Source organism: Haemorhous mexicanus, chromosome 2 (assembly GCF_027477595.1).
Source record: "Haemorhous mexicanus isolate bHaeMex1 chromosome 2, bHaeMex1.pri, whole genome shotgun sequence".
Lineage (NCBI taxonomy): Eukaryota > Metazoa > Chordata > Aves > Passeriformes > Fringillidae > Haemorhous > Haemorhous mexicanus.
Window position 1 is genome coordinate 66,815,592 of NC_082342.1, and position 72,089 is coordinate 66,887,680.

Here is a 72,089-nt window from a genome sequence, read left to right on the forward strand (position 1 = left end):
ATTCATTATCTGCTGAAAAACCCAGCAGAGCCCAAAAGAGGAGAAAAAATTGCAACCACTGCAAATCGTTAGTCTCAGATTCAAAGCACAATAGTCTGAGCTTTCTTTTCTGGACCAGAAGTCACAGAAGAAAGGAGCTAGGGCAATATGGACTCTGAAGAATTAGAGAAGATCTTTCTACTCACAGCCAGAACAAATACCTTTTGAGCTAACAGCATGGCTTGTAAGAATGCATTATCTATGGAAGATTTTCAAGCTATTATTATAGACTAGATATCTCACTGAGATTAATTTTGTGAGGTATGTTTCAAAGGCCTGAAAACCTTGGTGCAAATCAGAAACTCTGCTGCTCATCATCCACACTATTTGTTGTGCACAGAAGTCATGAAGAGATTTGTCAGGTCAATAATAAAAAGCAGATAGGTAGAAAAATTTCAGTTCTGGATTCATATGAACAAAAGTATATATAGATGGAGATAAATATCAAAATATCAATTGATGGAGAAAGCAATCAGATTGATGCTGACCAGAGGGAAAATAGAACTTCGACACGTACCCAGAAGGCAGCATTCTCCCATCCATGTTGTTAGAGACATTTGTGTATGGAACACAAGGTTTAATAGGGCAGGAAAATTATGCTAAACCACAGCAGATTAACCTGCCTAAGACCCGATTAGAGGATAAACTCATAACTGTTTAACATTTGCACATAAGTGCACTGACACAAAGGTAAAAAATGAGAAAGCAGCACCTGAAGATTTGAGCCAATATGTGTTGGCTGTCAGGGTAAAGTGCATATCCAGTTTCTTAATCGATGCATGGGGGTTTTTTTGTTTAACTTCAAGTCAGATAAACAGAATTACTTTTTTTTCTTTCTTTTTTTTTTTTTTTTTGTAGTTTTACTACTATGCTATATCTTAGGGTTTTGGAGGATAACAGAAGTATACTCATCTATTCTTCAATGAGAGTTTATTATGATTAAAAGCATTCTGCTTTTATTCTGCAGAATGCTGAACAAGAAACACATGAGTTTGTGTCATTTTTCATTTCTTTGTTTTAATTTGTGTTGCTTGTTTCTGATGCTACAGATTAACAGGAGGACTGAAGTCCTGTTATGTGCCTAAAACCAAATTACATTTTCAGACTTCACATAGTTACTGTTGTTAGCCTTTTAAGATTCATGTAGAATTTGAAATATTGACAGTGTAAATATTTTTGAGTTGCAAGTAAAGGTTGGTAGAACTGTCTGTTGAGTGCTGTTAATGTGGGTCCATTTTCCTTTTTTTTCTTCTTTTTTTTTTTGTTCCCCTCACAAATTCAAATGGTAATTGATTTAACTGCTACTCAGTGTAGGTCAACTAGTGTTCATTGCAGTCATCAGCTTTGTATATATGTTCTCTGGTGAGAGCAGAATAACATAGCTTCTATCAACATCAATCTTCAAAACCAAAGTTTACTGGTAGATTTTGGACCAATGACTGCAGCTGAACTTTCTGTGTGCAACAATAAATGGAATGATGTTGAAATCAAGAAAAAAATGTACCTAAAAAGCTCATTCAATAAACAGGATTAAAAACTCAGCTATGGTTTTCAAAATCTACTCATAAAAATACAGTTAGGCACTTTTTTTAATAATGAAATAACAAACAGGTTGGGACATTTGAGTTTGTCTTTGTAATTGACTGAGATACAGCCAAAATGTAATTTCACCTAGTTTGGATTTTCCTTGCATTTTATTTTTTCCTTTATTTCAGTCTCCTTGTCAGTAGCCTTCAACAAAGTTAGTGACAGGATATGTTGTTTCTGACCTTATGACATCATAATTTATATAGTGAATCCCCGAGTTGTAAACAGAGGCAATTTGCTTTTTAAAAAGAGAAAAAACAGCTTGAAGTTATTGATTCATAGTTAATTTAAAAGAGAACAAATTAATGGTATTAGGAATATATATATATGATGAATGAAATAAGGAAGAAAATAGTACAAATTCATTTTTTTTACTATTTCAGATCACAATGATTGTTGAAAAAGCCTGATAAAGAAAAGGGAAAGAGCCATTTGCAAACATTGTGCTGTTTTCTTCCCTCCTGCTGCATAAACACATTGTGTGAAATGATGCTGTAATGCAAGTGCTGTAACCTTTAGTTCTCTCTTATCTCTGTAGTCCTGACAAAGAGGGAAGCCAAGTGAGATGCCAGGTAAAGATGTTGCGGAACCTTCCAGTCACAACATAGTTTAGGTGTGGTTGCCTGTACTTTGTATTAACTGCTAGAACTGGCGAGGAATTTTCTGCAAGAATGATTTTGTCATATAGAACATACTTCCAGAGTGGTATAAAAGCTGTAGATATTTTCAAATAAAACCACCTTTTTCAAATAAAACCAGCTATGGGAATAGGCAAGTCATAGTGACAAGGCAAACAGTCAGGAATGAAATTGAATGACAGGGAAATGTATGAGAGTAAACAGAAAGGCTGAATGGCCCAAATTTTCATTACTTAACTTGGCTTCCTGACTAAGCCTGCAAATCAGTTCATTTTGTAGCTCTGAATGTCCAGCTTTCAAAAGATCATTGCTCAAAGCAACTAATCAAAATTATTGTGTCTTCCTAAAGCAAGACAGAATTCTGTGATTCCAAAGAAATCCAGAGCAGGAATTTTTGAGAAACAGTTATTTCTAACATGGTGAGGAAAATACTTCTTTTTTTTTTTTTCCATCCAGGAATTTTGACACTTTTTTATTGAAAAAGAACTCTGTTCCCCAGTTATCTTCTGCACACGTATGTCTATGTGGTCTGTCAAACATATGCAGCGCTATGCAGCCATCTGAGGCAATGGCAGACAAGCTCACTAAAGCACCAGGAAATGTACCACTACCTACTCCTAGGCTACTGCAGATATCTTTCCTTTCAGAAGCCTACATTACTTCACAGTGGAGTAATTTTTTAGACATACACCATGTAAGTCTATGTAACATTGGTTCATTCCATTTTGAAGCTTTTAAGACAAGCAAGAATTTTATAAAGAAACCTTAGAGTTGTAAATGCAAGGTTGTGAGGTCTTGATGTTGATACTTGCTACTAGCCCACATCTTGGTATTCATTGGTTATAACATACCTGTGGGCTTATTGAACCCTAACTAAAATACAAGTGAAACTTCAGACCACAGCTTAGGTTTTTAAGAAAGTGTGTTCATATTGCAGTATCTGTGCTACAAGGCAGGGCAAACAGATGAGCGTTAGCTGCAAAGAAAACAATCTTGTGTATTTGGAACAATCCAGTTTGATAATGCACTGAAAAGTATGGCAAATTAGTCAACATTATGGTTGCTGCTGCTGCAGGTGAGATGCTTTCGATACCTAAACTACTTTATGGATTATCCTGTGTATCTTGGTACATCTCTGCCTCTTTAGAGCAGATAACAGCTCAGCTAGAAAAGTTACCAAAGATCGGAAGATGATGTTAGCAAGAAGTGGTGCAAAGTCAGGGCTTTATTTTCTTTACTTCAAGCTTTCAGATAAGCAACTTCTGAATGTTCACCCTTTTTTTTTTAATTTAATCTCCATTTAAAAAATTGTAATGCTTCCGTTACCTTCTGTTAGGTTTTTGTATGCCAGTGCTTTAATCAGTGACTTCTATTTCCTGGCTTGTCAGTATAATGCTAATGTAATTAAAGATATTCATCTTTGCAAAATATATGCTGTAATATTAATGTATCTAATTGTAAAAAACACTGGGAAGTATCTTACATCAGAAAAGTAGAAGGGATTATGAAAAAGGTGCAAAAGAGAAGAAAATATAAAAAAAAAAACAAACCAGCTGTTCACACCAGGGTATTTTCTGCTTTTGTACTTTGGAAAAAAGTAATATAGCCTGACATAGAAGTTTCTCTGTAAAGTCAGACAATTTAAAATGACAAATCTAAGGTTTTTTTACCTAACAATTCAGATGGCTCCTTGCAGTAGCTTGCTTGAAATAAATGTTTGATACCATTCTATAGTAATGTTTCACACCTGAAGTTGAAGTAATTTTTCCATTGATTTTTCTACCTGAAGGCCTAACATGGAGAAAACAGATTAAACTATAATTTTTAAATTAAATTTAACTAAACAGAGATATTATTTGAGAATGTTTAACAGTCAGCTAAATATAGATATATATTTCCAGCAATGATTAAATGATTAATTCAGTAAGCATAATTTTTTTCCGCTGATATCTGAGATTTGAAGCAATACCTCAATCTATGTAACTTTCCAACACATGACTGAAAAAAGGAAATATACAGCAGAGAGACTAAAATTTTCTTCATTTTATAATTGTAATGAACTTTATGTGAGACTTTCTAGCAAATTAGTTGGCCTTCAAAATTAAAGGGACTATAAATATCTGTACCTAAATGTTTGCAATGTGGCATCTCTGAAACACAGAAGTGGAAATAAGTTAGGTGCCTATTCTGGCAGGAAAAGAGTATAAATATGGAGATCTTCTCAGATCTTTAAATTTCATAGAATCATAGAATAGTTCAGGTTGAATGGGGCCTTTAAAAGTCATCAGGTTCAAGTCCACTGTAATGAGGAGGAACATCTTCAACTCCATCAGGTTTTATCTAGTTACATAGTCTCTAACAGTAGTCTTGCACATGATGGTTTAAAAGAACAGAGGCATTCAATGTTCACTTATTAAAAAAAAGACCCTTAGGCCATTAATACAGAAATACATGAAAAGTTAATTTCCAGAAGTGCAGAGCAATAAAAACAAGGCCTGTCCAAACTTTCTTTATCAATAATTAAAGAAGTATGTATATGTGAAGTGCTTTTTAAGTAATGAGTGTTAGTTGTAAATATTTAACAGTTGCACTTATGAAATATGCCCTAAATTATATCCAAATGTTAACAAGAATGCCTTATACTTGACAGAACAATGAAGCCCATAAATATTTCAGAAGTGTGTGTCTGACAGGCGGAAGCTGAGAAGATGCATCCTGCTTTTTTTCTCTGACACTGCAACTCTCAGGTCTGTGTTCTTTGAGCTTAATACAAGCAAAGACCTTCCTATCCAAAGTCAATATCAGAGCCAGTGGTAGATTTCCTTTGGAGTATGTTATCAGGCAAGTACAAGTTGCCTCACCAAAATCATGGGTCAAGAAATTCAAAGCACATAAACAGTGGCTCGATCCATCTCTGGGCTGACTGCTTTCTGTGAGTTTATCTTTATTAGGAGTAAAATTCATAGGAAGTTCACAGGATGTTGACTTCCTATTCCCTTCAAGAGGGAATTAATTGATTGTCCTCAGGAGGTGCTCAGCATCTGTTGCAACAATGTCTTGAAGAATTACATGCCAAGAAAAAAATAAAAATAAACATTCTAATACACTAGGAGACAACTGATAACATTGCTACTGTAATTAGAACAGTTAGTGATGGAAGAAAAAAAATAGAGGAAGAAATAGAAAAGCATTTATAGATAAATTCTACACTTAACACTCAACATTTCAACTAGAAAGACTGAGGTGTTTGGAACTGTAATCCAGGTTTTGTCCTTTTTAATATTATTTTAAGTATAGGCAGAAAATTTGAAGAAACTAATATGGCCTATTTAGGGGAGAATGAAGAGAAGACACTAGCTGAAGACTCCTGTTATGGTGTTGAATAAGATCTTTTCTAACCTTCCCTCCTGAAATTTTTCTATCTGAAAAAAAACAGAGAAATTTCTCCTGGGACATCCCTGAGAAGTGTGAGACTTATGTTTGCTGACAATGGTGACAGAATTAATGAATAAGGTTTTCAGCAATGCTAGAGAAATAATTTGCATGGAAGAAAAAAGTTCAAAGTAAGAGTGTTGTATTTGTCTTCAGGGAGAAATTCAGAGTTTTCCTAAGTTTTTTTTTCTGGCAGAAAAACTCAGCTTTACAATAGTCAATGATCCCTTCTATCACTATAACAATAAAGCCAGAATTTCACCCAAGGAGTATAGAACAGTTAGAATATTCAGTGTATTCTGCCAAAAGGTTATTTTCAAAGACTTCAACTTCCTGTTCTTTCTCTCTCTCTAATGGTTCCCACAGAGCCTACAGCAGATATTTGGGTGTAAAAACCATATAAAAGGTGATCTTTTCCCCTATGAAAATATCAAACTTAATTGCTTTATGAAAGGCCTGTAGGGCTTCCACCTCTATTCACCTAGGCCTCCCACTACCAGAAAATAGTCCTTTGATCTGTTCAGTTCCCTCGCTGCTTTATACTGATTTTCTAAAAGCATTTCTTCTTACCCCAATCCTCCCTCCCCCACCACAGGTTTTCCATTTGAATTGTGAGTTGTATTAGCATATCTTTTATAACCTTTTCAGCAGTACTGTACATATCTTATCCAAATGGAACTCCTGCAGCTCACAGATAACAGTAAATGCAAAAGTAAGTCCCAAATACAGATTCCTAAGTACTTCTTGATATGATCAGAGTGGGTCCAGCTGGCATTCATTTCTGAAATGCAGAACCCTAAAAGAAGTGAGTCTCATGCCTCATCAAAGGCTGAAGAAATAGTGACAGAACACTACAGAGACTAAGGAGATATTTACATATTTTTGTTTGAACTTTTTCATGGGATCCAAGTTCATTTTTGTTTGAACTTGTTCATGTGACCCGAGTTTTCAAGATGAGACATTAAGGATGTGCAAAATATATTGAAGCTGGACAATAGCTTACATTTTAGTAATATACATAATGTTTCAGCATATGTAGTGGTTCAATTACATTATCTATATGTCCCTTACATACTCTAAATCTAAAATGCATATTGACTGGAGAAAATTTTTCCTCTTTTCTGTCATTACCTGCTTTCCAAAAGTAAATGTAGGTCACAAAAGCGAACCTGGAGGATCACAGAATCATTGTATCATTGTGGTTAGAAAGGACCTCCAAGATCATCAAATCTAACATTTAACTGAACACCACTATACCATCTAAACCATAGCCCTGTGACATGTTGAGTCATTTATTCAACACTTCCAGGAATCATGATTCCCCCACTTCCAAAGTGGACTCCCTTTAAATATTGAATGATAACCTAAATGTGCATGTATACTTATGATTCAGGAGGAAGAATGTCTGAGATAGCTATTGTTATGGTTACAGTCCCCTGTTATGGTTTTACTTTGGACAGAGATAAAAGTAAAAACAGACTCCATATAACCTGTGTTAAGAAAGTCAGACTTAAAACATATTAAGAACATTTTAATGGTATTAGTTTATGTGAAGGCTACATCCATTTGACTGTATTATTTCAACACTGTCAGTGAACCTTTTCTAAGTTTACTTTCTTCTTTTAGGATTTTTCTTAAAAAAAAAAGTTAGTCTAGATTCTCCTTCTTTCCTTTTTCCCATGAGAAATGTTGATATCCCATGTTTCACCAGTCAACAGTAACTCTTGTAGATATACACCATTGCAGACTTCAACATGGTTTGCTTAAACAGCAGAGCAAATAATTGAAACTAGTTACCTTGAAATCAGCTGAGATTTCAGGAGGCCTGAAAAAAAGAACAGTTTTGTAGCTGAATGATTTCCAAGCAGTCTGTTTAGTTCTGCATGTGCTTCAACTCAATTTCATGGTAATCTCATAAGGAGGTTTTATTTTAATCCAGTGTGCTGCAGAGCTGAGGCTTTTATCTTTTTTTTTAAGTAAGACCTTTTTATTTAAGTAATACAGATTGGAACATATTTTATGCTTCTTTAGTTAGTAATATGAATTATTATTGCATCACTTCTTCAATTTTTTTGTGTTTTATATATTTCCCAATAGCTTCCCAATTAGTTTCCTTCCCAATACATAGCAGTTAGAAATGTATATAAAGTTATCAGTTTAATTCATTCAAATGTTTTTCCTCTTACATTGTTTTTTCGGGTTTTTTTCCCTGAACATTAATTTGTGACATGCATCCACTTAGCTAATGACAGACAACTAATGTAAGGCTGAAGTAAATTAACCAGTGTGGCTGAGGTCAAATCTGGGAGAAAATATTTTTGTATTATAATGAGTTCATAGTAATTGAAAGATGGCTGTTTGAAATTCAGATTATAGTGGAAAATTCCAAATACAAATTATAGAAGTGTCTCAAATGAATTTGCTTTCTCTTTGGGTCTCTTTATTGTTCATGTTTAACAAGGAAGAATATTTGTTGAGCCAAGGAAATGCAAACAACAAAAGTGAATCTACAGATTAATGAAGGAAAAAAAGATGAGCACAAAATTGTCTAATTACATTGCATTATTCAATTTTTAAAGTAAAGGTAGAAAGAACAATCTTACAAACAAAATAGAGGCAAATACATAGAACAATACTTTTAGACCTCCTGTCCCTGAAGAGTTATATAAAATACTTATGATATTTTCCACTGCACATAGATAAATGTTTTCTGTTAGAAAAGATGTATCTTTTCTGTAGACAAAAAGAAAATAAAAGACTACCATTAATATGTAAAGACTGCATTTTTTTTCAGTACATTAATGGCTTTTGAATTTTATGGTTCTTTTATATCAGTGGAAAAGGGTAAAGCATATTTTCTTTCCTGTTGTGTCTAGTTGTGATTCAGGCTTGAGGCCTTGGCTGAAAATCAGTCTAGATAATATGGACTTAAGATAGTCTGATTATATGAACTTCATATATTCTCTCAAGCAGTGTACTTTTTGTTTATATCCTTGCTCTATATGAAGATGTATCCTCAGTAATGCTCAATTGTAAGCCTTCTACTTTTGCCAAAAATCAGGATGGGGTTTTTTGCTGATATGTATTCTACATATCTGTATAGAAAAAATTAGACCGAACCATTTTATTCTCATACACACAAAGTTTGCTTGCTTTTGTTTTTCTCTCTTTTAGATAGTTGAAATCAACCCTTCATTTCATTATCATTGTGGTCATTGTGGTATTTTCACTGTTGAGGATGCTTTTTTTGATTTTCTTTTCTTTTCTTTTCTTTTTTCAAGAAGGGCTGCTAAGGTAACTCCGATCTTAATCAATTCCAAATGCCTGCATCAAGTTCTAAATATCTAGTAAAAACCTACCCCATAAAAACTAAGACTCAGTCTAAATACACCAGGAAGGACAAATGCATAATATTTGTCCAGGCATCTCTTGGTAACTTAAATGAGGAAGGAAATTTGTGGAAGACCATCCTCAGACAGTTCAGTTTATCAAAATGCATAAGGGTTTTTCGAAGTACAGTTGTGTTAGCATATGCCCGAAAAAAATGAAGAAGGACTTCATATTTCATGTGAATCTAAAACATCATGTATTATGAACACTATTTAAAAAAAACAGTCTGCCTTACAAGGTTCTTGTTACATCATGAACATTGCCTCACTTCCAGGGTTTAAGCCTTGTTTCACAATACAAACTGCAAAAGTTTCCATCAAATATTATGGAAAATCTATGAGGAAAAGAAATATCAGAAGGACTTAGCTGAAGATACATGAACGCTCAAAAAATATGATGTCCTATAATCTGATGCTGACATACAATTTGTCAATAGCACTGAGGCAAGATACAGCAATAGCTTCCATTGTCCATTCCCCACCCTTTTTTCCTACAAAAGAATTGTTCTCCAGGGCATCAATTGAAATCATGTACAAAAGAAATGAGGTTAGTATTATTAATTTACTTTCTTCACAACTGAATAGCCATAGCTTTATTCTCTTATTCCCCTCGGCACTACTTTGTTCCATTCTTTAATAACAGCAAATGTGAAAAATCGGGATTTGTTCTATTCAGCTTCATTTCACTTTGAGTGCTGTAGGAAGATGAGATTTGAAATTGTTCACTGTAATGTATAGGATGTCTGGTGGATTCACTTTACTGATGATGCAGTATTATTTCAGAGGTCTCACTTCAGCATGCATACTTTTATTAGAACATTAAATCTTGAACTCTTGACTCTTTCAGAGTGGCATCCAACAAATTCAAAGGAAGATATGGAAGGAGAATTCCTCTTCAGATAATTTTGTTCTCAGTGTACATACAACTTGTCCAAAAAAGAGAGAGAGAGAAGAGAAGAGAAGAGAAGAGAAGAGAAGAGAAGAGAAGAGAAGAGAAGAGAAGAGAAGAGAAGAGAAGAGAAGAGAAGAGAAGAGAAGAGAAGAGAAGAGAAGAGAAGAGAAGAGAAGAGAAGAGAAGAGAAGAGAAGAGAAACTAGATGATGGGAAAGAGTAAAAAAAATATTGATTCTTTCTCACAATTGATGTATATCATATCTAGGACACAGGGTTTGAATTTCTGCCACTGATACAAATGAATGAATAATTTGCCCTCTAAGAATTTTCAAAGATGTTAAATTAACATGTAAATTAACTATATTTTAAAAAATTAATTGGGAAATAACAAAAACTAAACAAAAAAATCTAAATTAAACTCTGATAAAAACATGTATCTGGGGTAACATCAAACTTTTTTCTTTCATTTAAAAAAAAAAAGAAATTCTTTCAGAACTGCAGTAAGCCACTTTTAAATATACCCAAAATGCTTTCCTTCTGTTTGGAACATTTTTACTGCTTTTGAGAAACATGAAAATGGGACCTTGGAAAAGAAAATCTGCTTTCCCAGAGCAAAGGATTAGGTACCCTATGGGTTTGTCTGTGTCTGGATTGAAGGCACTTGAGACTGTAGTTCATGTTCAGACTCAGGTGTTTATTATTTCTTATCAGTAAAACAGTCTCACTACTGTGAGTTCGGCAGCTTTCCATTAGAAGGCACAAAATAGCTAACAGTCTCCTGTTCCAAGGTCTTTTAAGACTAAACTATCCAATTAAGGACTGACACCTTGATTATTTTCCCTTTTAACACAACAGCTGATCTCTAAGAGCCCACAATGCGGACTTTTCTGCCCAAATACAAAATGTCACCCAAATCCAAGAAGGAAGAAAGAAGAAGAAGCAGGAAGAAGAAACCCAGGACAACACCCTGTGCCCTCCATCTTGCTTCCATCCACAACATACTAAAAATCACAAAACTTAAATTTGTCACCAAGTGGCACACCTACACTACTCTCTATAATCTATTTCACACTTTTTGTGAGTTCTAGTCTATCTTGAAGTCTAGGAAACTTTCTCCATGAATGAGGGTCAAAGTCAGTGCTCCTCTGGGGGTCAGGGCACCTAAGATCAAACAGAGAAATATTCCCAGAGCCCTGGGTTTCCAAAGTACCACCAAATAAGAGTCCATGTTATGATCAATGAATATAGAGTTATTCACTAAAGCTGCAAGAGAACTGTTTTTCATCATTCTTCTTACCTGATTTACAGTATGGTTGAAAAGGTAGGTTTTCTGTCTCATAAGTTAATAGGCTGATCATGATTTAAAAATTATCCAGGAGTGTTTGTTCTGTTGATCATGCTGTTCCACTAAGGAGCTGAATGTCCTTTGGGACTGGTACCAGTTGTACTCTTCTTTTAGGTAAATGGCTTTAGGTGATTGAGCATTCCCTGCCCCAATTTCTTGACGCCCAAGGCTGGAAGTATTTCTGCCTTTCTGAAAAAGTGTCTCAGAGTGGTTCCATTCATTCCTGTGGAAACTTTTGACAACTGTATCCTAGGAAAGCCCAAGATAGAAAAACAGAAACAGGTATCGAGGAAAAAAAAAATTGGGGAATTTTTTTTCCTTATTTCTCTGCATTTTCAGGTCCAGAACTACTTTCAATAGTTTTTCAATAGGCACTGCAACAAGCTCTACTTGCTGCAGAAAGAGACACTGTGTTCATTTTTCTGGAGATATCATGGAGGGGATGCTTAAAAGTTGCTAAAACAAATACCTTGGGTAGTGCCTGAAAAAAAAAAACAATTGTACTCTTTCCTAAGATATTATTTAGTGTGAACTCAAGAAGATTTTCATTGAATTCTCATTTATCTCTTCTTTATACCTAGACAATGGGGAGAAGTAAAACATTTTTTATCATGTGCTATTGGGACTTGGATTTATTTTAGGAAGCTAGAAATATCTTTAAGATCCCCTGAACAGCTTCTTCTGACTACAGATCACAAATATAAAGTACTGATAGTCCTTTGTAAGACAACTTGCAATCTCCTGAGCATACCAAGTAGCTCCAAGTAAGCAAGAGCTGAGGCTTGATAAGAGAAGACAACTGTGTATAGTCACTGAGAATAGGACATAAAGAATTTCCATCCACGGTAAGAGGAGTATATAAAGAGAAGGACAGAAGTCGTTGGTTTATGTTTTCGGTTTTTTGTTTTTTCTGAAAGAACCACCAAACCCTTAAAAAGTCCCTAAGAGAATAAAAAAATCTCTAGGGTATGTCATTTCCTGAAGACTGTAGACAGACTTCTCTGTAAAAAAGCCAGTCTAAATCACCACAGACCTGTATGTTGTGGAAGCCGTTTCCACAAAGATTTTCAGTAATCTTATGAATCATTACTTCAGAGCATTGAATTTTAGAGTAAGCTGTGAGGATATGGTCTTCAAATAAATGTGCAGGAATAAGATCATTATATGAGGATCACCTCCGTTAAGGGCATAGATATCTTTCTACTCACTTAATGGATGAATTAATACAAGGTTGAAACTTGAAGCCAATATTCATTTTTAAAATTATTATAAACGATATTTTGTTGCATCAAATTGTACATGTAAGTGAAAATACTTAAATAACTTATTTTACAGTTTATCCATTATTAATTTTTTATGAAAGGTTTTAATTCTATTCCAGACTGAAACCAGGTTTATAAACGTCATAATTTTGCAAGATACAGTTCTGGGTTTTAGCTGCAATCACACGGATAGTCAGTTTTGTGATTTCCTTATTTGCAATGATTTCTTGTGAATTTTGAGTCATAAGAAAGGCCTGGATTTTGTGATCAGGAACACTAGTACAAAACGAGTTATACAAATGTACACAATTAATGCATTTCATCTTGTTCACTCCAATCTTTCCTTTCTGTATTTATTATTTTATTTGAGGTTTAATGATGCTTAAGTATAACATCTTCTTAGTCACATAGCATTTTATAATACATAATTGTCTGCTAATTTTGTAGCAAATGTTTAACTTACACAGTTCAATAATGGATACTAATTTATTTAATCATAAAATGTTTATTTTAAAAACTTAATAAATGCACTGTGATTATGCAGCTATCACTTTAATTTTGTAAATGTAATACACATACTAATAAGTATATGTGATTCATTTAAATGCTGTATCTGATAGTATGAGAGGCTTATATGAATGTGTGTTTATATATATATATATATATATATATATATATATATATATATAATGTATTTGCATACTTTTATCAACATAATGAAATCATACTTGAGAGGGAAAAAAAGCTTTGGAAGGTAACTCTTTCTACTGGCAGTTGTATAAGAATTTTTTAAAGCCTGATTATAGAGAGAATCTATAGAAATAATTTTTAAGGGTGGGATAATAATTTTTAAAAATTGACTTTTCCTTTTCTTTTCAAACAATATAAATCACTCCAGTCTGGACAACTGGAACAAAAAAAAAAAACAAAAAACCACAGTTATTTCACATGAAATTCTATCAATATATATAGGGGAGAGATTATAAGATGCTGAGATTTATAGTAAAGTGGAAATTAATTTTCAAATGGGAAGAGATATCAGGAAATGCTTAGATTTCCACTTAGAAATGTTGTTACTGTCCCTAATCAATGGTGAATTTTAATTTCACATTTTTCTGTTTAACTGCATGATGTCCTGTTCCAGACTATCTTCCATGATGCTTGGATTTCTTACTAAACAATCTTTCTCTCATTTGTGTGCAAAATTACAAATTAATATCATTTTTTCAAATAATGTTTTAGTTGTTTATTGGGTTTTTTTTGAAAAGAAAATGACAAAAAAACCACCCCCCCCACCCAGTTCCCCCAAATATTGTGTGTATCTTCATGCAGTTTATTTTTTTTACCTAACTTCAACTGGATTTTTGGCAGATTTTTGGACAATCTTCCTTAGAACTATCTGCAGGAACTTTCTTAGGATATAGTATACAGTATATGAAATTGAAAAAATGTGTATTTCTGTATAAGAAAATATTAAGCAGGAGTTCTTAGAATTGGTAACTCAATATGGCAATACATAGGTTTTAAAATTCAAAATGGCAATAGTGTTAAACAAGCAGCTGGCTCTACATGACAACTTTATTAGAGCTATTTAAGCTGTCATTTCCAGACCCTATAGCTGAAAAACTGGTTTCTAGACCATTTTTTACTTGAAAAGCCAATTGGATCTACTGTAGAAATCCCATTTCTACTGTTCTAAGTATAAATGGGATCTTAGTGAAAATCTGATTTATTTTTCAGGCTATAGGTTGAAAGAAGATATCTTGGAAAGGAAGATGGCAAAAGAAATAGCAAAGTGAGAAGCAGAAATACTCCACAACACTTGTAGAGCAAACTGTTTATTGCTGCCTTAGATTAGGAGCAAAAGTGCCAAACTTCAAGCTATTTTCTTCCTGAAATGTTCAAAACAAATGTCATGCTCTTTGAGGATCCCAGAGCAAGCACATTTGCAAGTAAAAATTCCTCTATAGGCATAAAATAATGCTTTAAAATATAAAACAATTTAAATGATTGTTCTTCTGGCTCACAGGAACAATTTTTAAGGTATTGCTTCCCCACTAAACAGAAGGAGATCTTATAAATATAAGAGATCTATGGGGTGATTGCCTATTTCATTGTAAAGCAAGGCAATATGCATAAATATATAAACATCCATAGTAAAAATCGTGTGTGGTTTTTTGTTCTTTTTTATTTTATCCTTTTTAGACATTTTCAAATTCTTCCTAACATACATTTCAGTATGCAGTCTAATTTCCATCTGTGTTTCTTCAAAGTGAATTTATACAAGTACATTTCTTGCTGTGTGATGAAATGGCCTGGAACACTAAACTAGACCCTTCTCTACCCATAAGATGAGTTATACTGTTATTTATCACTTTTATGTATTACAGGCACTCACTTCATTCTGACACTTGCATTCTGTTCTAAATTAGTTTTATCCATATTTTATTAGGATTGTGACTTGTCACACTTCTACAACTGCTAAAATTAGAAATTATTAGAAGAGACATAATTTTAATATCTCTCATTTTAAAGATAATATTATATCTTCTGAGGCACTTATGTTACTTCTGGCAATACCCCTTAAAATTTAGACAAGGATTTTATGTGATTAAGGTTGGGAAAGTCCTCTCAAGATCATCTCAGCCAGTCTCTCCTTGTGCTTCTCTTTTTATGGTTTTATCTTAGATCTTCTAATGTTATGGAGAAAAATTCAGCAATCATGAGTTCATTATTGAGCTCTGCTCCTACTCTCAAGGCAGATGTAATGCAAGAGTCACATGCTAACCCAAATTTTGTGTGTGATTCATTTTTTCCCCAGCTTTGCAATGAAGATGTATTACGTTAGCATAATAAATGGATGACAGCACCATTCTATAAGCATTTTTCTGTTATTTATTCCTTCATTAACACCATTCCTCTGCAGAAAAGAGTCATTCTTCCGTTCCTAAATATTTTTCTTGTCAGATTGAATTGAGTGGAACGTCAAAGAGTCAAATGCATACATACTGTCTTGGTTGAGTCTCCTTTGTGTCCATCCCCCCGGGATGATTATTGCTGCACTCTTAATGCATGGATGAAAAGCTGTCTTGTCTAACATCCAAGATAACCTGCTGTGTGCCGTATGAGACCCATGTACTTAGTTGGTTTATAATGAAGGCAAAACTCACAGGTTTTGACAGACAGAAATTTGAGACTCCTAGGGAGGGAGTACTTAAAGGATTCTGCTATGCTTATACTGTACCAGTGGGGGGTTGTTTAATTTTTGATTTAGCGTAGCAATATTTGTAGGGTTTGGGGGTGTTTTTTTTTTTTTTTTTTTTTTTGGTTTGGTTATTTTTGTTAGGTAATATGACAATATTTCTGAGCATTTTTAGTAAAAGAAAAAAAGTTTCCACAGAACTTTAAGCTTATAACTATATACATTATTGTCACACAGTGAAAATAATAATTTCATTAAATTGCCAGTTCAAATCACTCAATTTGTAAACTCCCAAAAGCTTCAGTAGACTTTAGAAACTGAAATTCTGTTTTTCAATTTGACTTTATTTAATTTTTTCAGGAAATAAAGTATTTAAATTATAAGATTTTTCATAAAATTGCTACCATTATTGTAGATATACTGTCAAACCTCCTAATACATTTCAAATTATTTAACTACCTACAGAATATTTAATAAAGTAACTGATTATTTTTTAACCTTAGCAATTATGTCAGAACATAAAGATTAATGAAACAGAGAGGAAAATGCCCTATTTTGTATGTCTTAAGATGAATAGACTAAAAAGATGGCACTTCTTGCAGCTACGATTTTTTTTTGCAATACAATCAAGAGAGAAGAGTCAAAAGAAAGTTATGTAGTACTATTTACTCATCCCAGAACTATTGCTTAGGATGGGTCAAAGCTTTTTAATTAGTTAAGAAAATTACGTTAGAAAAAGTATGTTAGGAGTGCAAATTTTTTGATGGTAAAATAAGATCATTATGTAACTGTTGGCAATATTTAAAAGAAGAAAAAGAATAAAACACTGTTATTTAAAATCAGGGCTGAAAATTATTTGGTAAAAAGCAGTTTTTGAGCACACTCTACCTTCTACCCACCATAGATTGTTTAAGTTACAGCACTCCATTGTAGGGATTTTATACTGCTGTGATATTGAAACCGAAGAAGTCACAATTCAAGAAAGCACTTACCTCATCCTGTATCAGCATACAGTATAGACAACACATTGTCAAGACAACATATTTACAGAAAAGTAACTTCTGACTTTAGTAGGGAACCACTTTAAAATATAGTACACAACTATGAAAAGGAGTCTATGGAGATCTCCAATCTTTCTGTCTGCAAAGGCAGAAAGGTATGACTTCATGTAAGTAATGATTGCTCATTATTACAGCAAATTGGTTATTTTGAAAAGCAGTCTGTGGAGTAAGACAGAGGGGGAAACTGCATTAGAGGCAGTTCAATTTGTGTCTGATTTCTTGTGTCTTAATGAAGAACAAAAATATATCTTCCTTTTTAATATTCTTTCATGTCAGTGAATAACAATAAAATGGAATTTGCCAGTAAAGTAACCTGAAAACTAAATCTTTTATGACTTTATTATCAGTCTATTACATTGGCAACTAATAACCAAAATCAGAACTTTGTGATACATATGTGATGTGAAAAATATGAGATGTGATGGCAATATTCATGGACTAGGTTTCATTGCTGTTCATTGCTCTGAAATAAACGATGGCATATGCCTCTTTACTTTTACAGGAAAAATAAGGGGAAAACCTGCCCTTTATATCAAGTGATTGCTTTTGCTTTGTGGCAATAATGCATAGAAGTACATATTTAAGATTCTATGGAAATGTTTTTCTTTTATTAAAACTGTACAAAAATATTGTCATTCTAGCACAAAACCACAACTCCCAGTTTTCATTGTTCTTTCTCACAACTAAACTGGTCTATTGCCTTGATATTTCTTACAATAACTGTTTTTCTGTGCCTAAAGCTTCTCCAAAAAATTCAGATTCCAATGTCATATGAGGTTGATATGCAGCTGTTCAGTCATTAGAGCATTTGTGAATATGCAGCCAAAATCACTGAGTTCTTCAGCCATAATAAAGTACTCCTTTATCACAAGGGGTCATGAGCTTCTCTTTTATTTATGTAATCAAAATAGTCCTGAGAGATATGAAAAGCTTCTAGAATAATTGATTCTTATGAAGAAAAATAAAATGAAAATAGTACGGATATAGTCCACATAATATGCAACTAGTAATCACAAATAACCAGGAAGAACAGGAATTCCTGCAATCATGTTCAAACCTATTTGCATTCACAATCAAATTTATGTTAGCAAAAAGCAAGATCACCAGGGTATGGAAATACTCAAGCTGAAGAATTCAGAAAGACATTTGATAATGGTTTGAATTTTGACATATGAATTATTTTTTAGTAGAGTTTTTACTGGTGTGTTATTTTTCCCGATTTTAATTTTTTAAAATATTTAAATTTAAAACCTTTGTCTTACCAGTATATTATCAATTTAATTAATAATTACAGCATGATAGCTAACATGAGATTTTTTTCTTTGTTGCAGATATGTATTACAAGTGCAACATTTGTAAGAATGTTTCCTTCTGGAACTAATAGATCTCAACAGACTGATGGAACTTCTTTCCCCCTCTTTTCTTAAAGGAATAAACTAAGGACAAATATTAAAGGAAAATACTTTTAAGAGAGCACACCTCAGTCAGAGTCCATCTTTTTTCTTCATTCATGGTCACCAATTTGACAGCAGGAGAAAATTAAGGGTTTCCTAATTTTTGGAAGCATAGGCACAATGGGATAACATTATTTGTTAATTTAGTGATGCTGTTATGGGTAGTTGCCAAAATATTTCACATTTTTCAAATACATTTTGAATTCATATTTTGGTAATTGTAGGGAGGATGAAAAGAGTGGGGTTCTTTTCATCTTCTTTGGTTTAATTATCTTATTTTCCATATAGCATGATTTTCACATTTCCATTTCTGTAGCACAGTTTTTTTCAGTTATTTTTTTCATTGTATCAAAACCCTCAGATCCTTAATGACTCATAACCACTGGCCCATAATACTAGTAAATTTTACATGAGAAAATGAGCTTTGTCCCAATAGTACAACACTTTAGAACAAGTTGTATTAGCTTCACTGAAAAAAACCAAACAGGTCCCAAGATCCAGCAGTAGAAAAAAATTTCTGAAGGTTTTTTCTTTGCTACTCAGGGTTAAACTTTAGTTTTGAACTGCTACCTGTGATAAATTATTGTTTCTCTCTATTGGAAAGGCATGCTTCACTGCTGCACGTTCTTGTTTTTTTCAAATAGTTGTTAATTATTTCATTCAAATAAAAAAAGATTTAATAGAGGACTAAAAAATAGTTTAAAAAAGAAACAGAACCAGGAAAATAAAACCCACAACATTTGTGGTATTTGTGACAATCAACTAGAAGATACATTCTCTTTAAAACTGATGAGACTATTTAATTTTGTTAACTGGATATAAATTCTGGTCTCTCCACAAATGCTTTACTATCAGAGACAAGCATCAAGAGCAATTGTTTTTTTTTCTTCTGAAAAGCTGAGTCCACCATGTACATTCCCAGAGTGTTTATCAAAGCAATTCATGTACTAAGGTGAGCTATCACGGATTAGCTATTATAAATAGCATCAGAGATTATAGATGTGTATTTTGACACCAGCTGCTCATGAGTAAAATACCCCATTGCTCAAAAACATTGTCTGAGAAGGTTGAGCTTCCACACTTCCTTCCCTTCTTTAAGGGTACGAGTTATTCTAGATTAAAGACATAAATAAATCTGCATTAGTACTGCTGTGACAACAGGGGGAGGGATGTGGTTCAGTCTGCTGTGGGGCACTCTGCTGCTAGCAGTGTACATGCACACTGTGTACTACTGCTGGAGAGATTAGGGCCAGTGTCTGGGGGCATATTGGTGTGTGACCTTGTGTCCACCCTGGGTTGCACATATTGCTCCTCCATATGACCTCAGTCACAGGATTTTCACGCTCCTTTTGCGCTGAAGTGAATATTATATGAGTTCACATTTACATAGAATTTATTTTTCACTGAAACCAACCTTTCCTGTACTCTGAGTGTAGGCAGACACAGATGGAGGTCCTTGTCCTCCATCAAGAATAAAAGGGAGCCAACTCAGAGTGAAAAAAGTAGGAGGTGGAAACAAGGGCAGGTGGTATATATATATATAAACATATATTATATATTATATAATAATGTATAATAAAAATATGTTTCCATTAAAGGCTATTAAAAGGATAAACAATTGACTCTGGAGTAACAGCTCAGAGAATGTTATTCCCTCCCACCGGGAATGGCTTTCAAAAAGAGAAAAAACACACTTTATTCCCTTTCTTGTTTCTTTGTTGTTTTTTTTCCAAATATCAGAGCAGACAATAACGACATCTATGAATCTCTCTATATGGGTTTTATTGGTTTACAGATTGTGGCAATATAATCCATATTTAATTCAAAAACGAACAGGTTGCACGTGTGCTATTACCAAAGCTTAATATGACTTGATGTTGCTTACTTGAAAATATTTCCACAATTGTGTTGCTATTGTGTTAAAAATGAGAAATAGAAAAAATTCCTTTCTAGACAGGTTTTTTTTTTTTTTTTTAATGCAGCATGTCTTTTTAGCAGTTTTTTGGAGGGCTGCAAAAAGATATTTTCAGAAAGGAGATATTTTATATATCTGAACAGGTAAAAGGAAAATTGAAAGTATTAGTATCTTCCTGAAGAGAAGAGTGTGTCAATAATCTTAAAAAGATAGGTCGAAAACGATGAAAGGTGAAAACTCACAATTGAATTTACCCTAAGGAGTTATCTTTACTAAAGTCAATTAGAGCAATATTAAAGTAGAGAAAAATATGGGACCAAGGAGAAATTAAGTAGTGGTGAAGTTAGATGATTAAGACTATTATTTAAGTTTGGGGAAGCCAAAGCAAATGTGAAAATAGTATTTGAGGTCAAAAATGATTAACAGTAGAAAGATGGGATGGGATGAGGAAAGGAGACTAAAAGGAATGGAGGTAAAGTAGGTGTGATCCAAGGGAGATATAAAGAGATAGAATGTGAGTTTTTTAAATAAGTCTCAGTGCAGATTTATAGCTCTATTATTGTTGATGGGGATGAGAAACAAAGGGAAGAGGGATTGAAGGAGAAATAAAAGTTGTAAGGGGAAAAAAAAGTGAAATTATTTGCAATATAAGAAATAGAATTTTTCTGTTTAAACTGTTTTCTTGATTCTTTTGTGGGCTTTTCTGGTTTTTTTTATGGTTTTGCTGGTTTTGGTTTGATTTGGGGTTTTTGAGGATTTGTTTTGTTTCCGGGTTTTGAGTGTTTTGTTTTTTCTTCCCAAGAGTACTCATTTTCTTCTGTTCCTTTTTTTACAATAAAGTTTTGGAACCTGGAGACTAGCTTCTCATTCAGAGAGCATCTTGTTTTTTCCTCGTGAATAACAATGATTTTTGTTTCTTCTATCCTTATTTTTTTTTTTTTTTTAATTCTTCTCACTCTTTGGGGCATAAGCCAACACAATATTCCCTTATTCTTTGCCAGTCTCATCAATGATGCAATTATATGCTATGAAAACCGCTCCAAAACAAGTTTTTTTAGGAAAACTTGCCAGATAGAGAACATAAACTATGCAGCTCAACAGCAATTGGGCCCAAATGCAATAGATCCATACATAAATTATGGCTATTGTTTGTTTGCTTTTCACTTTCTTGGCAACAACATATTGATTAACAAACAGTGACTAGCAAGAGATTATAAAAAATTTAAGGAACACAGCCTAGCCTATTTTTCATCTCAGCCCACATTTAAACTAATTTATATGTGTTTTTAATAAAGTATAATAATTTGTAAGATTTAATATTCAGTAGTTTCTAAGTATTCATTCTAATTTACTGTTGAAGAAAAAAAAAACACATTGTAAAGGTATTCTCTCAATTCAACAACCTGCTAGAAAGAAATGGGAAACTGTTTTGTTTGCTTTTTTTTTTTCCTCTGGTATCTACTGTTCCTGATTATAATCCTTTCAATGAATGCAGAAAATTGTATGTACAATTTATTTTTGGCTGGTACTCAACTATAATTTTATGTTCTTTTTAGTATATTGTTGTGTACTAGTATGGTTTACATTTTGAAATGGCCTGTTTTGTATAATTCATTCACCTGTTGGTGTATTAAACGTTTGCAGACTACATCCACAATAGAATTTAAATGCAATTCAGTTCTTCAAAGAAGTGTGTGAAGTTAAGTTTTTATCTTTTTCAGACTGCATAAATAATAGAAAAATGAAGAAAGAAAATAATGAGAACACTCTAGATGTATTTAGAGATAGAAAACATAAATTCACTTCTAAAAAATATAAAACACACTGAAACTTTTATTCCTAACTTTCGAAAAGAAAAGATAGGCTGGAAAAGACAGGCATTGATACTCAAAATTTTAAAAAAGGAAAATGTAGTATGGTGCTCTTTCAGTCAGACAGTCTGAGTTTACTTTCAGTAGAAATCATTAACTAGGAAACAAAGGAACCCTTAGTTTCCTGATCCTTGTTCTGGTAGGGAACAAGGATATGGCTGGTGGGTATAACATACTCTAGGAACTGAGAAGTTTTCTCAGATTGATTAATACAGATGCATACAAAAAAATGAGATACTCCAAATCAGCTGACTATAAAATAATAATTTATAGATAGAACAGGAGCCTGAAATTCTTGTAAGAGTGACTTGACAATACATTTTGAATTTGTGCATTGCTTTGCTTAACTTAGAATCTCAAGATTTTTCTGTCTGTATTCATAAGGACATGGATTCACCCCATTTACCTTTGGATAGCTCGGTGGTCTTTAGGCTGGGAGCCTAATTTTTTTTAACTTGTCTTTGAAATTTCCTCTACAAGTCATGAGGAGGGCCAAGCCCTTTTCACTTAGAGAGTGAATTTCCCACTGATACACTCTCTATTCTGGAATGGACTCACTGAAACTGGCCTCAAACATACTTGTGAATGTATGTAAAACAACATTTGCCTGAAGGTTAGTGACTTCAGCAACTTGAAAGCACCATGAAGAATTAAACAATTTTGCCTGCAAAGTAGTATCCAAAAATAATGTGAAGTGACCAGCAAAGACAGATGGAAGACATAATGGTTGATTAAATCATCAAGGGCCAAATAAGGCACATTCAATAGGCTGGCCCAAGCAACACCCAGGCAAGAGACTGGTCATATAAATGCAATGAAATAAAGCCAACATGTTCCCATGTTACCCCAACATTTGGGGGAAATGTACATAGATATCTTAATAACCAGTAAAACACCCTACTACCTTGTAGAAGCAAAGAATCAAGGCAGGGAGGAAAATAGTCTTGCCCTTCTTAGTGAAACAGGGACACAACATTTCATGATTTGGACCAGTTCTCCTCAATAACCTGAAAAAAACCTGGGTGTCCTCCCCCAGTTCATGCTGAGGTATGTGCACTGCTGTAGCTGTGATGCAGTCATTGGAGTACTTGTAGGGTACATTTTTTCTCACTCAGGATGGACATCAGAAATACTGATGTCATCTGAACCACACCCTGAGTTGGCTAACACCATGTAGAACACAGCCTTGAAGAAGCAAACTTTTTACTTTCAGTTTTACAAAGGACTACATGATATTTAAAGAAACCTCAGTAAATAAGCAGTAGTACTTACCGTGATAGAGGTGTCCTCAGTTCTCCAAGCAAGGCTTTAACCCAAGGTAATGAGGATGCCAACTAGCTCAATTGTTCTTGCAATCGTCTTCTACCAAGAATAGAGCACCTGGCATATCAGGTCGCCTGTCATTTCTTGTGAAATTTTCCTTACTACTTGGTGAATTACTTCATTTTCTTCTCTCCTGTGATGTGTAATTATCTTGGTAATGTGAATTCTTCACCATCCATGTTGGAAATTGAGGAAATTTACCATCAAAATTTGAAGAAAGTAAGAAAATAAGGAGTTACAGAAAATAAAACAAAAAAAAAATTAATAAATAATCAAATGTAATATTCTTTTAAGAACAGTCTATTTGGGTACATTTTAGTATAGGCTGATCCTTGAGTGGATTTTTTCTTAGGCATTCGAAAAGCACAGAAATAAAATAACTCCTATTTTTTTGATTTGCTGTAGGGATTTGGTTGTTTTGTTTGGATTTGTTTTCTAATATAAATTAACAATCATTTATCTATAAGGAACAAATTATTTTGCTTATTACAACTTCCAATCACACTTAGCAGTGAAAGGCATGGATAATTTATTTTTTTCCAATTTTGAATATATGTGCAACCTATCACAGAAATTAAGGAGATAGTTAAACGTGAGTTGAAGAAGCAGATGCTGAACATGAGTTTAATGAAATGGTTTCAAGTTGGTGCTCCAATGAACATTTATTATTTATACAAGAAAGAACATTTTTGCCAAGGGAAATTGAGAAATGTGCGCTAGCTCAAAATAGCTAATAGAGAATATGACTTCCAATAACTTTTAAATTGCTATATCTATCTTTTTCTATGCGATTTTCAGTTTTCTTCTGCTAGTGGATTTTCTATCTCATCTTCCTAATTACACCTGAATTCATTTCCTTGCCCATCACATTGGGCTACAAATCTGCTGCAGCAACTATGCTCTCTTAAATTACTACCTCCTTTAACTTTGACTTTCCGGTAAGTTACTCCCTAAGGTCACAAGTTAGAGGTATTGGAACATTTATTCCTAGGGAAGAGGAGAGAAATTAAATGGAGTTTGCCAGTCAGGAGACAGTTTGTATTGTATTGCAAGTCCCCTGAGGTCAGCCACAATTTTGCCCATTCCAGATCACAAATTGTTGTGCAGTGTTCAATATGTTGAGTTTATTTCAGAAGAAAGATTGAAAAGAACATGCCTACCAAGAGAATTCCTTCTGATTGCATTAGAGATGTCCAAGTTCCTGTTATGCATTTTGAAAAGTCATTTATTTAAAGATTAATATTTATGAATAGGCAATATATGTTATATTTTTCATTAGAAATACAATTTTACTGGAGAAAAAAATATACAATAATAATATTATATTCAGAGATTTTTTTTCAGTCCAAGTGGATTAGGGGCAAAGGACAGCACCTTGAAAGATAGCCCAGGGAGGGAAGACAACTCTGATATTAATTTAGTAAACACTATTTTGCTATCATGGTAGTCAAGGAACAGTTGAAAACTGTGTATAATGCTTTCAAAATTATTCTTTTTAAAATCAGATTTCAGAAAAAAGTTTATATCAGCATTAGAAACTGATGATTAACTTAGTCCATCGACAAACAAATTTGTTCAATCTAATGTTGTTTTCAAAGCAGAATAAAATTTAAAATGAATAGATAGATTAAAAAAAAAATTAAAGCTTGCCTTTGTTGTTCATAGGTTTATTTGGAAGTATTAAGGCCATTTCTGGTATAGCTTTTGGTACATTATATTTCCTCCTCTTCCTGTGCAGCTTTGTGAAAGAATCAAATATTCTTTGAGCTTCCCATGTTACCCAGTGATCCAGAGTCCAATCCCTCAGCAAAAAGATACTAGTACTTTCCATTTAGTGTGTCCAGACTGTGTTTTACTTTTATGTGAATGAAACAATAGTTATTTCCTGTGTCTTTTACTTGAATGACAATATATTTTCTGCAAAGCTGGGAAAATAATTACCTATCTGTGTTTTCTTTTCCTGAGTTCCAGATTTCTTGGGTTTTTTAATCCCATACATATTTGGAACTTGGTTTCTTTTGAATTGTCTTTTGAAAAAAAAATCATTAGTTTTTAACTTTCTACATACTTTATTTGATCTCAGCCCTACCATAGCTTAGTAGTAAGTAAAAAAATTGTTTCTGATGGTTCTCCAAAACCTTCCATGAAATTAATTTGACACAAAGTACTTAAAATAATTGAAATTTTCATTACTTTTTTTCTTTTTTCTCCCCCTAGAAGTTGAATTTAAAGTAACATTTGATTTCTTCTTGTGCCCTGGTTGAAAGGATCAGAATCTAAAGAAGTTGCAGGGCAAAACACTGACTTACCTCAGAAGCTCCCCTTTCAAGTCAATTGACAAGAATTTTGTAAGTTTCATTTGAAAAGTCTGCTGCTTCATGGGAAGGCAAATGGATCTGTTCAAAGGTTCTTCTTTTGACTTTTGAAATTCATTGCAAGACTTGTATGAGCAGAGTCTTAGAGGTATCCATATCTAATAATTGAAGTGCAAAAGCAAAAAACCAAGACTTCTTTACATTGCTAAATCTCTAATTTACAATTAAAGTAATGGCTTATACTGGTTTTATGTCTTCAATAACATTATCACCTTCTTATAAAGAGAAGACTGTTTAAAAACCAGTCATCTATAACTGCAGTTTAAAGAGTGGTGACAAATCAATGAGAATCAGTGGACTAGCACAAAATAAAAAATGAATTTTCTGCAAGGGGACATGCTAAGCAAAGAGATCCGTACTAAGTATTCCTGAAAAAATGTCTCTCTATTGTTCCCAGCTGTTCTGATGCCTAAGCTTTTACAGTAATATTTTAGGCTACGAATATACATCAAAAATTTTTGCAGCAACTTAAAATATAATCCCCCTTTCTTTAGTGAATTCTCAGTTTCAGAAATATATTTTTTCCCTACAATCAACATAGACATCAAGAACAGACACTAAGAGCTGATAATGACGCAGTTCATATTGTAATTACATCTTTTTGATGAGGTACATAAAATGAGTGGCAAAAAACCTCAGTACTTTACACTTTGTGCAGAACAGTACTTAACAATATACAAAGCATTTAAAATATGAAAGATACTTTTCTTTATGGTTGCAATCTGAAGTTTAGTATGACTATTCAGAGTGAACACAGAACTTGCTGAAACACCACCCTTCTGCCTCCTAAATCTATGTTTTGAACCATAATGGAAAATTTTGACATTTTGAACCACATGGTTGTTTAGCCTGGACAAAAGGAGGTTCAGGGGAGACCTTATCACTCTCAGAAAATAAAGAAGTAGTAGTTAGGTGGGAGTAGGTCTCTTCTCCCAAGTAACAAGAAATAGAACAAGAGGAAAGGGCCTCAAGTTGCACCAAGAAATGATTAGATTGGATATTAGGAAAACTTTGTTCCACTGAAAGTGTGGTTAGGCAGTGACACAGGCTGCCCAGTGGTGGAGCACCATTTCTGAAAGTATTTAAAAGATGTGTGGATAGGGCTCATGGATGTAGTTTAGGGATGAGTGTTGGCAGTGTTAGGTTAATGACTTTACTTAATGATCATAAGGATCTTTTGCAGCCTCAATATTCTATAATAAAACGGTCCAGGCACAGTACCCATACCTTTTTGATTGGAATGGTAAATCAGCTTTGTGGAAGCATGTGGAGGAGGCTGGGTATACTTTTAGGATTTGGCTGTGAATCAGGGAATGTTTTTCCCACAGCTTTGTGACACCAGGTTCCAAATTATTCACCTCTCTAACAAAGTCCCATTTATTTACAGACATCTGCCTTATACTAAGGGCATCATTTTGTATAACTGGGGACTGTCCAGAGAAAAGGGAAAAAAAAAAAAAAAAAAAGATGTTTCCTATTGATGTACAAACACCCTTAGCTTTGTTTGCTAGTCAGGGGGAGGAGGAGAAAGAATCCTCCAAGTCAAATTCCCTCAGGATTTAGTTTCCATTGTCCTTTAAAAACAACCAACAACAACCAAACATTCAAACCAACATCAGAATTGCTCAGGTGTGGTAAAAACTCATGATGTGCCAGGGGATGGAATGGGACAGGAGGATCATCAAGCACAAATCCTGCTAGTTACCTACTAAAATGGGAAAAAAAATCCCTGGCAATATCTCTTTTACCTACTGTGCTGAAGCAGCTGAGATTCACAGAAATCCTTTTCATTAACCACACAGTCATATTGTACAAACTTTCATTTGGTAGTTCTGAAGAGCCATCCCATGAAATACACCTCATCCTACATCTAAGAAAACTTTTGTTGCCTGAGTAAGCATGTCTCAAGTTCCAAGTTAAATCATGGAGGATGAAATTTTGATGTGTAAAACCTTCTTTACCTTAGGTGGAAAATATTCCTTAGAAATTCAGGCTAATTTGGTGGGTGACATACTTTAGTGCACCAGCAGTTTTACTGCCACCACCTCCAAACCCAGTAGCCTTGAAACAGTATCAGTTACCCAGGGAGAATCACTTGGGTAAAGTATTGTTGGAGATGGGTATTACCTTCCACATCACTTTCCTCGTAGCAGTCCTATTTGACCCATAATAAAGCCAGGTGGTTGCTGATGCATGATAGTAGATTACAACCTTAAAAATAAGTATCCTCTCCCCTGGCTGCACTTGTCCCAAATGTATTAACACTGTTCAAATGTATTGAGAAGGAAGCAGCAACTTGACATGCTTATACATGGCTTACAGCTTATGCTCTCTTTAGCATATCCAGTACTGCGGAATCCCAGGAACAATTTGGCTTTTCTTGGGAAGGACTACAATATACTTTTGCTGTCCTGACTCAGAGGCTTTTGCATAGCCCTACCTATCTGCCAAGGGCTAGTGGCACAACATCTGGAGAATAATAACATCTCTCCAGATGGTAAATTTTTCCATTACATGGATCTTACTGTCATTACTGGGCTCACTAGGCAGGAAGTCAGAGAAATTCATAGAATTTTTTTAGACACCAGGAAAAACATAGATGGGTGATCAATCTCAAAAAATTATTATTAGATATCATATCAAAAGATAATACAAGGGCCCAGTACAGAAATTATATCAGAAACCCAGACACATTGCCTGAAGTGGCTAAACAGACTATCTATTTATGCCTGAATACAAAAAAAAAAAAAAAAAAAAAAAAAAAAAAAAACCAAAAAAAAACTTTGTTGGAATTCTGGATTATGGGACACAATTTCTTCTCATGTCACACAGATCTTATGGCTGTTGTATCATATATGCGGGGAAAGGGCACAACTCAAATTGTGGGAAAAGGAAAAATCAACTTTTATACAAGCCAGACAGGCTGCCTTACATGCTGCCGGTAAACCTTCTGAATTTTAGGCTCTGTATATGATAATACTGGGCCTAGTATAACTTTTGGCAATGAGGGAAGGAAATGCAATCCTTCGTGGGCTGCAGTCTCAACTGCACTCTACACCAACTCAAAATTACAACCCTTTTAAAATACTACTTTTAGCTGCATATTGAATATTGTGAGAAGCTGAAGAGATGACAAGGCATTGTTCTGTCAGGCTACCTGTCCTGCCAGGGTGTCCAATGACACCAACTGTAAGGATGGAAAAATGCAGGTGGTATGAAGTGGAAATTATGTATCTTCACACATGCTAAGGCAAACGTACTGGTTTGGTTAGGTCATATGGTTAATTGTCTTCATAGTAACTTGCATGGTGCTAAATTCTAGATTTGTCCTGAAAAGAGCATTGATAAGATGAAGCTATTTTGTTTGGGGCTGAACAGTGCTTACAGAGTCAAGGTCTTCTTTGCTTCTCACACTGCTCTGCTAGCAAGTTGCTGAGAAGAAGCTGGAAGAGGATGCAGCCATGTCAGCTGAGATGAGCAGGCATCTTGGGGACAACACTGGGAGAAAGGGCAAAGTGATGCACAGGCACTGAGAAGTGGTTAAAAAGTGGATGGAGGAACCAAGCTGAGAGAAGAAGGAGCAGGAGGAAGTGATCCAGATGCAAGATCTAGGATTCCCCTGGAGCCCCCTTCAGGAGACCATGATGGAGCAGCTATTTCCCTGCAGCCTGTGGAGAGAACCACTCTGGAGCAGATATCTGCAGTGTAGCCTTTGGAAAGGACCATGCCAGTGCAAGTGGATACATCCCAAAGGAACTGTCCAGGACCCCACGCAGAAGCAGTTTATTCCTGAAGGGCTTCAGCCCATGAGGAAATTTGATGAAGAGTGGAAAAACATGAGAAAAAGGAAGCAGAGACAAACTGCTATGGTCTGACAGCACCATTTGTCATTCCCCTTGCATCTGCAAGGGTCAGGTGGAAACAGACAAGTGGAAATGAAGGAATAAAGTTGAGCTTGGAAAAACACTGGGATAGGAGTATGGTGGTTTAGGTTTAGCTTTGTTTCTCAGTATTCAAATCTATTTTAATTGGTAATAAATTAAATTAACCTTCACCACCAAGTTGAGTCTGTGCTGCCTGTGACAGTGATTGACAAGTGATCTCCTTTTCTTTGTCTCTATCCAAAAGCTTTTTCATCTCATTTTCTTCCCTTGTCCCATTGAAAGGCAGGAAGGAGAGATCAACTGGGTGGGCGTCTGGAAGCTGCCAAGGTGTCTTGGTTTGAAAAGATAGATGTCTGCTAAGGTAGGCAGGAGCCTCTCTTAAAATGGAAAATGTAAACCCCCCCCCCCCTCCCTCTGACTTATAATTTTGAAATTAAGGTGTTCTCAGGCAAAGATATGAGAGTAGGAATAAGAGTTCTTTATTAGGAAAATAAAAATAAAAATGTAGTAACACAAAACAACACTGACAGAGTCAGAATGTGACCTGACACCATGTGGGTCAGGGTGTTGGCAGCAGTCCCATTAAATGGTGGCTGCAGTCCTCCTGCAGTGACAGGTGTGGTTCTGTCGAAGCAGATCCTATAGAAAGGTGTAGTTTTCCTCTGAAGGTACAGTGATGGTGTAGATGGGTCTGGTCTTTCTCTGGGAATTCATTGGGAGAAGGCTGACTGTGGTGTTCCAAATCTCAGGTTATATTCAGGTAGGAATGCTTGACTCCTCCCCCTGGGCAGAGCATCTCACAATAGGATGCTGTAATTTTATCAGTCATGCAGTGAGAGTCAATGCCCCATTAACAGAAGATAAATCCCCAGAGGGACAATGGGTCATGGAAGAGGTAAATGAAACTGCCCCTCCTGGTTTTAATGGCTGACCCATTAAGAGAAGATAACTGCCCCACCTGGTTCTAACAGGTGGCAAGAGAATACACACCCCCAATCACATCTTGCGTCACAACCTAAGACACAAAGTCAACACATCACAAGCATGTATAGAGTCACAGCTATTTGCATAGTGCATTGTCTTCTCCACCTAAACTATAGCTTTTGGAACCCATTTTGGAACTACAGCTTTGTGAAGAAAAAGGTTTGGGAATGCGTTCTCCGAGGGACTGTTTGAAGCTGAGCACACAAAGCTGTGTAGACTTGACTCCAGTCAATGACTGCTGATTAAAGAACTTGAAATGCCCAGACCTCTATGTCAGTGCCTTGAGAAGGCCCTTGAAAGAAGAGAAAGTTAATTAAATGTAAGACATTTTAAAAACAAGAAAACCAAGGATATAATTAATTAATAGGGTCATAAACATCTTGAAATAGTTCTTTAATAATTATGAACTTTTATAAAATATTTTTTCTTTCTATGCTTATTTCCTATCAATTGTGTTCTAAAAATTACTTTGATACTTTTTCTAAAAAAAAACCCAGTCTAAGAAATACAAGAAAATCTTCTAAATTGTGTCTTGTCTTTTATATTGTTAATTGTTTCTTGTCTTGTATGTTGTTTCTTCCTGTGGTTCCATATTTCAAAAAAGTTTTGTAACTTCATTATTACATAAATATATTATGAATTCTCTCTTTTATAATATCTGTTTATATGTTGATTATAATCTTGTGTCACACAAGTGAAGAAAAAGCAACATCTTCAACATTCTTTCAAACTGGTACTTAAATTTTTAGCGAAAAGGAGTACATTTTTAAAAAATCTGAATAACAGGTAAGGTAGCATGTGCCGTGTTCTATGCTAGAAAGGATGCCAGAAATTCTCCAGGAAATTATAATGCTTCAGTCATATCAATTTGCATTATTTTGAATATAGATTTGAACTGTAACATTCCAGCTCAAATTCCAGCAAATTCTGAATCACACATCACAGATTGAATTGTCATACTTCATTTCAAAACTTCAACTCTCAAAATCCTTCTCAGCTGCCTTTCAAACATTTAGTCAGAGCAGTTTTCAGCATGACATGTAATTCAAGTGTAGGCAATAGTATGAATTATCCTTGAATAATATCCTTGAGTGACAGATATTATGAGGTTTTTTTCACTTATGTAAAAACCTCTGTGAAGACTACTGCATTTGTCCCATTGTCTCCCTATCTGGGAAAAAAAGAAAATCCCCTAATTCTGTTGTTTTTCCATGGTGCAAGCACTGTGGCATGTTTGATTTTCATGCAAAAGGAATTCTAAATTCTTGAAATTAAGTTGCATTGCGATAAATTTTCAGATCAGATTTTTTTTATATGGTTCACAATTTCCCAATTTTCCATTTTAGTTTGGGGCTATAGTTTAGAAATAACTGAGATTTCAAGTGAAAGATTCTAGAGAACAATAGTTGACTTTTCTGCATTCGTGTGTTGCTTATTCATGTTCTCTGAGATGTAATGTTATAGGTGAATTATTGCTCAAAATACTTGGCATTCTAAGTTTCAGTTTTTAATGTCGAGCTCATACAGAACTCATACTTGTCTTATCTATTATCATTTTCCTCCTTTCATGCCACATATTTAAACATTACAAATACCACTACCTCATTAGCTTCATTACCTCTTGATAATTAGGAGCATAAATGAAGAAACTATTTTTTCTGGCATATTGAGAATTGGAAAGTGAAAGAAAAAAAATCTGCTGAGGAAAAAGGAAAGAACTGATTTCTTTATTTGCATATAGATCAGAATGGGTTCCTTCCTTCCTTCCTTCCTTCCTTCCTTCCTTCCTTCCTTCCTTCCTTCCTTCCTTCCTTCCTTCCTTCCTTCCTTCCTTCCTTCCTTCCTTCCTTCCTTCCTTCCTTCCTTCCTTCCTTCCTTCCTTCCTTCCTTCCTTCCTTCCTTCCTTCCTTCCTTCCTTCCTCCCTCCCTCCCTCCCTCCCTCCCTCCCTTCCTTCCTTCCTTCCTTCCTTCCTTCCTTCCTTCCTTCCTTCCTTCCTTCCTTCCTTCCTTCCTTCCTTCCTTCCTTCCTTCCTTCCTTCCTTCCTTCCTCCCTTCCTCCCTTCCTCCCTCCCTTCCTCCCTCCCTCCCTCCCTCCCTTCCTCCCTTCCTTCCTTCCTTCCTTCCTTCCTTCCTTCCTTCCTTCCTTCCTTCCTTCCTTCCTTCCTTCCTTCCTTCCTTCCTTCCTTCCTTCCTTCCTTCCTTCCTTCCTTCCTTCCTTCCTCCCTCCCTCCCTCCCTCCCTCCCTTCCTCCCTTCCTTCCTTCCTCCCTTCCTTCCTCCCTTCCTTCCTCCCTTCCTTCCTCCCTCCCTCCCTCCCTCCCTCCCTCCCTCCCTCCCTCCCTTCCTTCCTTCCTTCCTTCCTTCCTTCCTTCCTTCCTTCCTTCCTTCCTTCCTTCCTTCCTTCCTTCCTTCCTTCCTTCCTTCCTTCCTTCCTCCCTCCCTCCCTTCCTTCCGCCACTTCCTTCCGCCACTTCCTTCCTTCCTTCCTTCCTTCCTTCCTTCCTTCCTTCCTTCCTTCCTTCCTTCCTTCCTTCCTTCCTTCCTTCCTTCCTTCCTTCCTCCCTCCCTCCCTCCCTCCCTCCCTCACTCCCTCCCTCACTCCCTCCCTTCTTCCCTTCCTCCCTTCCTCCCTCCTTCCCTCCCTCCCTCTCCTCCCCTTCCCTCCCTCCCTCCCTCCCTCTCTGTTTTTTTTTCTTTTACCTTGAAGAGCTGACCAAGCTGAATTGCAGACCAATTTTACAACTCCTTGGACCTTTGATAAATGCAGCCTGTGTACATCAATAATTCTGGTAAATGTATGGAATTATTAAAATAATAAATGTGAGACTAATATTCTGATAAATTGAAAGATACTGCTTGTATAATGAAAAATTATGGTTTAGCCTATAAATAAAAGTAGCTTGTTTGTCTCAGCTGTTTTCTTTTTGGAAACAGGCCTTGATAATACTGGTACACTATATAAATCTTATATATTTTAGCATAACTGTGTCTTGTACACTGAGTTATTTTCTGAGGAAATGCTGGCCTGTCTAGGTAATTTTAAAAGTGGATTAACTGAACAGTTCCTGAAATTTCATATTTCTTCCAATTCAGCAGCTTGTCTATGGACTACAAGTTATTCTGATACTATAAAATCCATTGCCACTTCAAATGCCTAATTTTATAAAAACCAATGAAAAATAAAAGGAAATTATGCAAAAATCAGAAAGAAGTTATTTAAGGTTTTCAGCTTAGTCCAATTTGCAATCTATCTTGTGTGTCTTCTATCTTGTTAATATTTCTACAAAAGCATTCCTAAAAGACTTAATATGAACTAAAATATAACTTTACCTGCAACAGAGAATAAGAAAAGCCATCTGAAACCTATTTCTATCAAAATAATCTGAGAGATTAAAAAGGCAGTGGTTCGTGTTTTAGCAACATACCTTATATGCTTAATTATTTGGAGAATATTAGGATTTAAGACATTAACCATTGTATTTGAAACTAATAACTCGAATTATGAGATAGGCCACAAAGATTGAAATAAAAAAAAATAGTGTCAATCTATAACCATGTGCTTCAAACATGGTGAAAGTATTTGTATATGTTGGCTTTTTTTTACACAGATGTTCATATCTGTATATTAGCATTTAGGCCAGTGTAATCCTGTTCCCAACATTATTTTCTTTGTTATTTTCCAAAGCAACAATAGAGTAAGAAAAAGCCACTTTTGCTGAGATATTCTTCCATTTCTGCATATGTCATCCTAGTGAAAGAAAAACAACTAGTACTACTGATAAAGGAAGATGGAGAAAGCTGACATTTACTGAGCATTCAGAGTACACTGTCTTCTTCTTCAGCTGAACAGTACCCAGTTATTAACTTCCTTCATCTCTTTCACAAAATTTCAGTACAACTTTCTCTGGTTCTTTCCATTTTCACAACTTTCACTGGTTCTCTCCGTTTTCACAGCTTTCACTGGTTCTTTCTGTTTTCACACCTCACTAAGGGTTTTTAATAGCATCATGCTTTGTCTTTATATACATCTGCATCCACTTACACTGCTCATAATATAGGTTCCTTCAGATATAGCTTAAACTGTAATTTCCTGCTACTGTTCACTTGTTTTTATCTTTTGCCCTTGTGCATGACTTGTAATACCAGAAAAAGACAAGATATGAGAAAGGAGAAACGAGAATAACCATAGGGAATAAGTGTGTTCCAAAAGGAATTTCATGAAGTTCAACACGAAGAAATGCAGTCATACACGTGAGAACAATGCCAGGTACCAATATAGGCTAGGGGCCATCCAAAAGGATATGGTGGACACTAAGTTCCACCTGAGCCACCACTATGCCTTTGCCAGGAGGAAGGCTAATAGTACTAGTGGCTACTTTCGAGAAGTACTGCCTGCTCTTGGAGGTTTTGTGTTCCTTTTTTTTTATTCAGCATTGGTGAGGCCACACCTGGAGTATTGTGTGAGCTCAGCTCTTCTGGGCTCCTCAGCACAAAAGAGACATGTACATACTGGAAACAGTCCAACAAAGGACGACAAGGATGATTAAGGGACTGAAGTACCTCAAGTATGAGGGAAGTCTGAGAGAGCTTGGACTGTTCAGCCTAGAGAAATGAACACTGATGAGGAATCTTATGAGTGTGTGTAAATATCTGAAGGAAGGATGCAGAGAAGATGTGTCCAGGCTCTATTCAGTGGTCCCAAGTGACATGATCAGAGGCAACGGGCACAAACTGAAACACAGGAGGTTCCATCTGAACATCAGCAAACAGGTTTTTTTACTTTGAGGATGACTGAGTGTTGGCAGAGGTTACCCAGAGAAACTGTGAGAACTCCATCTGTGGAAACATTCAAAACCCATATGGACACAGTCCTGGGCAACTGACTCTAGATGCCCCTACTGGAGCAGAATGGGTAATAGTCTATTCTCTACTCAGGAAAGTTTTGAAAGCCAAAAGTTAGTTAACATATGACTGCTTACCACAAACCAGAGACGCTGAAGTAAGCTCTGTGCTTAGAGAGGTATTATGCTCTAAATGTTCAGGGCCTAATAAATACCCTGACTTACAGAGGCAGCGGGAACCTTGCTCTTGAATTCACTAATACAAGTTGTTGGTAAAGAGCAGGATCATTAAGCTGCAACACCCATGAAGACTATTATAAATACAGGCTATCCTTTACTCCCAGTTCTATACTGTTCTTGATCTCAAGAGACCCTCTACACTCTTACAGAAATACTCGAGCCAATAACAATGAATTGTAGCAAAACCCAGATTGCAGTCAGGTCATTAAAAATAGCTAAGATAAATAACCTGATTAATCAAAATCATATGCTATGATATTTCAGACTATTTTCTAGATCATAACTGTACAGAAATGTCAGGATTACAGGTAAAACTAAATAAAGAAAGGAAATAAACCCATATTTTTATTGTTTTTGTCTTTAAAAAATTCTGTCTGTTAAAGACATTGTGATAGAAAAGCAGGTAAATTATACAGTCTTGAGTGTGAGTTACCATATGTTGTACTATATACTCAACAGCTATTTCACATGTAACAGAATTACTTGTTTAGCTTCATGTCATTGTGTTTCACAGAAGTTTTTTAAAGGCCTTAAAAATTAATTCTGATGACAAATGATGAGATAGAAACAAGCAATCTCATTAGTACTGAAAAAAGACTATAGAAACAATTACCTGTATGTTCCAAACTGATACTGGACACACAGGTGCATGCACCAGTTTTGCAAAACATAATATATATGTATATCTGTTAAACATAGTTATAAAATATTGTTCTATATGTAATAATATGCACAGTTTTATCTGTTTTTCACATTATAAGACTGTAAAAAACTGAAGCTGAGCAGAAAAATAGTAATTGTTTAATCCTAAAATACTTTATAGTATTTTTTATTTGTCTTATTGATTAGCAGAATATTTAATTCCTATACATTGATTGATTCATATGCCTTTGTTATTATCTTCTTAACATCCTTGGGTCAAAGAGTCACTCCATCTTGCATAATCAAATAGAACATAATGCAGATGCAACAGAATAATGCTAATATTGCTGACATTATTAGAAAAAAATACTTCATGCTTAAGCTAAATCAGTATTATTTAACTGAATAAAGAAAATGTACATGTGTTCAATAATATAGTCACATTAATTTAGAGCAGCATAATAAAAATGATACATAGGTGTTCATAATATTTATCCTTCCATAGAAAATAAAATATTAGAGAAGGGGAAAGATTTATTAGGTCACCTAATAAGTTTCTTCACCAAATTATCACACAAGTATTTTATGCAGTCTCAGTTTAACTGACTCAAGTGCTGCAAAATTCCTTCACTTTGAGAGAATTTATTCTGTTGTTCAACAGAGTAATAGAACACAGTTTTCTTGGAGGCTTAACCTTAATATTCAGGTTTTTTCACTGCTCATTTTTATCCAATTTTCTTAATCATGCCTCTAGGATCTACTTTGAGATTGTTTTCTAAATGCACATACTGCAGATATTTACAAACAACTTTGTATCCTTATCTCTGACTATGACCTCTTCATTCTCCTTATTCCAGTCAAGTTTGTAACGCATTTATTTAAACTCAAGTATTCAAACACATCCACAAAAGAAAAAAAAAAATAATGGAAGGATGTTCATATGAAGGTCATAGTAGAGGCAATGCAAGAGAATTACTTGCTGAAAGTACTTTTCATTTCTAAAAATAAAAATCTAGCCAAATGATCCAGAAATGCTGAATATTTTAATTGCGAGTGTTGGTTGTATAAAACAATTAACTATTTTTTTTCAATATATGAAAACAATTTACATAGCTCAAACTCTAGAGGTCAGTTCCTCGCTGTAGAATATTTACATGTAGAGCACCATTTGAGATGACCTACATTATCTATTTTTGTCTGTAATTCCAAACATGCCCAAGTCTCCTGGGAGTCCTTTTTATCAACTAGTCATGGATCAAGATACTTAAGGTTTCTCATGGTATTAGGTTCTTATGTGTTTGATGACAGGACTGAGTTTAGTGACTGTAGACACAATTTGAAAATACAAAGGAAAATCCAATTTCAGAAAAACAAATACTGTTTAAAGTCACTGCTGTAGGAACTGTTTCTGTAGGTGTTTAAACAGAGGTATAGTGCAATACTAATATTAAATTCTAAAAAACAACCTTTACTACCATGACTTTTTTATTCTTTATACTTAATGATGCTTTGATCAGTCCTGCATTTCATTTTTCTATCACTGTAGAACTATAACTTTTCCAGAGTTATTTCTGAAGTGTTATTTTTGAATTAAAATTTTGTAAATTATAATTTATTTAATATATTATTTTGGTATATTTTATAATAATTCATGGTTTTTCAATAGCACAAGAACTGCCTTTAAGTCAAAGAAAAAATAATAAATTGTTTGAATTTAAATGCATGGGCTTAATCATTGGCCATATAGTTTTTTTTATTTACTTGTTTGTTTTTGTCTCAAATAACAAAGCAGAAATGCTTCATCAGATGCACATCTGAGTATTTAAAACATACAAGAAAATAATCATTTATTTTGAGGAATATTTTACACAGGAGGTCTTGTTTAATGCATTGAGTGCCTTTATTTTGAAAAATATAGATGCAGCTATCAGCCAAACAATGCAGTAAAAATAAAAATTTAGGGCATGGAAGTGATAGTTTTGTTCAAATGAATATGTCTTGGCAAACATGAATAAAAACATTAAAAAACCCCAGCCACCAAAAAACCTCCCTCACAATAAAGCCAATAGGAATCTGAAGACAAAATGGTGCCAAAACCAAACAAACCAAACCAAAAACAAACAACAAAAAATCCCAAAACTACTCATGGACAATAAAAATACCTGTTTATTGCTCCATTGACCTTCTTGTAAAACAGACTTTTTTTTCCTGCAACTATGATTATTGGAAGTAAATCTTGGATTACTAATTAGTTTCCTTATTTGATCTGGAGACCTAATTTGGCATCTTTTGTAACTACTGCATTTCTGTGATTTCACATAAATAATAATTACACACACCTCCTCTAAAAAAAATTCATCTCTATTTTTCTTTGCAGCATAGCTTGACAGCTATTTCACTTGAAGTTAATTTTCTCAGATTCATAGCCAAGCCTCTTAGTATGAACATGCCATATAGAATTTGCAATTTTATTTTACCAGTCCACAGACTTAATGCACATTTTGGAAGACTGGGGTGAATCTGTGCCTTCACTTTCATATCCATTTTATTGAAATATTGACTCTGCTGGTTTTACCGTTGCTAAATTCCCTCTATCCACAGTCCGCCTTGATTTTTGATCCTGTAAGTAATTTGGGATTAGACCTTTAATTTCTAATATATTTTAAATTGATTTTTCTCCTTGGTTGGTTGATAACTATATTAATTGAGACATATCTTTCATATTTTTAAATAGTCATAGATATTAGAAAAAGTTATTGAACTGTAAATTCAGTTACATACATTGATTCTGGTGTTACAGAAGGGGTCTTTATTTACTGGATGTAAAACTATAACAAAGCTAGCTATTGGTAGGTAAATGAAGATTTTTGTGAATTGGTGTTATTAGCTCTTCAACAGCTTAAAAGTATTCTTAACTGTATATTACTTTTTTTTTTTTCTTGAAAGCCAGTAAATCCATGATAAAAAAAAAATCTTGACAGAAAAAAGAAGCCATTTCAGCTTCATTCATAATTTGGCTATTACGGTACCAGGGTTTTTTCCCCACCCTCTAATTTGCATAATAATGATTAGATTATTCTAATGTTTTTTCTCAACATTTAGTATCCAACACAGTTCACTTGAGTTTTTCTTGCCTTGAGAATTCAGCTATGGAAATATTCTGTTGGCTGATTTGCTTGACAAATCCTTTTGGCTGAACTTTAGTATGCATAGGAAACAGCTGTTCAATTACTGACACTTACTAAAAGAGAACCTGAGTAATTCACAAAGCACTATACTATTTGCCTTTAGCCCTTTGCTGACAATGGTACTTGACTAAGCAGTGAAAATGTTTCTTCCCAAGATGATACATCTCATAAACAAGCATATAAACAAAGACTGTGCATCCACTTCAAACACATGAGAGGACATAAAAAATTATAGCAATATTATTTATACAATATTCAGCCACAGGTTGCTAAATAATTTTCCCATCATCTGCTTTGAATGTTCAATTTAACTACTCATATAAATTTTCAACACGCGTATTAAATACACCATGACAAATAACAGTTTCCTGTTCACAAGACATATTTGCATATGCATGCTGAAAATTAGACCCCAATATTTTTCAATACATATCCTTTCTGATAAATCTTGCAACTGTTACTCTAATGTTATCGAGACTCAACACACAAAAAAATACTCATGGAAAGTTACCTGTACTATCTTAAAAGTAAAAAGAACAGAATCCAACTTTTTTTTTTTCATATTGTATGACAGACACAGTTTCATGACAATGTTTTTCTTAGTTATTAATGTTATTACATTTATAAATGAAGTAAGCAAAATTTATATAATATTTTTATATCTCTTTTCAATTCCTTCAGTTGATGAGATGACATATGCCTTCTACATGGCATACATGCCTTCTACAAGTGATACCAATATACATAAGACTAGTGGAAAATAGTTTTACACTTACCACCTAGCCATAATCTTAAATTATTAATCTTGGTCTACTCAAAGAAATCCTAAAATATCCCCAAGGAAAAAGGCTTTTCTTTTTCCTATGTGAATTGATTTTTCCTCCCACCTTGTCTCTTGTTACATTTTTGTTCTTGTTGTCGTCGGTTGGAACTTCTGAGATGACCTTTCTCTCCAAAAATCACACCCCAAACAAACAAAAAACCCTACAACTTTTACTGCTCTTAAGATAAGTATTACATATTTTCTGTCAAGACAGAGGTATGTTTATCAAAACAGATATGAGATCTGAGCAGCCAATATTATCTTTGTTCAAATAATTAGCCGATTGATCAGCAGGTCTCCAGATCACCAATTTGTCCATGTTATTCAGGTTAACATAATTCCTTCCTTTTAAGTTCCTTATTATTAAGTGGTTTTACACAAAGATGCCCTTTGCTAATATATTACACTATTTCCTGAGGTTTTTCATACGTGATTAGCAATTTGCACAATAGAAAAAATAAGAAAGTTAACATATTAACCACCCAACCCCCTTCCCCGTGTACGTGGCATTTTTCTATGCACTTATTGCGAATGAAATTTTCAGCTGTTATGATGGATATTTATGTCAATAGAATCAAAGTTTAAGCCCGGATCCTATTTATATTGGTTAAAAGTGCTGACAGTGTCTTCTAACTTTTAGTTTCTAATGCCATACGTTGTAAAGTATGACCATGTCATAAATGACCTCTGCATGCCACAATTCAAAGGAACCTCAGACCACTTCAACAGCAGTCTCAGTACTTTAATTTTTTTTTGCTGTTTATGAAAGTGCTGTCAAGACATACGTACTTCTCAAAGAAACACTAAAGCCACCTCTGAACACTCAGTTTTAGAAGAGAAAAGAAAAAAAATTCTCTCCTCCTGAGAGAGTCGCATTTTTGAGTACAAAATACAGAAAGCTGCTAGTGGTTTGTTTTACAATTGATTATTTATTAACTTTTCCTTTCTCCTGATCTGTCAGTGTTTCAAACAACCTCTCTTTCAAACTCTCCTCTTGTACAATAAGAACAATTATTGCCCTTGCTCTACCTCCTTCTTCTCATGCTCTCTCATCTCTTTTCAACATGAAGTCTTTTCTTTCAAAAATTGCCTAACTGATGCATATCTATTCAGACTCTGAGCTGTTACCTTAAACTTACTGCTTCAATTTTAGATATGAAGAAGGGCTTGGATGCCCAAAAGCTTGGCTGTTTTCCTTTCCAGCTTCCAGTCATTCCAGTAAAATAATACAGTCTATAATGGCAGGGCCAGGGGCAGGTCTGGGGGAGCTGACAGCAATCCCAGGGTCTGGGGAGGTCAAGCTGCTGCCCCTGCCTTCTGCCATGGCATATATCTGTGGGGATGATGTATGTACAGGCTGTGGCAGCCTGCTGTAGCAGGCATGCTATATCTTTTCCAGAAAAGAAAAACAAGCATTTTATGGAAGGAAGAGAGGAGAGGAGAGGAGAGGAGAGGAGAGGAGAGGAGAGGAGAGGAGAGGAGAGGAGAGGAGAGGAGAGGAGAGGAGAGGAGAGGAGAGGAGAGGAGAGGAGAGGAGAGGAGAGGAGAGGAGAGGAGAGGAGAGGAGAGGAGAGGAGAGGAGAGGAGAGGAGAGGAGAGGAGAGGAGAGGAGAGGAGAGGAGAGGAGAGGAGAGGAGAGGAGAGGAGAGGAGAGGAGAGGAGAGGAGAGGAGAGGAGAGGAGAGGAGAGGAGAGGAGAGGAGAGGAGAGGAGAGGAGAGGAGAGGAGAGGAGAGGAGAGGAGAGGAGAGGAGAGGAGAGGAGAGGAGAGACAGAGGAGAGACAGAGGAGAGCAGGACAAAGAGGAGGCAAGACTAATCAGTTGCCACCACCATATACAAAGGAAGAACTCAGTTTTAAAGTATGCATGTTGCCAAATTCACATCATTAATGGGCTCTTGATAAAAGGATTTCTTGCTGCTAATAAAATAACAGTTGTTATTGCCAAGGTTCAATAAATAAGGGATATAAATTTACTTGCCCTATCATTATCTAAAAATGAAGTAGGTAATAAAAGTATAATCTCATTTGTATAAATTGAAAGGAATGGTTTAAGTATTTTAATTAGCAATTGACTAGATAACTACTACTATACTAAAATAAATGCCAATTAACAAGTTAATTATTTTTTGGCAATTATTGATACCAAATCAACCCACTACAGTTATTTTTCTAAACAACAGTTAAACCCTGAAAGTCTTTCAAAGTTTAATTTATCAATTCCAGAGCAAAGGCACATGTTTGTTGCTGGCATGGTTGGGTTGTTTATGAGGAAAATAGATTAGGTGGGTATTACTTTTAAACTTTATTAAATTTATTTAAAAGGGTTTGTATTAAGTGTACAATAAACATTTTATCTAAATTAAACGGTTGGATGTAATTAATTTTTAAAACTTTCATGCAGCTTCATGTAATTTTATAGTAGAAATAGTATCTGAGTCTTGAGAACTAAACTGCTTGCTCCTCTCACATAATTTACCATTTTATTTAAAGACATTTATAAAATCAATATCAGAAAATGACTTATTTCTTGGCTACATGCATCCTTCATTACCTATTATGAGTTTCTTAGGATATACCACTACACTCTTAATGTTCATAACAAACTCTTCCACTGACAGACACTTTCACGCTAAGTTTTTATATGCAAAAACAATTATTTTGTGTAATAAGAAGTTTTTCGGAGGATGTTATACACAGAATAACAAAACAGATTAAAATATAATGGTTAATAAAGACAGTAATTTAAGGCAAAAATGACTAGATATTTTCTTCAAATATTTCATTCAATTACTATTGCAAACAAACTGACTGGGAAGATAAAGAAATAAAATTTCCATCAAATTAAAACAGATGCAGACCTCTTAATACAGATAATAATTGCTTTTGCAATCATATGCCTTGACTTTGGAAGTTTCATGAAGCTTTTTTCTTTATTTCTTTATTTCTTGGAAACAATAAGTATTTAACCTGTATTATTAGAATAATTTTTGGGGAATTGACATATTAGTAGTAGTGGTAGTAGTATACATACAAATTTCTCATGTTTCATCCTATGACAGGAAACAGTAAGAATCTAATTCATCTTTTTAACTCTGCATTTTTATGAAGACATATTTCTCTTGTGGTGGATTTGCCTAATTCCTTTTGAATTGCTATAAAGAACATAACTAAAAGGCAGACCTTTTTTTTTCATAGTATTGACATTTCTGGTGAGATTTATAGTTCATACCATAGAATCAGATGTGGAGTTTTTTAACAGAATAATATGCTAATAGCAGAATTGTAGTAGAATTGTATTCAAAATGCTTGGTTTTTACTTTAAAGAGTCTATAAAGTTTATTATTTTTGCAAGTATTATTTGAGAACCATGCAGCAATCGATGAAAGAGGCAGGTATTTGTTTATACAGCAGGATATGTGAATCAAGACCATAATCATGCCTTCAGAGCTCTTCTAGTTCTCGTTTTTTCAGCTTGTTGATGTTTCTTCTGGATGTCTTTAAATACTGAGACAATCTTTGCATAAATACCTTTTTCTTTTTAGAACTTAAAAACTTAAAAAAAGCAATTTATTAAAAAATTATGAGACACAATAAATGCAAGACAGTTAGAATTGATTCAATTGGACATTGCCATAACTAGGCATCCATTTATTTGCAGGCAAATTTCCATTCATAATATCTTCCTCCTAATAAATAATATTAATGATACATTTGATGAAATAAAGCAGGGTATAAGTTAAATTGTGCTTAAGCAAGTAAATAAAGATTTTATAAATGGCTTTTATTTTCAGTCTTTTTCTTTTCCTTTTCAAATATGTGATAAATATATTACTGGTCTCAGCCTACATTTTAAATGGTTGGTTTAAACAAAGGAATTAACCATGAGTGGTGAATTTTCTCCTTTTTACATATAATAAATAATGTCTGACAAAAATTTAGGGATTGTCTAGAGATATGAGTTGCCTCTTTGCTTCCTTCTCCCACAGAACCAAATGATAATTTTTTCTTGGGTAAAGATGCTACATGGTAAATAATTCTCAAGCAATACACTACTTCATGAGCACAAGGCTTCCTGACACCTCAGCTCCTAACTTCCCTAAATCTGAACCAGAGGATGGATGAACCTTTTGCCACTAAAAAAATATGACTCCAAAGATACACATTCTTTAGGTTAGCTGGACTCAAATGCAGTGGTTTTAGGGTGAAAATACCAAAAGAATAGATCAAGTTTTATTTAAAAATTTCTTACTAAGGAAGTTAAAAATGCAATAATAATAGGTCTACATGACACAATCTTTCATCAATCTTTCTCGCCTTCCCAGAAGTTTTTCTTCTATCTCCAAGTCATACTGATTCAAAGGCAAGATTTTCCCAGTGGATCTGGGAAAATCAGCAACAATATTTTGGTTGAGACGCCTGGTGGGGCAACTCTCATTACAGCCGTCCAAGGGATATCTAGAGACCCTTTGATTTGTTTCCAATGCAAATGAAGTATTTTAGTATTTGTAGCAGAACCTGCAATGCATTTCCTCTCATCAACAGCTTCTGGAGCATTGTTGCATCACATCATTAAATGATCCCCAGAATTTGGGAAAGCAGAAGTGATGAGTTCCTAGGTTTCTTTGGGGTTGTGTTTTCTTTTATGACAGATTCTGGCTGAATGCTGATATTCCATTTAATCTTATTTTCTTTTCAAAATGTCTGCCATGGCTTTGAGTTCAACAGCAGCCTTATTTACTGTGGTCATATTTGCAGGGGTCCCAGGAAAAGGGAAGAGATGAGAATCTTGACTCCATGTTTCAGAAAACTGTTTTTTTATTTTATGATGTATATTATAATAAAGGAAAATGTTATATTAAAACTATACTAAAGAAAAGAGAAAAAAGACATCAGAAGGCTAGAAAGGAAAGGAATGGTATGATGATAAAATCTTGTGACTGCTCACAGCCTCTACACAGGTGGCTGTCATTGGTCATCAAGTAAAAACAATTTCACATGCTGGGAAAACAATTCTCCAAATCACATTCCAAAGCAGCAAAACATGGAGAAGATGAAGCTTCCCAGCTTCTCTGGAGGAAAGTTCCTGCCAAAAGGATTTTTCAGAAAATATGTCTGTGACAATTTACAGTCTCCTATCCCACAGGGCTTTAGCTGGTGGTGGTGAAGTTTAGGTATAGTATGATACTCCTATGTAACCATGGATCAGATTTATGTGTAAGGAGTGAGAATGAGCTGTGAGAAGCCTTGTCTGGTTCTGGTCCCCCTCCTCCCTATGCTCTGGAGTTGCACTTGAGCTTGGTGATCCTGACATGTTGACATGACTACCTGTGTTGACCTTGCCCCTCACGGCTGCGGTCTTGTCTGGCAATCAGAGCCCGGGTGGTTGAACCTGACTGACATCACCAGACCCGCTCTGCTCTTGTTCTGTGCTGTGGGTCTGTGTTGCTGCTGCTGAGGGCACGGCCCTGCTTGCTTTGTTGTCACTCTTGGCTCCTGACGCTGAGCCTTCCCAGAGCAATCCACTCCTGCTGCTCCCTGGGAATGTCAAGTTAACAAAAAGAATAAATATTCCTTTGTTTTCCTCACAATAATATGAATACTGTAAAAGTTTTTTGTGACTTTGGACAAAAGGTGGTATCTTTTTCATTCAGATAATCAGGTATCACAGGTATCACATTGTCATTCAAATAATGTGATGTAAAAGACTAAAGAAACCCAACTGGTACTTTGGTTGTGACCCTAGCAGCCAACCCTGGTGTTGGGATGTGCAAAGTAGGGTCTAGGGATTTTGTTGTTTGGGTTTGCTTGTTTGTTTGTTGTGTTTGTTTGCTTAGTTTGGGGGGTTTGGCATGGGGAATTTCTTTCTGTGTGTTTTATTAGTTTTTTGTGGTGTGTTGTGCTCTTTATGTTTAACAGCAAGAGTTCAAAGTGATGTTTTAAACAAAGAAATAAATTGGAATAGAACTTCTAAATACTATTCAGTGAAAGTGTGCACCACATTAATTCTAGTGAAGGAGCCAGTTTTAGTTCTGGAGTGGGCTTCAGCTACTGTGGAATAGCTTCATTAAAACCACCTCAGTAGATTTGCTCAGGTAGAAAATTTAACTGTGGTAAAACTGATAGCATTTTATGTTTCTAAGAACATTACAAAAAAAATGCTTTAAATATGAGTCTTACTGCTGGGTTCACTCAGAAGTCATATATAATGAGAACAATGGTCTTTAAAACATTAAAATAAAATGAAATATGATTTTAACAGTAAGTATTATAGCAATTGTATCTGAGTGAGTGGAGAGAAAAATATGCTTAAAGTGCTGTCACAGTTTAATCACGTATTAATTCTATTTGACAGTATCCACACCATCTAATTTTATTCTCATTTAGGAAAATATTTTGATGGTGTGAATCTTGGTAGAAAATTAATTTCACATTCTCAGACTTATTTTGTGATGCAACAAAATATGTCTGTGACAAAATTAATTTCATTTTAAGGGAGTTCAGTGACAGTCATTAAACACTATATTATGCTATGAAGCAGCAGATAAAAATACAGCAAGTCTTATACAATGAATCAGAAATATAATATATTTGCTTTAGTCAATTTGTTAGATCTAGCCAAATGGCTCAAAGATATTAAAAAACTCATTTGATCTAAGTCAGCAATGTAAAAACATGTGTTTATATTTCCAAGAAATTAAAGAAAAAAAGTCAAATGTCAAAACCCCAAAGGAATTGCTTTAAACGGTGAACTTTAAAATCTGCACTGTGTTCATTTTAAAGTTTAAGTATTTTTCAAATATAACAACAATTTGCAAAAAAATCACAATTTCATAATGGGCAATTGGTAAGTTGTAAAGGCACTACGTTTGAAAAATCAATTATCTGTGGTGCACTGTTGTCCATTTTCCTTTTCTTGCAAGTGCGAGATCAAATCCAGCTGTCTGACAGAGGTGAAGTTGCTGCAGCTCCAGGTGCACAGGTCTAAAAAGTTGCAGGGCTGAGCACACATGCACAGACACCATACACAGCCTCATCTGTAGTATCAGCCTTGAAAAAAACCAAAAACAAGGAAACAACTTCCCCTGGCTCCCAGGCCTTCCCAACTACTTCCTAGCTAGCCCAGCTTGATCTTTGCCAGTGTCCACACGCTTACTTGCACACCTGCACTCATTTCAGGTGCTGGCACCAACAACACTCAAGCCTTTGGCCATTGGTCTAACTCCAGGTGCTCCTTACATACATGTGCACACAAATGAGAGAGGCTTTTGACCAGGAAAATAGCTAGATATATGACTTGTTAGAACATACCGCTGCTCAGGCATGGAGTGTGGTCAGACACGTGTACTGATCGGCAATCTGCTTACTTCAGTCGCCCCCTTTTATACCTTTGGTTCTCTCTTTTCCTGTGTTTGTTCTTCCCTAAACCATGGAGATTCCTCCCTTCCCCTTCCTTTTTTATCTTTCTCTAAACATCTCATAATAATTGTAGCATATTCCTCAAATGTTCTGTCCCTACAGGCGTCCCAAATCCCCAAGTTAGTGGCTCCCACTCATTCTGTAAAATGATGGGGGAACCAATCCTTTTGGCTCAGGGCATGAAAGTTACCCCTGGACACCAGGGCTAAGGTTCTCCTAAGCATTCTTTTCCTCATGCAGTTCTTGGGATTTCTCCACCTTCCACTGTGTCCTTGTGCTCCTTTTTAGCGTGTGCAGGTATGCAACCTAACAAAGTTCTTTTGGGAGAAGTCAGGTATGTGTGAAAAATACTGTGCATCAGAAACAAGAGCCACAAGCATTTTTCTTTAATTTTATTACAGTCAAAAATTGAGTCTATATAGTATTATATTAGGTAGGAAAAATTGTTCTTATACAAACAAATTGCTTTAAATTTTAACACTTTACATCTTTAAATCTGTAGTGATGAAGGAAGTAGTGCTTTAAGTATGCTGAAACCTCCTGGTTTATCTGGTAGCAGTGTAGTTACCAGAATGCAATGCAAAGACATGCAAAAGCATAGACCAGTTATCCATGTCAGATGCAGCAGCATAGACAAATTAAAAAGATTCTAAAAGAAACAACAACAACAACAAAATAACTTTAAAAGGCATTTCAACCATGCACAGCTATAAGAAATTCAAAATTATTCTGTTTCAGTCATGACAATCACAAAGGAATAAAATGATACCCAGATATCCAGATACACCAGATACACAAAGGAAATAAATGAGAACAATAAAACAGAAGGAGTTTTCCAAGGAACTGTACAAACTGCTTCATTAGTTCATCATCAAAGTAAATAAATATTCCAGTTTCATCCCTAGCTAGATAAATTCCCTTTTCAATTTCTACATTCACCTGTCAATGGGGTTTTTAAGCTGTTTAGAATACCTGCTGATTGAATCTAGTCTTGCATCCTGGTGCTTAGCTGCATTCCAGATGCTGTAGTTACTGAATTTGTTCCTCTGAAGTGGAACCTTACAGTCAGTCTTAAAATTTTCCGATGCGATGAATGAGGGTAATTATAAGACTCAGGACAGAATTAATAAAAGCATGCAATGATCAGAGATTTCTCTAAGATAAAACCATTCACCAGTATTTGGACCTGTTCAAATCTCTACCTGTGCTTCTTACCCATTCTCCTATCCTGATGAGAGCTTTGAGAAAAAAAAATAGATTAAAGTTATATATGAATAAAGATTCTCTTCCTGTTTCAAATTGCATACTTATATGCATTGTAGGCATAAGCCAACATTAACCTAGTCTTTTTAGAGCTGCAGGTCTGAAAAGCTATGGAACTTTTATTTTGATTACTTTTATTTTATGCATCTCTTCCTAGAGATAACATTGTCTGAGTTTCCATACCTGAAGTTGCTGTTGGGTAACATACCAGAAAAATATCTATGTTTTTATATTAGTTTAAAAATCACAACTAAGTGCATTTAGCATATATTGCTTTAAATTTTACTCATATATGTACTTTCCTTTAAAGCACATAACAGCATATTCCTTCCTTTTTTTTTGACTAAAAAGGTATTTTTTTCTACTCATAAAAGGTAAAGTCCCTAGTCATTCATTGCTTGTTATAATTTCTACATGTACTTTTTTTTAGTGTGGCCAGACCTTTCCATTTAACAGGATAAGAGTAAGAATAATTTCCAATCCAGAATTACAAAAGCGTTTGAGAAGTAGTTTCATCTGCCCTGTGGTGTCTAGCACTTCTTCCTCCTTTTTCATTAAGCAAGAATAGCACCTTCTCTTTTTCAGGGAGATGTTTTCATATCACATACTTTTTTTCTCATGTTCTCACAGATAAAAATTGAAACCAGTACAACAGTGTTTCCCAAACTTAGTTGACAGAAAGGGCTGTTGTTTGCTGTTAAAAGTTTATTTCATTTTGTCAGCCCTTCAATATAGATGGCATTTGCAGATTTTAATGTAAAACAAATAGACAACAGTGACCTCATGCCTAAGGAATCATTAAAGCAAGCAAAAATCAACAAAAGACAAACAAGTCCAGAGAAGAATTTGCACCATTATCTTAGTACAAAGCTCATGGCCTTTTACTAATAATGGAAAAGAAAAATCACTATAGTTCGGCTACAATCAAAAGAGGCTGAAGCTGGGAATTTAGATCTTGGAATTAATTCCCAGCATCTCTTCCTTAAAGTAAAACTATACAGTGATCACAGTCATCAATTCTTCTGAAGTGTCATCTATTATATTGTATTATATCTTGACTCCAAATGCCTGTGGAGAAGGCAACATGCTGGAAAGGAGCCTAGTTGTAAGTGATTTCTGCACAAGCCAGTGTCACCCGCTTCAGTGAGATATCCCTAGTGCACCTCTGTTTATCAATAAAGGCAAAGTAGTGTGTGCTGTTTTCCTGAACCTTAAATCATCCTATTCCCTGTCACACTGAAAGCATGATGTAATTAGAAAAAATGTTTTTATTACTTGGTTTGAGGATTGCTCTAATCTGGTTCTTATGGTAGAATATTATTTTGAAATATCTTTGTGTGTTTTACAAATATTGTTTATAGGTTGAGAAAATATCCTTACTCCAGCAAGTTCTGAGGAATATTAAACGGGATCTCAGCAAAGTAAGACATTAGGGGCAAGGTGTGATATTCATGAAATAGTCATAAGTCTAGGCTTTTCTGTGTTTTGATTTGTTTTTTACTTTGGATACTTTGTTTTTACTTTTGGATATTGCTTTGGATATTGCTCTGGATATTGCTCTATTTTTGTCCTATGGATTGATTACCTATTTGCAGCTGGATGACATGCAGTAGGCTGCTGTACACCTTCAGTTCAGTTTAATTGAAAACAAATTCATGTCATGTGCTCTGACACTGCCCAATGTTGCAGACTGAAGTGCACTAAAAGTACATGATCATAATGTTTTTAATTTGAGCCAGCAATGCACTTTTGAAACAGCTGTCCATTTACTGAGCTTTGATTATCATCATAGCAACAGTTTTCATTATCAGAAATGACAGTCTGTTTCCTTTATATTGAAAGTGCACTGCTAACACACTTTCACTTCACAGGGCAAGACTGGATCTAATTTAAAAACCTCCATGACCTTCAGCAGCCTTCAATTTAAAACTTCCAAAATATTTGTAATATTGGCATTAGATTCTCAGCTGCAACTACTCTGCTTTGCATACTGGTTCCTGGTGTCCCACACTATTTGCTAATACAGGTATTTTACACAGGGAGCATTCTGCCAGATTTGCTCTAAAAACGCACTCATTATCTGAACTAAAATACTCTTCAGGTATGTGCTTCATGTCCTGCTCAAAATGGTCTTAGAAGTACTTTTACAATTGTAGCACTATATCTTATTCTTATAGTAGACCTGCATAGAAGATATAAAGAATTTTGAAAGGACTTTGGCTCATACTCATAGTAGTGTTTGGCCTTTACATGAAACTTTAGTTTCCACCTTTCTGCACTACTATTTTCCTCAATAGATTCTTAGTTATTTAATTTTTGCTTCACTGAACTATATAATTGGCTCTAGAAAGGTGAAAATGTGATATAATTCTATTCCACTTCACATTCCTTGTTATTCCATTCAACTTTTCCACTCATAAGCACCACCTTTCCAAGAAAACCAGTCTATTGTCCTGAACTACATTGTGTGGGGAGCAATCACACTGAAATAATTTGCAGCCTTAATGATGATGGTTCTAACATATTGACAATTCATGTAGTAGTTTCCAGACAATAATGACACAGTGTGTGTGGTTTGTTAGAAAACTGCCAGCTAGTATTCTGTTTCATGGTCTGCTAGAAAACATGCACACCCTACAAATTCAGAAAGAAAAGCAAGATATGAAGAATGTAGCTTAATTAAACTTCAGCTTAATTATCTATGTCTTGTGGGAAATATCCAGCAAAGGTTCATATAGTCCAGCTCACCATTCACTTTCTATTTGTCTCCACCTATATGGGCAAGAAAACCCCTTTATTGTTGTACCAGATATAGAATACCCTAACTTCTTTTAGACTGCCTTCCTCTGTGGATTGTCAAGGAATTGAGCCTCTGTAAATAAAGGATAGCAGAACTTGACATGTACCCAAAAAGGGCGCAGACAATTAATTGGTTGTCCTTCCTTCTCAACCACAGCTGGTACTTTGACAGCTCTCCTCTCATGTCAATGAAAAATCCGTCTGCTCCTTTTTCAAAATCCATCTGCTCTCTACTATCAGTCCTAAATACCCAGTGCAACACTTTTTTTGATAGGTAATCTTCCAACCTTCTTATTTGCATCAAAATACTGCTACCTGCTCTTTCATTCTTCTTTCTCTGGCATACTTTATTCTCTGACAGAGCACACAGTCTCTGTCTATGCCCTTCATAGATGCCATCCAAGCAAATGTCTCATGCATGTTTTAAAATCTATATACCAATAAATAAACTGTTTAAAATGTAAAGTCCCTGAAATTCTCCAAATTCTAATCAATAATATTTAGTCTAGAAGCCACCTTGTGATTGACTTACATAAGAAGCATGAGCAGTGACAAAATAAAATTTTTCATTTTTAGGTATTAGAGAGTTTGGATCTTGTTGGCCAGAGAAAACTGCAGTTTGGCTTTCACAGTGCATGCTACTAAAAGCTGAAAATTCTCTACAGCTTTTGTTCTCAGTGATTCAGTAATTCAACTACGCAATACTACTTCAATGCTCACATCTTCTAAAATCTCTAATACTATTGAGAAAAAAATGGAACCTGCTTTTCATCCATCTGTTCATCCATGTTCAACCCATGTAAGTCTTTGGAGGTTTTTTTGCATTTCTTCTATTATTTTATGATGGATTTTATAGTAATGATCAACTCAGATTAGGCAAAAGCTGATGAGTGTAAAGTGCTAATCTATAAAGAGCTGAGTCAGAAAAAAGGCAGGGAAAAGCAACCTAGATTGTGTATACATTTCTAGAAAAAAAGTTTATTAGGCAGGAAAAATCATACTAAGGAATTTTCTTCTGCCTATTTTATAAGCACATTTTAAACTCTAACATTTGTTTTCCTCTGTGCCTAAAACATAATCCCAGCATTTATAAGAATTACTTTTATTCATGTTGCATCTGTGTTTAGCTGATATTTTTTCCTATAATTCATGTGAAGTTACTAATCTGCAGTTCTAGGATCTCCCTGTAGTCTTCTAAAAGCATTTGCCATTGGCTATGAAAGTTCATTGGGTAATTCCTTTAGCCCTCTCTGATGGATTTAATCTGACCCTAGATTCAAAGCATTAATTTGGTCCAGGTATTTTCTCATTTGCTCTTTAATAGTGTTATGTCTGTTCTCTTATGTTGTTCATCTACTCCCAGCATAATTAATCATTTTACACTAGAGTCCTTTTGAGTGAACTGAAGCAGAGCAAGTACTTACAAATTCTAGTTTTTATCCCCTCCAGTGTATTTCCTTTCTGATAATTAGAGCCTTTACCTTTCTTTTTATCTTCCCTTTTTCTCCAAAGTATCTAAATAATTGTTTTTGTTTCTTTATCTATCACAAAGTATATTACTACTGAAGCTTACTCACCCACATTATTTTTTTATAACTTCTTATCCTGACTTTGCTTGCCCTTGTAATACAATGTTGCACTTGGAAAAAAATTCTACAACATGCATCTCTGCATGTTGTAGAACTTCTACTTCCAGACAGATTCTTTTTTTTTTTTATCATTTGTTGAATTTGTGGAATATTCATGTGAACCAAGTGACATATAGAAAAATTTCAAGTATTATAGAAGAAAATACTGAATGTCCTTAAGCTATTTACTACTAATAGCTAAGTATTGTTTCAGAGAATTTCATGAAGCTGGGGGAAAAAGGCAGTGGAATGAATGTAACAAAGGTACTGCCTTTGACATGGATTTGGAACAATTATGACAAAAAGTCTGAATTGGAAGATGTGAAAACTCTAGTATCAATGAATTATTCAGCCTGCTACAAACCACAAAGTTTTAGGAGAGGCAGAAACCTTGTGGTTATGTCATAAAGGGGATGCCTAAGACACAATTCAACATAGCTAAGCAGCACTAAAACAAGGTTAAAATTATAAAGCTTCAAATTTTAAAATGTCCGAGTGTATATAACAACAATCCCTGGACTTTCCAAGCTAATAAAAACAAGAACAAGAATAGAGGTTAAAACTGAAAAAGAAGTATTAACAGGTGAAATGCATCAGCTCACATAAAAAGTAAAACAGAGGGAGGTATACTTATTTGAATGTGATATTTGGTTAAAATAATGACTGAAGAGGTTGCCTTTCTCTGAATAGTTAGCTGATTTAAATATTTATTTAGCTTTTGAAAGCTTTTCTCTTTTCTATTCAGCATACATGAAAGTGTTGAACTTCATCACTAAGTAGGCTTTTCAGCTTTTCTTCAAAATAGTCCATTCTTTGATAATGAATAGCTATAACTTTAAACAGTTACCCAACTGAGCTTCCCTTAATTGACACAAGAAGAGTAAAGTGTCAATGAGCAAAACGTTTTAAAAAAATCACTTTACAGGCCTCTTTCTAATAAGCACTACTTTTAAATATGACCTTTGATCTGTTTGTGGATTGAATCTTTCTTTGTGTGTTGTAGAAAAGAGGAATCCTGAGTCTTTGTGAAATGAATATATGTCGTTTCCAAATCTGATTCACCAGATTCATAAGTTATGCAAACATTTTTTATGCCTGCCTCTTATGATAACTCAAGAACATAACTATTTTAATAGGTTACATATGACATACAAAAGTGTTGCAAAAGTGTAACACTGCAGAGTACAAAAAGTCACTAAAATCATTCACTAACATCTCACTTCTCTGTAGCTGTACATTAAGCTGTAATGCCTCTGGTCTATGGGGATTCTTCGTGTCACAGATCCAGGTGATCAGGCTTCAAAGCTCTATGACGTTAGAAGTGGGAATTAAAACAGGCTTGCCATGTTTCTTGTCCAATTCTCTTTTTGGATGGTGCTTGGGTTTTTTATGATCTTGCCCCTCTCCCAAAAAGTAGGGTTTCTCTCTGGTCCTGATACCCTTCACTTTGGGTATAAGTGTAAGTTCTGCCTACTGACATTGCCCTGAACTTATTTTGTCTTTTGTCTGGCAACTCACTGCTTTTCTTGGATACATGCTATGTAGGGTTGAACATGCTTTTTTACATCTCACTTCCTCAGTAAAATATGTTTTTATTGTGTTTGCCCATGCCATGCAGAGTATTAAAAAATACATATGCACCACTGGTAGTTGACTGTTATAGTATACTTCCTAATCAGAGGTAGTATACTACCTCTAATTTGACTGAAATATTTGGCTTGGTGACATTTTTTCAGTTTGAGTATCTTCTTTTTTCTTTTCATATGTTTCACTTAGAAAGCATACAAATGTATTTATTTTCTGCTTCAATGGGATTCTGTAAGTTAACTTGTAAGCTGTGATTCCACCATTTATGACTCTACACTGGCCACCATTGAAACAAGTAGGCAGATGTGTCTGAGATGATTTTTCTGGGATTTTTTTTTCTTTGTGCACTTTATAGCTCACTTTGGTTAATTCAGGTTGTGTTACTTGCCCATAAATTCTACTTTTTAGGGATCAATATTGACAAAAAAAAATTTCATCTTAGTCTACCAGGACTCAAAGGTTACTTTGATAAAATGATGTCAGAAAGAAATATTTCCTCATCTATTCCTCTTCTTTATATTTAGATCAAAATCTGAATTCAATTCTGGTAACTCTTTGTATTAATCTCATGTAGCATATGTATTGTTTAATGGAAAACACAGCTAAAAGACTAGTTTTTTTGTCTTTTACAAAAACTGTATTTTCCTTGATAAACATACTCCCCAGATTGTGTAAAAAAAACAAAACAAAAAAAAAAAAAAAGAAAGAAAAGAATGGAGATGTAAAATGGGAAACCCTAAACACTAGGCACATTCAGAACAAAAATGATTTCTGGAATCTAAAAGTTTAGGAATATGGCTGAGTAATACCATAGCATTTTGCAACAGACTCAGCTCATGAATTGGACTGGCTGTGACAGAAGTCTCTAATTCTGGATTTAAATTACTATACTTACCTGGTGCTATCCTTGGGATATAATTCTCATAAATTAGATTTTAGTAACGAATATCATGGGGACATGAAACAGATACAAATTTATATAGATGATATAATATGTAATATACCTCAATTAAAATATGCAAGAGAAACACAACACCAGGCATTTCAATGTCACTTCTAAATTTCAGAAGTGTTAATGACAAAAACAACCCTTTACTGACAGTTACAGAATCTCAGTAAGTGCCATGACTTTTCCAAGGTTGCCATAAGCCAAATATTAAAAATAACAACAAATTACAAACCTGAATAGTTAACGGGAAATATGCGCAGTAAACAACATGGAGCATAGTGATATTAAATACAATTTAGGAAATTGAAAGAACAAAATTAAAAACTGCTGAGGCATAAAAGGAAAGTTTCATATAGCTCCATGAATCAAAAAGACAATAATAATATACAGGTTAGCTTTTTCCCTCCAGTGTTTAGTTTAAAGACTGTGGACTTCTTATCAGACTTGGAAGAGCTAGCAGATTGGGAAGCCTAGCTGTTGGAGACTATGTTGAATAGACTAATGAAAGACATGACCTTTCCTTTCAAACTTTGCCTTGTTACTATTACATACTTTCCATTCATTCAAAGATAAAATATTTCTTGGCAGTTTGCAATTAAGAAGCTTCCAACTCATTCCTTCTCCCTTTCTTCTTGCCTTTGCCTGGCACCCAACAAAAGGATATTTACCTTACAATAAGTAAGGTAATTTACAGGGTAATTTACAGTAAGTGACATAATTTATAGAATAAATTACCGAGGCTCTCTACCTTTGCAAGTTTGAAAATATAGATCAGCTATATTCATCTGAAACCCTTCTTCCAGGTAAGAAGAAAGATGTCAAAGCAGATGTAAAGGTTTAAAAAGGGAATAGGACAATCTAATTTTAAAACACCTGTGGACATTTATGGAGAAACTAAACTGAGCATGTTTAAGAAAATGTTTTTTCTGTAGGTGTTACCTGTCTTGTTACTTTTTCATCATTAATGACAAAACAACTTTATGGAGAATATAGATTTGTTCAAGTATGGCTATAAATATTTTTTCTTCTCTATGCTTTTGTAACTATGGAGAGTTCATACTATAGCTTGTGTTTTCTGTAGTCAAGTGTAATATTTTGTCTAGCTTCAACCAGTATTAGTGCAAATATGATGGATTGCAAAGAGGATGGACACACAACTTTTTAAAACACTCATTGTCCTTGAGTAGCAGTTTGAGGATGTACTTTTCATGCACACATATGTTTACATCTTGTATCTTAGGAGTAGGGCTGAATTCTTTCACGCTGCGAAAATAGAGGCTGCTCCTCTGTGAACCTCTGACTGTGGCAAGTGATCAGCACCAATATAGCAATGATGTAGATCCACGCTGCCCTCAGGAACATACATTGTTTTCAAAGCTGCAGTGATTGCCTTACTTGGATTCCAGCTACTGACGAGATGGATCAGATTTGCTAAATACTGCTTTAACCTCGTCTGGTCCTACTCCCCCTGAGCAACACCAGCCCACTATGGACAGATTCTCCAGGCAACAAAACTTCAGCATGATGACAAAATTACTTTACCTTGAAAAATATTTGAGAATAGATGACAATGAAAAAGGTACAGATGGACTCAGCAGTTACCATACTTTTATCATAGTTTACTTTTAATCCAAACTTAATGGAAATTCATGGCCCTATAGACAGTCAATCAAGCAGTTGTTCTGCTTTGGATCTGTCATTTTTCCTTCTCAGTCTTTCATCTCTTGAACATGCTTCTTAAATATTAATTTTAAATTACAAAGTAAGCTTTTTAAGACAGTTACCATAATTCATTCTGTATTTTTTAAGATTTTTTAAGTGTCTAAAACAACAGTGTCGTACTTTTTTTAGAAAGTACCAAAATTGTACATTAAATGTTAAAACATTTCTGTTCTTAGTCTGTATCACATTATAACATTTAGGATACGACTTTATTTTCTTTGAATGCTATGGTGGCATTATGGTGACTCTATAATTATACTCAGGCTTGCACTTTAGTATATTAATATTTTTAATTAAGTTACTGCATATTTTAACTTGCTGTGTATTTAATTTCAGTTTTATGTTCCACACACTTTTTAACCCAAATAGTTAAATTTCTAAGGTACTGCTGCATTAAAAGTATGAGTTACACTTTGACAATTCCTGTAATTTATTATACTTTTAAAAGATTTTATGCTTTTATCCATAAACAGTTACAGTGTGTGTAAGTACATCAAGTCACTACTTCTGGTGTAAATAATGACACATTGTCACAGTAACTCATAATATCTAAGCTACTAAGATTGTATTGACTGGTAAATTACCTAGCTAATAAATTACAATTATGTCACACAAAACTATAGTTAGTAGTTTCCATATAAGTCACCATAAAAACCTACTATTTCATCCATTTCCAGATGATAAAAATGAAATAAAGTATCTGGAAAATCTTGAATAGATCAATTTGCAGGTCACATCATACTCATGTTCAATTTTCTTTCTTAGTACTGAGTTCTGTTAGAACCCCTAAACCCATCTTGTTCAGTGATGAGTGTCTATAGAAATGCATTAGTCTTTTTAGCCAATATGTAAGACTGGTGATAAGAGCTAGTCTAACTGTAGTCAATAACAATATTCTTCTTTCTCCATTTTATTTAGGACCCCCTTCTCTGTAGAGCAATTGGATGTATTTTGTTCTATAAAGGTGAATAAATGGTACTATATATTTGTAAAACTTGCCTATAATTATATTCTCAACATTAGAAGTCGTAATAGAATACTGTAATATTTTACAGTTTCCATTTCAGTTTTCAGACTCATTTCTGAACCTGTTTGTGCCATTACAAATCAGTTCATCTGTGTTGGTTCAAGAAATCCTAATATTGCAAATTATGCCCATTCCACAGATTAAGAGGGGCTCTCAACGATATTGGAGACGTCAGTCAGAACAGGCAGTACAGCGTGACAGCCTACTAAAGCTCCTAGTAACAGCAACGTGTGAGAAATGACTAGCAAACCAATTATGTCACTGTGGAGAATGTTATCATGAGCTTGTGGATGAGAAAGGAGTGAGGAATAGTTGTCAGAGCAGTGAAATGTGGCTAGCAGCAATGTCTAGCAATGGGGAAGAGAGTTGGCCCACAAGACCAGCAGCAGCTTTCATTCAGCTTTGTTATGAAGAAAGACCTGCTGTTCCCAGACTCTGAATGGTATTTAAGGGCAGGAGGGGAGTGGTGTGGCTGGCCTAGCCATTGCTGACAATGTAAGACCATAATTTGTCTTCATTGCAGAAATTATTACTTTTTCCCTGATGTGGTCTGCACCAAGCCTGATGGAGGGAGCTCAAGCGTTTGCACAACACTCTCCAATGCATGGTGTGATTCTTGAGGTATTCTGTGCAGGGCCAGGAGCTGGACTCAATCCTTGCAGGTCCCTTCTAACTCAGGGGACACATTCTGTGACCCTGTGATTCTATGATAACATAGTAGGAAGCAGCACATGTAAACTACAAGAAGAAGAAAGGAGTTTTTACTTTAAAGATACAGAAGGACACAGACAAGAAAGTATATTTTTACTTCAAGTTTATTACATGATCGTTATAATTTGGTGAGAGCAGGTTACTAAAAATACAGTTTATGAAAAACTATTAAAAGCAGCTATGTTAACTCTATAACATTCAGATAGTTTAAAGAATTTTTTATCATGATTACATTTTATTTTGACAAAAAAACTCTAGGGAACTACATATTACTCTGATATGGGAGGAGCCACTGAAGACATGCTGGAAATGAAATAACTAGTATAAAACGTAGTATTTCATGTGCCATTTAAATATTGCTTTGTGGAATACATATGACCATATTGAAAATGTTCTCTCATTTATTCCTACAGGATGAAGGAACTAAGGCTGATATAACTGTTTTAAAATTTATTCTATTTGTTTGATGTCCTTTATTTTAATGGGATCACAGCCTCAGTCATCATTCAGCAGCTGTTTTCTTTCAAGGGATTTTTACTTAAAATACATTTTTTTAAAATATTATAATTTTACTGCTCAATGAACCTTGCAATAACAACATTTTAGCATCTATCCACCATGGCAGATGGCAAACTAATGAGGCCTGCTGTAGCTGCATACTGATATGTTCTGTACACAACACTTCCGCGCTCCAAAGGGAGGTCAAAGAGTAACTTTTATTTATATTCTTTGTTGTATTTGATTGTTGAAAATCATAAAACAGATTATTGGGAAAAACACTTTTTTGCACCTTTTAATTAGATTTTCTAGTATTTACTGCATGTGATCCACCTATAGATCTCAAAAATCATACACTTCATATTTCAGTGGTCTTTAACTTGCATTTTTTATAAAAAAAATTATGCTATTTCAATTTTTTTTTTCCTTCAATTTAGAATTCACTTAAAAAAAAAAAGCTAGAGATGTTTTTGCTATGCTTGCATTTGCCATTTAGGAAAACTAATACCTTAGTGCTTTTAGCTTACTAATTTTAAAGAAAAATACGTACATAATATAGTACCTTTTTTTTTTTTTTAATCTCAATGCACTTTTGTTGCAAACCTCCACCCTTCAGGATTCTGTATTTTTTCCTAATGAAAACAACAATGTTCATTAAATCCAGTGGTGGCTAACTTAGTACAACTTCATGTTTCAGTGCCTTCATGAAAAACAAGGTGATGAAAAATCACGAGTCTGATAACAAGCGCAATTGCCTTGACCGCAGTCAAGGTGTGCAATATAAACAGCTGATCTGCAGTCCTTGATAGAGAGAATAGAGCAGTAGAAATGTTACAGACAGAGGAACTGACTCTTCTAGGAGATTATTTATCCTACCCAGTTTAAAAGAATACCCGAATTGCTCTTTGGAGTTAGTTTTCTCCTAGAATAAAAGCCTGTGTGAGTAACCAATATCCTAAACTAGATTATGTTGCTGTTTTTTGCATCAATTTTAGTAATTTTTTTCCCCTCAGAGGTATGTCCCAAACTACTTGAACCAAAATCAGAATATCTAGTTCTAGAAAAATAAAATTTTGCCTTTACTGATTCCCAATCTTTTCTAAATCAGTTCCATGATCCTACTAATGGCTGAAAACTATCCATGAGAATCCAAGTAATCTCATGAAATTAGGGTCAAAGGTGAAAATATTGAAAAGTAAATTACTTTCAGGTATATAACTTGAAAAAACATTGCTAGTAATGAAGCAAGGATGATAAAAACTTTCCTTCCAAAGTGCAGCTCCTCACCAATTGCCAGTCCTGTGCTGCGTGATTCTGTATCAATAACATATTACTAAGACCATCATATTTCACAGAAAGGAGAGTCGTGAAATAATAAATTTTAAAACATTGGTAATCTGTATCTGACCTTCATATATACTTCAACTATCACTTTTCAGCTCTTCTCGCAAATTTCTTTTATTATCACTTGGTTACAGGAGATAGCTGTAGTCTTAGAGAAATACTGTCATTAACTCTTATCAGTATTCTTACAATATATTGAATAATTTTAATAGTTTTATTATAATTGAAATTTCAATATAGGTTTACTCCCTGTAAATACTCTAGAGTCTTCCAGTGCGTTCATTTTACAGTCGTATAATGACACTAATTTCATTACATTTACTTTTGTTTGTATACCAGTATAAAAGAACTTGGAGACTATTGTAATATGATATTAAAAATAAATTCATTCTACATTTGCTTTTTGATTTAACACAGCTTGAAGCATCTTGTTACAGCAGCACAATTTAAAATATCACCTTAGTCTAAAGGTAAAATTTGATAATTTTATATATATAACATTGTAGGTGTTTTGGGGTTTTTTTATGAGGTTTTAGTTTTCTTTCATTTGAAGGATTATTCTGAAATATCCTGGCTGAATTAACTCTTCTCATAAGAAAATTAGCACTATAAGGGATGAAAAGAAAGTGACTGTCTGTTGGTTTGTCCTCATTCTTTCACAGAGATAATGTCTTTAAAAACTCTTTTCTCATCTTTAGCATTTGCTTTTACTAGCCTTAGTAAAAAATAAACAAATAGTCTTCTTCAAGAGCCAAAATTGCTGTTATTGTATAGTAGATTTAGACATGTTTTATAAAGGTGCAAGTGATTAATTCCTTCACTGAACAAAATTAGATGGCTGAATATTGCTTGTAGTGCAAGTTGGCTTGCCTTCAGCCACATTGTCTTTTTTCTTGGTGCCTGGCTGCATATTCACAGACCTTAGAGCAGAGTTTAAGTGATTGCTTTCTTAAGTGGAACAACACTACATAATAATTATTGCCAGTCTGATTTTCTGTGTTTATTCTACATATTATTTAAGAGATATTTAATATTTCTACTCAGCATGAGGGGCTTTTAAGAATGTCATTAAATACTGCATAATCTACTCATTATCTTAGTAATTAGCCATAGAACACAAATTATAGTCAGAAGCTTCTCAGTCAGTGTATTTCTGGAAAAGTCCTGCAGGGAATCCACATTAGAGAAGTGTTTGCCTTTTCTAGGAAGGTGTGATTTTCTTTCGGCTTGTCATCTGAAAATACAGTATTGAGTAGTTGTTATAAATTGTGAATTCATCTTGTATGCTGCTTGTCTGATAGTGATTCATCTAAAAAATTTGCTTTTATATCTCTAGATGGTGCTATGTGTACCTCTATTAGTTAAAGAAGTATAAAAAAAAATTAAAATTATACAAATCATAAGTATGAAAAAACAACTAGAAACATAAAAATTATTGTGAAAACTTTTTTACTGTACTTACTGTAGGCCATGAGGCATGTTTTGCCAGGTGATTCTGCTCATGGGAAAGTTAATACTGTGCTTTATTAAATAGGAATCACGAATGAGTGCCATAAAAAGACAACCTACAGTTTTGTAGAAAATATTGGGCTACTTTCTTGTCAGAAGTAAACTGGAGAAGCTTTTTTCATTTAGCCCTACTACATGAAATATTTGTTGCTCTCCCCATACATTAATACATATGTATTAATTTTCCTTTATATTTGTTTTAAATGAAAAACAATTGAAAAACCACATTTGTTTGTGTTAAACTGCTGTTATGACTGAGCTTGTTTCCAGGTAGACAATACATGAGTTTTGTAATGACTACAAGTTTATAATATTAAAAGTCTGGAAAAGGTTTTGTGTTGCAAGGAGCACTTTTCCAGTGGAATTTTACTGCTATGTAGATCAACAAATTTTGAGTATGTTATAGGTATTTTAAATTCCTTATAAGTAGCTTCAGAGATACCATTGGATATTTCTGTGGGTATTATGTAACCTGAATGCAAAGAAAGTTTATAGATTTTTAGGCATAGCAATTTGACTAAAGAAATTATTCAAGAAACATGTTTATGATCAGTGCTACTAATAGAATGCTCTTTACTGCCACACTAAATTTATAAAGAAGATAAAGACATGATTAGCAAAATGACCATATTTTGTATTTCTATACCTGAATCCATATTATTTTTTATCTTTTGTCCAAATAATAAGTGGAACATGACAAGGATGACTCTTGATTGCCCTCTACCTTTATTAGGCACCACAGATGGAAGCTACCTGGTCACAGTTCATCCACTGTAGATTCTCTTTGCTGCCAGCTAATTTCAATTGTGTGACTGATCTCAGTCCTTTGTCTCCAGTCTTTAAAAAAGGGTATTTGTAACATCTCTTTATGGAAAAAGAAATAGACCCTGCAAGCTGTCCAATATAAGCTTCTGAGGGAGTAGTAGATGAGAGCAAATTAAGAGCACATTTCATTCACGATTTTTAAAAAAATGTCTTGACAGCTTAAAATATGAGGTTTAACATCCTGTCCAAGAAAGAAATGGGAAATAATTCAAGAATGAAGTGAGAAACCTATTGTCTTCACCAAATGTTGAAGATTTTTGGTTCTTTTTCAGTCTCAAGAAAGCACAGATTTATTTGTAACTTTTCTTTCAGACCCATCTCTCAATCACCTCCCTTTCTTTAACTTGCAGTGAAATTTCCAGGAGAAAAGGAAGAAGTAACTAGAGAGAAATACTGAAGTGACCACACAAGACTTAACTAATAGGCACAAGAAAGTAAACTCACTTTTTTTTCCAAGACTGGAATAAATCTTCCCAGAGGTGTCGCAGGAATAGCACATCTTCCAGAAAGAATGGTACATTAACATTTGCATGTCTTTACTGCAATGCACACTTATTTTTTCAAAAATTGTTTTAGTATAAATTTGGTAGAAAAAGATTTTTTTTCTTATATTCATGAAAGAAAACATGATATTGTGACCATATATAGATGTTCTTTGTCAAAAAAAACAAAGAAAAAAATCTTTATAAACAAATATTTTGGGTGGGAGTACAATGCAAAATCAATATGTGCACTTTGGCTAAATCCCAGAGAGCCTAAGAAAAACAGCTCTACAATTTAGTCTTCACCTTAACAATTCAGGATGGGACAGAGAAACAGGGAAATCTTTTGTGAATGCCAGACATCCACAAATTTTTAATTTTTTATTTTCTGGAAGTACTCTTTGATTCATGCTTTGAATATTTAAACCAGATGACTCCAGCTAATAGTCTGAGCTCATAACTCAAACACTTCTCAACCTGAGATTTTAAAAGCACGCTGTCATGTGCTTTTAGGATGGACAGCTGAGGAAAATGAGTGTGACGCTTTTCCAAGTATGAGTGCATATTCATGCAATTAAACATAATCTTTTTTAGGACTCCTTTGACACTTCACTGCATATTTCAGTCAAATACAAGAAGAGTAGAATTAAATAAAATCTTCCTTAACTTGTTATATTGTTCCAGAGCATTAGATGTTAACCTGTCCTAATTCCTCTTGTAGCTTCTCCTTGCTGGTAGCATCTGTTAATATAAATCCTGTCAGTGAACAGACTGCAGGGTTCCTAGCTTGTTCTGCCCTGTGACTTTTTTTTTGTGGCAAGCAGAACAATGCATTATGAAAAAATAGGGAATGTAGGGCCTGATCCAAATAGCTGCTTTTTTTTTTTTCTATTGAGCTCAATGTGCTTTGAAATCAGCTTCTCTAGAGAATCCCTTGCAAAGCAATCTCTATGAATGTTCATCTGAATATTTAAAGAAGTGCACTTAGCATAAATCTGGACTGTTTTGTTTCTTTTTTTGCAATGCACATCAAAAATGATCTCAGAAATTTTTGCAGTGAAAACAGCTATAATTATGTGTTGGAAAATATTCATTCTTTCTATTTGCATGAATAATTAAGTTTTGACTAGGCAAAGAAGCGTAATGGAGAGAGGAAAAGCATAAGAATGACTGTACCCTAATTGTTTGGTCGTGCATTCATAGATAAGAAGTCTAATTTTTGCTCAGAAGAATATAATAATAATACAAAGCAGTTTCAGAAAAATAAATAATATACACATTTTCACATCCTTCAAAGCCTCTCCGAAGCTGACCTTATCTTTTTGACCAGTAAATTTCTTATTGTGGAGGAAATACAGCTTTAATATGTCAATAGTAGAATCAGGTTGCAAATGAAGTTCATCTATAAACATATTTCTGCCCTAAAAATCTGATTAGGAGGGCCATATTTTGCTTCTCTACCTGTATCTTCTGAGATAATTGTGTGTCAGGACTTAAGTAGTTCTTCTGTAGAAGCTAATACCAGCTTTTGTGATATCTGTTTAGAGCCCTTAGTTCACAAATGGGCTTTCTGAGACTTCCTTTGCTTTGCCTACATCAGCATGTAAACCATTGTTCTTTCAGCTAAAATATGTGGCAGTCAATGGCTTACCAGAGTGAAGAGTTTAACCTGATGAGACTGCACAGTGCTAATAGGAGTATAGATAGTTACCTTTTTACAAAGTCTTAGTCTATTTTCTATTTTGAAAACACCTACAGCTTTTCCTAAAGATTTCTGAAAGCTAGGATACTTTCTGGAGTTTTCTGGCTTCATTTTATGCTGACCTCAGATATCCAAATCTCTCCAACTCCACCTGAGCTCATGAATTCTAATGGGAACAAGGCAGAAGATTATTAACATGGACTGTCTTTGGGATAAAGGTCTTTCCACATCAAACAAACACTTAGTTATTTTGCTTGCTAAATTAATGATGGATTAATGCCCTAGAAGAATCTGTTGAAATAGGTATTCCATGTCCCAGATATGATTCTAGCCTGCTTTAAAATTTATTTATTTATTTAATGTTTATTCTAAGGTAGAGGGTTCAAATAAGTCATATATGCCCGAAAAGACATTTTTTTTTTTTACCTCCTCATTGATTGTGATGAGGCTTAAGATAGTAACTCAGGTAGAAACATCTTTCTTTTACATATATTAAAGCATCAATAGTCCAATCCAACTGCTGATAGACCGGCACAAATAAATGCTTAGGAAATTACAGAATTTTAGAATATGTTTAATAGATAAAAATGTTGAGGTGATTATTTGTTATATCATCTTCAAGAACATTTTCAGTCTAATTGTAGTACTAAAAGTTAATAGAGTTGGTATTATTTTATGTTTTTATGTGTGATAGCAGGTTAATATTAATATTCAGCTGTAGGAAAATTTTTTTTGTTCTGCATGGTATTCACACAGCTGTTACTAACATGAAAGTGATGTAGGAAGTCATACTGAATGCTGCCTTCAACAGTGGTGAGCCTCACTTTTTCCTAATTTGTTCACTGCTATGAGATCATCTGAGTATGTGTAGAAATTTCCCAAGAAGAAAAAAAATATTCATTGCCAGTGGAGATTTTACTTTTTTTATAAGAAATAAATTTTTACAAATATGCTGTATTTAATGAATAAAATTGTATAAATTATTCATTTGGGGGGGATAGATGTGGGGCTGGATTTAATGTCTGCTTTCACAAATAGTTTATTTAGTCTGAAAAGATGCTTAGAATAGCCGTACACCAAATCCTATGTGATTTTTATCTAGGTCAATTTTCATAAAATTATGTGGAAATGCATAATATGTAATATTCCTATAATTACTGTTAGAGATAACAGCTGTAGCTTTCTCTATGGCAGTTTGGCAGCAAAACTGTTGTTATGGTGTTTGGATGTTGCCGTAAAAATTGAAACCTTTTTTTCATAACAACCTGAAACTTAACTTTTCCCAGACTAATGTTTGTGAGAAATGAGAAGTCCCAGTATAGTGTTGTGATACCTACTTCTGTATTTCTAGTGCTTCCTATTGAGCTAAATGTAGACCTGCAGATGAAAAATAATGATATGGAAACTGATTCTTGCATCAGTTTATCATCAGAATTATTCAGATTATAGCTCTTATCAGTAAAGTCTCTCTGTTTCTGAGAGAAATTTCAAATATTCTATATAGGACTGGCTTGCCAAGGTTTTGGTAGTGGGTGGGCGGCAGAAGTTGTTTGTAGCAGGAGACATCAGAAGCTGCTTTCCATTGCAGACAGAGCAGCTCCAGGCAGCTTTAAGGAGCCCCTACTGACCAAAGCTGAGCCCATCAATGACATTGGTAGCATGTCTGTGATAATTTATCTAAGAAGGGGTAAAAAAAACACTGCACAGAAGCTGTTGCAGAAAAGTGAGAAAACATGAGAAATACAACCCTGCAGACAGCCAAGTGAGTGAAAACCAGGAAGACGAGGTGCTCCAGGCATGGGAGCTTAGATTCCCTTACAGCCTGTGATGATCACAGAGACACAGGTTGTCTTCCTGTGGCCCAAGGAGATACACAGCAGGTAGACCCACATAAAGTCACAAAAACAAAATTATTGTAGCCATGCCACTTAAAAATCTTCAGATTTTCTCCCTTCAAAATGTCACAGAGCCAAGAAAGGAACCATGTTTTTACATCTGCTTTGTCTTCCACTTTTTGCTGATGGTGATATGAATTAAGGCTGAACAAGACTGCATGCACACAACTAACATAGTTTTAATTATAAACCCTGGTATCTCAAGCTCATTTCTTTTTTTCTGTACATTCACACAATACCCAGGTTAAATTCATTTTTTTAGATACATGAGAAAAATGTATGAATTATCAGACAATGTTATAATGTTATCATATTTACCTATTACTCTGCCATATTTTGCATCAGCTGATGAGGCTGTAAACACAGTTTTTCTGATCCAACCATTTTTAGATCAAACTAATTTCTTACTAGGGTGGTGATGTCATAACTGCAAGCAGAATTTGCCTCACTACAGTTTCCTAAGAGAGTTACTAGACAAAAGCTAGTTGCCTCTTTTCATACTGCTGCTTCTCAATTAGAGGTGTTGTTTACGTGAGCTTGCTGTTCCTTTTCTCAGCATCTGGACCTATGCCAGAAGTTCATAGGGATATAATTAAGGTTTTCACATGCCAAAGACTGAATGAAAAACTCATGAAACATTACCAAGTAGTGTTTAGGGGCTAAGTCTTAAAGAAAGTCCTGCCAGGAATTGAGGAAATGATGCAAAGTCTGGAAGTGGTAAATACCTTTGGGATATTTTAAGAGAACCAGACAGATGCTCAGGAAACTGAAAAAATACCAGCATAGTAATTAGTTCTCATTCCTGAAGAGAACTTGAATTTGGGAGCAATTCAAAATGAAGGGAAAAGGAGCACAGAGTATATCTTATTCTTCAAAATATACTTGCAAGCAAGCTCAGCTGTCATGCCACATTAAACAAGTTTTTATTATGTGCAGAAAACTGAAAGTACTAATCCATTACATATCCTAACATCTTCTGCTGTACACTTTACAAGAGCAGGCCATCAGAATGCACACAGGTTACATGTGGGATTTTCTTATACACTATATTCCACTATTTTCCCTAAACGATATTTTTACAATATTCTATGAATGTAATACTTCATATACCCATTTAGGTTATCGCACAAAGCTTAAAAAAAAGGTAGTGAAAGCATAATTTTAGTGGGTGAGACATGCAGCCATTTTTGGTTTTAACATAAAAAAATCTTTACACTCTGAGTTTTTCTGTTCATTTGTTAGACTTCAGTTACTACAACATGATTGAGAGGTTATGGTGTTGCATTCCATAAAGAATTAGTGACCTTCATGTGGAATGAAGTCTAGTAATTGAGGCAGGTACTCTGAGTGAGATTTCACTGTTGGAAAAAATAGTATTGAGAAGCAAACCATCTGCAAAATTTAATTTTGCAAAAAATAAAATATTGGAAGGTCATCCTATTCCTCATAAATAGCTGTCCACTTGTAAATAAGAGTTGAGCAGAATTACTGAAACTAGTTAGGGAGGTTGCTTAATGCGTAACTAAGGTAAAATCTGATGTCAGAATATTATATTTTCACAGAATCTTTGAGGTTTGAAGACACCTCTGGAGATCACCTAGTCCAACACCTTTCCTTGAAGCAGGATTAGAACACTTGGAGAGTTTAGGTTCAGTGCTTAAGAATATACAGATTCAAATTTTCTACTGTCTGTTCTCTAGGCAAAGATTGGCGATTATGTCCTTCAAATATATCCCAAAAATAATAATTCTATGTTCTTTCTGATGGGAGATCTTAAACAAGATATGTTAAAAGTACTTTCATCCCGGTTCTTAGTCAGGGATGACTCTAGACCAGAATGCAGAAGTGACAATATGCTATATGTTTTGGATGTGAGCCTTATCTGGACCCAGAAATGGACCATCACCTCCAGCTCCAATTTAAAATGAATTTAAATTACTTTCTGTTTCTTAAAAAAAAGAAGCAAACAACAACCTGAAGAAGCAGAACATGAGGTTTGAATATACCTATTTTCTATAAATTCAGAGCTCTGGTTCTGGTCCTGTGGAACTTTAAACACATCCAAATCCTTACTATTTTCTACCTGATGAGATGTGTGTGCTTTCAAAAGCCTGTGTGTGACACTGTTTCAACTCCTGTGGAGTAGTAGCATTGACTTGGTAATTAAGTTTGACAAAAAGAGGCTGGCAATAAGAAAGTAAAAGACTATGTGCTTAGTATCATATCAGTATTGTATCATTATTTTGTATTTTATTTTATGTGATTATTCACTCAATATATATATTTTTTTTTTAATGGCAGACGTATTTTATTCCAAGGTTACATCAAAAATAAATTTGAAGTCTAGCTTAAAAGACAATTGCATTCACCCAAATGAATAGGATTAAAGAATGATATTATGATACAGGCTCTTTCTCAACAGTACTGATAAATAGGTCTATGCATTCCAATAATGACAGAGTACGGAAAAATAAAGAAGCCTAATTCATACTACCTGTGCATTCATAAAAAAAATAAAATTATTATAAAATTTTAAAAATTGAGAAAAGTTTAGAAAATTGAAATAATTTCTCTACCTTATAATTCTTGCCTACACTTTACAGAGCAGTGGATCCAGTTTGTTTGAAAAAAAGAGGTGGTTTTTTTTTTGGTTTTTTTTTTTCTTTCCTTAGGAAACTTAATAGATAATTTACAGAACATTTTGTTTGGAAGGCACATTTAAGATCACCTACTTTCCCCGCTCCTGCCATGGGCAGGGACAACTTCAATTGGACCAAGTTGTCAAAATCTCATCCAACATGGCCTTGAACACTTCTCCAGGGATGGGACATGCACAACTTCTCTGGCAACCTGGTCTAGTGTTTAGCCACCCTCACAGTAAAGAAATTCTTCATTACAACTGATATAAACCTGCTCTCCTTTAGGTTAAAGCCTTTCCCCCTTGTCCTGGCAAAAATGCCCCGGTAAAAAGTCCCTCCCCAGTTTTCCTCTAGGTCCCTTTAGGAAATGGAAAGCTCCTAAAAGGTCTCCCTTCTCCCTTAAGCCTTCTTTTCTCCAGGCTGAACAGCCCCAGCTCTCTCAGCCTGCCTTCACAAGAGAGGGGTTCCAGCCCTCTGTTTATTTCCATGGCCCTCCTCTGTATGCAATCCAAGAGGTCCATGTCCTCCATGTTGGAGGATCCAACGTTGGGTGCAGGACTACAGCTGATGTCTCCCTTAGCAGAATACAGGGGATGGATCACCTTCCTTGACCTAAATGCCACCTTTATTTCAATGCAGCCCAGGACACAGTTGGATTTCTGGGCTGCAGGCACTCATTCCTGTCTCATGTCCAACTCTTCATCCACCAGTATCCCCAATGCTTCTCCCCAGGGTTTCTCTCAGTCCAGTCACCTCTCAATTTTTATTGATATGGGAGATTCTTCTGATGCAGGTGTAGGACGTTGCACTTGGCTTTGTTGAACTTCATGGGGTTCCCATGGGTCCACCTCTCAAGCCTGTCAAGGTCCCCTTAGATGGAATCCCTTCCCTCCAGCACATCAACTTCAGCATACACTTTGATATTGCCAGCAAACTTGCTGAGGGTGCACTTGATCTCACTGTTCATGTCACTGAGAATGGTATAAAACACAATTAGTTCCAATGAAACCCCTGAACATGCCTCACTGGTCTCTACTTGGTCATCAGGCCATTGACTATAAGTCTTTTTGTGTGTCTTTGAATTTTTCTCCACTGAGAGGTCCATCTGTACATGAAAGAGAGGAAATTTATTACTTACTGTTTTGTTTGTCTATTCTTACCCTAGGAAAGAAAAGACTTTTGTGCCCAGCCAGGCTGGGGACCCTTCACTTCCCAGCCTTGCTGGATTAGTCTGACCGACTAATTCAGAACAACTTAAGCAAGACCCCTCAGCAAATTCCTCTGCTTTATTCAAGTATGTTACCCACTGCCAGTGACTTAGGTCTCTTTATTAATTGTACAGCTTGAGTTTCCTTAGATATTCATCAATCTGGGCTGTACCTAATGGGGGGACAGTTCTCCTCATTCTTCTGTTTTTTGTCTTTTCAGAAATATATATTCCATACTTCTATTGAAGGGCTTTACTCCAAGCATACCTTATATAAAATCCAAGAAGAAAACAACAGGAAAATAAACATCAAGGTGTCTGCACGTCATAGACTGTATAGCACCTCTAACCTAACAGCTTGCCCCAGAAAGATATTTTTCTTCTCCCTCTTGAATGGCCTCATCTTCTATTTCTGCCAACTGGTTCTACAATTATAATTAGGGTTGTTAGTCTCTGCCTACCTGAAATAATTGCAGGGTAATTATCCTTACCATACT